Here is a 59549-nt window from a genome sequence, read left to right on the forward strand (position 1 = left end):
GGCCATTTCTGTCTCATTGGTTACTGCGGAAGGAGCCCAAGCCCCCCAGACTTCACGGGAGGGTGGCTTCATGTGCCCCTGGATGTGTCCCAGTCATAGCAAAGGAGGCCATCCGCTTGCTTTCATGTCACATTTACTTGAGCTCTCAGATGCCCGCAGCCTCGCTTTCTCTCTTGTTGCAGCTTAATTTCATACACGTCCCTTGGGCTTTGGTTCTTCTTGGAGTGCTTTGTTCTAACTCCCAGGTCGACTTGGAAGCGTCACCATTTATTTACAGGTAACTTTCCCTTTAAGCCAGTTGCTCGTCCACTTTTCCAGACGCCATCACTTTCCCGACAACACTTGCAGTTTCTAAGGGTACCACAGCTCCCATAAACCTTACGTGCTCTGAGGAACTAACTTCAAGTACCGAAATTCTCTAAGTGTTTACGTGCTACCGCGATGCTCCATGGGGATTGTAGTAACCTAGGACTTGCGCGGCAACAACAACAAACAACAAACAAACAAACTACGAATCCCAGGAATCCCCGCGCCAGAGGAGGGTCTCTCAGTCTGTCTGCATACAATTTACTCCACCTTCAGACTACAACTCCCGCCATGCTTTGCACTGAGTTCCCTGAGGTAGAGAACGGGCTGTTGCAAAAGTGTTTTCTGGGAATTGTAGTTCTTCCGTTTGTGAGGCGAGTAGTAGGCGGAGTGACTCGGCGGCCATTAGCTGTGTGTAGTTGCCTGGCGCTAGGAGCTTAAGTGAAGCGGGAATTCTTACTCGGTGGAAACCAACCGTGGCCATGGCTTTCTGTCGAGGATAGCCCTAGTACACGGAGCAGGGGACGCTTTTCGGTTCCCCGCCTTGCCCAGTAGTGGGGCCTACTAGGCCGCCGGGACATCCCGGGTCTCAAGTAGGCCTAGTCTGCGGGCAAGGGCGTCCCAAAGGCGGGAGGCGCCATGTCTCTGGTTGCTTATGCCAGCAGCGATGAGAGTGAGCCGGATGAACCCGAGCCGGAGCCGGAGGAAGAGGATGTAGCGGCTCCTATGCCCGGGCCGGCTTTAGGAGGCCTGTTCGCTTCGCTCCCCGCACCCAAGGGTCCGGCCTTGCTGCCCCCGCCCCCCCAGATGCTGGCCCCAGCCTTTCCCCCGCCGCTGTTGCTCCCCCCGCCCACCGGAGACCCCAGGCTGCAGCCTCCCCCGCCTTTGCCCTTCGGCCTGGGCGGCTTCCCGCCACCTGCGGGAGTGAGCCCAGCTGAAGCTGCGGGAGTTGGGGAGGGGCTGGGGCTGCCGTCGCCCCAAGGCCCAGGTCTCAGTCTGCCCCCAGCCGTCGGCAGCGTCGGACACCCCTTGGGGCTTCCCAAGCCAAAGAAGAGAACCGAGCCGGTGAGGATTGCGGCGCCGGAACTCCGTAAGGGCGATGTGAGTATCTAGGGGGTCGGGGCGGAGGGGGTCACCTCCAGACCCACTGGGCTTGCGTTTAGGGGTCGGAGGGACTTGTGGCCGTAACGGAGATCGACAAACTCATCCGTTGACTCAAGGCCGCTAGAATCCTCTTAGAAGGCGGTTAATTCACACGAACTTGTCAACTTTGGGGACATAGGGTATTGGCCGTGGGTATTTTGGAACCCTGGGCTGGCTTGCAGAAAGGGTTAAATGGTATCCCTGGTACTGACAGGCCAAGATACATGCATGGGGACACTTCTTTTCCTTTTAGCATCTTCATCTCAGGTTCTCCCCATATTGAGGTCAGGTTAAACGTGGGCAACTGAAGTGACAAGCTGCTGATAGGACTAAAAAGCCCATGCTTAATATCTAGGACCAGCCTTATCCTTTGCCCCATCCCCAAAATAATCAGGCTTGATGGTGGTAAAGAACATTATTCTTGGACTTTGCTCTGTAGAACAGGCTGGCCTGGAATTCACAGAGATCCGCCTGCCTCTGCCTCCCGAGTGCTGGTATTAAAGGTGTGCGCCACTACTACCCGGTCCTGGACTTGTTTTTTTTTTTTTTTTGGTTTTTACGAGACATGGTTTCTCTATTGTTTTGGAGGCTATCGGTCCAGCCCGGCCTCGAACTCACAGAGATCCGCCTGCCTCTGCCTCCCAAGTGCTGGGATTAAAGGTGTGCGCCACTACTGCCCGGTCTTGGACTTGTTTTTGAAGGGAATTTGAGAAGAAATAGAATATCTATTTATTTTGAGACAGCTTCACTGTGTAGCCCAAGCTTTCATTGGATCACTATGGAGTCTGTGAGTCTGTTCTGGGTCCCAATTTGTGATCTTTTTGCTTCAGCCTCCTAGTTTTGTATAAAAAGTACACTACACACCGGGCGGTGGTGGCGTAGGCCTTTAATTTCAGCACTTGGGAGTTAGAGGCAGGCAAATGTCTGTGAGTTCAAGACCAGCCTGGTCTACAGAGTGAGTTCCAGGACAGGCTCCAGAGTTACACAGAGAAACCGAAAAGAAAAGAAAAAGGTACACTACACTATCCTTGGCTTAAGAAATTGAAGGGGGCACCCCCCATACTCATACTGGTTGTTGAATCTGTGGCCTCACATATGCTAGGTAAACACTCTCCCATTGAGCTACAGGTCCAGCTCTATTTCCAATTTTTTTTTTTTTTTTTTTTTTTTTTTTTTGGTTTTTCGAGACAGGGTTTCTCTGTGGCTTTGGAGGCTGTCCTGGAACTCGCTTGGTAGTCCAGGCTGGTCTCGAACTCACAGAGATCGGCCTGCCTCTGCCTCCCGAGTGCTGGGATTAAAGGTGTGCGCCACCAACGCCCGGCTTCTATTTCCAATTTTTATTTTTTTGTTTTTTTATGAGACAGGGTTTTTCTGTATTGTTTTGGATGCTGTTGGTCCAGCCCGGCCTCGAACTCACAGTGATCCTCCTGCCTCTGACTCTGGAGTGCTAGGATTAAAGGTGTGCACCACCAACACCTGGCCCAATTTTAATTTTGAGAAATGGTCTTTGTAGATTGTCTATAATGACCTTGAATTTTAGATTATTCATCAGCCTCGCCTGTAGCTGGGATTACAGCCTACACACCAGGACTGGGTGACCCAGGCTGGCTTCAGACTGTTTAGCTAAGGTTAGCTTTAAACTCTTGGTCCTCCTTCATCCAGCTCCCAGTGCTGGGACTACAGGTGAGCACCATCGAGTCTGCTTTGTGCAGCTTCCCCCCACGCCTAGGGCTCTGCAGATGTTGGGCAAGCACTCTTATCAACTGAGCTACATCTCCAGCCCTAACATACTATTTATATGTATGAACCGGAGTCCACTGTGCAAGATCTTGTTGGACGTTGAAAGTTGGGTCTATATGAATCTCAGTTCCACCGTCTAGATGAGTTTGGACATTAAGGTATACTTTCTAGCAGAGACAGTCAAGCTTATGTTGTGTGTGTGTGTATGTATGTATGCATGTATTTAGATAGGGTCTCTATGTAGTCCTGGCTGCCCTGGGACTTACTATGTAGACCAGGGAGGCCTTGAACTCATGGAGATACTTTTGCCTCTGTCTCCCAAGTGCTGGGATTAAAAACGTGTGCTACCATGCCTGACTTTGTTTTCAGATGTTTGAGCAGAAAAAGACAAGGCCTCTTGGAGTAAGCCTAGGGAAGAAAGTGTGTGAGTTCTTTGCTTTTTACCTTTGATAAGTGAATTCGTCCATGCTGGGCTCCCTTTGCTAATTCTGCTTTTCTTTATCTTCCCTGTGTTCCCATGGGCCAGCCATCTCTGCACTTTGTGCTGCAGGTCTTTCAGTTTCTCCCAGCAGAGGTCCCAGAACTCTCACCGCTCTCTGCCTCTTGGCTTAAATTAAAAGGCCAGTGCGCATTTCTAGCCATTTCCTGCCACTTGTCCCTCCCTGGCTGTTGTTGGTTTTTTTTTTTTAATTTAATTTTAGTTTTTTGAGGCAGGGTACTACTATGTAGCCCTAGCTGCCCTAGAACTTGCTACATAGGCCAGACTTGGCCTCAAACTCAGAGATCCATCTGCCTCTGCCTTCTGATTACCGGGATCAAAGGTGTGCATTGCTGTTGCCTGGCCCTGCTTTGTTTTTCTCTGTAGCTTATATACTTAGCTTTTCTCCCTCCTCTAGTATACAAACTCCATGAAGGCAGAGCAGAGGTTACTTCTTTTAATCTGCTGTTATGCCCCTAGTGGTCAGTATAGTTCCTGGTGCCTACTTAGAACACTATACTTGTCTTATTTTTTAAAAAGTTTGTATACAGTGTTCTGCCTGCATATATTCCTGCAGGTCAGAAGAGGGCACCAGATCTCATTATGGATGGTTGTGAGCCACCATATGGTTGCTGGGAATCGAACTTAGGACCTCTGGAAGAACAGCAAGTGCTCTTAACCTCTGAGCCATCTTTCCAACCCTACTTGTCTTTTGTTTGTTTGTTTGTTTGTTTTTTCAAGACAGGATTTCTCTGACTTTGGAGGCTGTCCTGGAACTCACTCTGTAGACCAGGATGGTCTCGAACTCACAGAGATCCGCCTGCCTCTGCCTCCGGAGTGCTGGGATTAAAGGCGTGCGCCACCACCGCCCCGGCCTGTTGCTGGAAATTGAACTCAGGACCTCTGGAAGAGCAGCCAGTGCTCTTAACCTCTGAGCCATCTCTCCAGCCCATGTTTGTCATTTCTTGATCTAAGATTTTACAAAAGCCCTCTGTTTTGCCATTGAAACTAACCTGGGTCTTGATTTAACAAAGAAAGGACAATTCACAAGTGGAACAGAAACGCAGTCTGGCTGCTGCTTCTTTCTTACTCCCTGTTTCCCCCAGACTGCCTCAACTTGTTAGATTTGGGGACTGCATGACTCCTAAGCCAGTGTGCTTCCCTCCACAGTGACAGCTGTGGAGAGGCTCGTTTCTTCAGGAAGGTAGCATTAGTATATCTTGGTGGGACACCTGTATTCCAGCACTTGGGAGCCTGAGGCTCAGCGAATGCCCAAGTTTGGGACCCCTTATCTCCATAGCCAACAGGCTACATAGCAAGATCCTGGCTCAGGTACCTAAAAAAAAAAAGAAAAAGATTTGTGTAGAGGCTGTAGAAGCTGGTGAAAGTGGCAGGAAACAGGATTGTTGACTTGTATGACCCACCCAGGTTCTGAAGTTTGGAGTGATGGTGTTGAGTTCACTGAGTGCCAGCCCCTAGCTGGTTATTTCCCCGTGTTTTGTTCTTTGAACATAACTCTTGGAGAAAGGCAGCCTGAGAATATTGAAGGTGCTCAGGTGTATGTGACTGGGTTTCTCAGCTGGGTGATGCTGGTGAATACCTTTAGTCCCAGCAGTCAGGAGGCCGAGGCAGACTGCCTGCAAGAGAGAAGGTCTTGGGAACCTGATAAACTTTAGGGACTTCTTGAAACTTGTGAGCTCTTTATTTCCTGAGGGTTTTGTTTGTTTGTTTGTTTGTTTGTTTGTTTTTTGAGACAGGGTTTCTCTGTATTGCTTTGGAGGTTGTCTTGAAACTCGCTCTGTAGACCAGGCTGACCTCGAACTCACAGAGATCCACCTGCCTCTGCCTCCCAAGTGCTGGGATTAAAGGCATGAGCCACCAATGCCCGGAGTTTTTTCTATTGCTGTGAAGAGACCCACGACTGAGGCAACTCTTATGAAGGAAAACATTTAATTGGGGCTGGCTCACAGTTTCAGAGCTTTAGTCCATGTGAGCAAGCATGGCGGCACACAGGCAGACATGATGCTGGAAAGGTAGCCCAGAGTTCTACATCTGGATCAGCCACACCTGCTCTAGCAAGGCCACATCTCCTAATAGTGCCACTCCTTATGAACCTATGGGGGCCATTCTCTTTCAAACCGTCACACAGGGATAATAAGCTCTCTGCCTTAGAGAAACAGTTTTCTTAGAATTTGGTCATTCTTACCTTTGCTGCAGGGAAAGCCACCTACAGCATCTTGATTTTTGTTTCCTTCTTTTTATAGATCAGCTCAGCATAAACTGTAGCCTAGTCTTCATTCTAGTTTCCAGGTTACCCAAATTGTCCAGCGTCACGGGGAGCAGGGGAGAGGAGTAGCATGTAGAGGGTTAGTTCAAAGTCCCCTTGGTCTTCTTTCTTCTCTTTGACTGTCCTCCCTCCCCCTTTCTCCCTCCCTCTCTGTCTCTCTCTGTCTCTCTCTGTCTCACACACACACACACACACACACACACACACACACACACACACACACACTCACACACTCACACACTCACACACGGATGTACGGACGGACAGAGACAGATAGGGTTTTGCTGTGTGTGGTCAAATTCTCAGTTATTCTTGAATTCATGGTCCTTTTGCTTCAACTTCCCTAGTGCTGGTATTATAGGTATGTGCCCACAACCTCAACTTACTCTCAACTCTTGACTCAAGTAGGAAATGAACCATGGAATGGATGATTATCTATTTTCCTCCTTTCTTGCTCTTTCTTACTGAAACATCATTGGTTGATTTCCCAGGACCAGGGGATGAAAATACTAAAAAAGGCAGACAGTATACCAAGTCTTTTTTTTTTAAAAAGATTTATTTATTTATTTATTTATTTTTGGTTGTGAGCCTAGCCTTTAACGGCTGAGCCATCTCTCCAGCCCAAGATTTATTTATTTATTACATATACAGTGTTCTACCTATATGCCAGAAGAGGACACCAGATTGAATTGTAGATGATTGTGAGCCACCATGTGGTTGCTGGGAATTGAACTCAGGACCCCTGGAAGAGCAATCGGTGCTCTTAACCTTTGAGCCATCTCTCCAGCCTTTTTTGTTGTTGTTTTTCGAGACAGGGTTTCCTCTGTATTGTTTTGGAGGCTGTCCTGGAACTAGCTCTGTAGACTACGATGGCCTCGAACTCACAGAGATCCACCTGCCTCTGCCCCCCCAGTGCTGGGATTAAAGGTGTGTGCCACCAACGCCTGGCATATACCAAGTCTTATATGAGAGTTTTTTTCTCATATCATATATTCCAACACAAATAGAAATTTTAGGGTTAGTTCCTTGCAGGTCATGGTGGCACACACTTTTAATTCTCAGCACTCAGGATGTAGAGGTGGGTGGAGCGCAGTTCCTGGCCAGCCTGGTCTACATAGTGTGACCTTGTTTCAGATAGCAGCAACAATACATTTAGGGGTTGGGACCTATTAATGTTTGTAGGAACCTGCTGAAGATGTTGGCACAACACTGAGCTCTTTTCTCTCCCCTTCAAAACAAAGTCTAGCCCAGGCTATCAGCCACTCCCTTGTGTGGCAGAGGATGATCTGATCTTCAACTTCTCTGCTCCTGCCTTCACCTCCCAGGGCTAGGATTACTAGCCTGCACATGCTCCCCTTCAATCTCTCTGTGCTAGGCTCTTAACTCCAGTTTACCTAGAAGGAAACAGGGTTAGAGAACACAGACAAGTTGCCCCAACCACATAGTTTTGAAGTAGTGGCAGAGGTTATAGTTGAACTTAGGTGTGCGTTGCTCTATTTTGGTATTTACTGAAAAGGTAAGGAGAAGGCCCACGACTAGGCAGAAATCAGAAAGGAAGACAAACAAGAATAAAATAGAGAAAACAACATCCTAACCAAAGGACAAATAAGAGACCAAAGAGTTAAGAAGTTGATAAATCTAGCTGATGGGATAATAGTATAATTCATTTGGAGTCTGGAGAGGTGGGGTGTCTGTTCTTAACCTTGATTTCCTCCTTGGCTCCTGGCCCTGATAGCTAGTGATGGCTCTTTGGAGAGTCTCAGAACCAGAGCCTGAGCAGATAAGAGGAACGCTGCCATGGGGAACGAGGCACTGATAGATGAGTGCATCCCTCTGGACCTAGCCTAATGGAGCATGTCTGTTTCCGTTCTTGCTCAGCAGTCTCTGGGTGTGTATATTGTCACTCTTGGCAGCTAGAGAGGACAGTGTGGCCGCTGAGGTGTAGGTTCTTGTGAGGCTAAAAAGAAATACAGTAATACCACTCTCTGCTCTGGTCTTACTCAGTAGTCCAGGCTGGCCTAGAACTCACTGTGTAGTCCAGGTTGGCCTCCAGTTGTGCGAGTCATTCCTGGGGAATTTTAAACAAATGTCTCCTTATCCCAAGTAGGGAACCTTGGGGAATGGAGACAGTCTTGGGAACTTGATAAATTTCAGGGACTTCCTGAAACTTGTGAGCTGTTTTTATTTTTTGGTAATTCGAGGCAGGATTTCTCTGTGTAGGATGTCCTAGAAATGATCATGCTGACTTTGAACTAGAGATCTGCCGGTCTGTGCCTCCCAAGTACTGGTATTAAAGGCATTTACTATTACTGTAGGGCTAGTCTTTTTAAAAATACACTTTAAAAAATGTGAGCTGGACAGGTTGGCACATGCCTTTAATCCCAGTCCTGGGAGGCAGAGGCAGACTGATCTCTGTGGAGGCCAGCCAGGTCTACAGAGTGAGTTCCAGGACAGTCAGGGATATATATATATATATATATATATATATATATATATATATATATATATATATATATATATAGAGAGAGAGAGAGAGAGAGACAGAGAGAGACAGACAGAGAGAGAGAGAGAGAGACAGAGAGAGAGACAGAGAGAGAATGAGACAGAGAGGTGTGTGTATTGTGTATTTGTGCCCCTGTGTAGAGGTCAGAAGGGGGCATCAGGTTCTCCAAGAACTGGAGTTACAGGCAATTGTGAGCCACCACTGTGTCTGTTTCTTTCTTTTTTAAAATCTAGGTTGTAGATATTAAACTCAGGTCCTCATGCTTGTATGGTGAGCACTTTACCTACCAAGTCAACTCCTGGCTTGATTGTAGTTTTTTTTTTTTTTTAACTGTTTATGTGAAGTTTTCTGCTCCTATAGGAGCATATGGTTTGCTTATAGAAAACAAAGCTTTTTATATTTTTCTATTGTTCCTCAGCATGCAGGCATCAAATTAGTATGTCTTTTTTATTTTTTTTTCCCAAAGACAGGGTTTCTCTGTGTAACTTTGGAGGCTGTCCTGGAACTAGCTCTTGTAGACCAGGCTGACCTCGAAATGACAGAGATCTGTCCACCTCTGCCTCCTAAGTACTGGGATTAAAGGTGTGTGCCACCGGCTGGGCGTTGGTGGCACACGCCTTAATCCCAGCACTCTGGAGGCAGAGGCAGGCGGATCTCTGTGAGTTTGAGGCCAGCCTGGTCTACAAGAGCTAGTTCCAGGACAGCCTCCAAAGCCACAGAGAAACCCTGTCTCGAAAAACCAAAAAAAAAAAAAAAAAAAGTGTGTACCACCACCGCCCACCAGTGTCTTGGTATTTTGTGAGAGACTGGGGAGGGGAGCAAGGTCACATGTTATAAGCTGGCCCAAATTCTGTCCCTGGAATCTACATGGCGGAAGAAGAAACCTGATTCCCACCAGTTGTTCTCTGACTTCTACTCATACGGTGGTGTATTCACATCCCCAAGATAAAAATGTGAAAAAAGAAAAGAAGCCGGGTGGTGGTGGCACATGCAGAGGCAAGCCCATCCCTGTGAGTTCGAGGCCAGCCTGGTCTACAGAGCCAGTTCCAGGACAGCCTCCAAAACAATACAGAGAAACCCTGACTTGAAAGACCAAAAAAAAAAAAAAAGAAAAGAAAAGAAAAGAAAAAACTAGTTTGAGTTACTCACTTGGGTTTCATTAAAAATCATTAAATGAGATCAATAAGATGGCTCAGCACTTGCCATCAAGTCTGACAAGCTGAATTCAATCCCCGGGTCCACAGGGCAAAAGGAAAGACCCTCTGAAAAGTAGTCCTCTAGCTGCACTAATGGCATGGCATGCGCACACTATAAGAGACGCACACAAAAAATACAAATAAATAAATGTAATACGTTTTTAAAAAAAATGGATGTGTGAGGCCAGGTGGTGGTACACTTTAATCCCAGCACTCAGGAGGTAGAGACAGGTGGATCTCTGAGTTCTGCCAAGTTCTGGGATCAAATGCATGCACCATCGGTTGTTGGGATAATTCCTTTCTGTACTTTTGTTCCCTGTTAGTCTGTGGTCAGGTTCGCTCATGCCCAGGAGTGTTTGAGTGGCAGGTGGCAGCTAAGCTTCTTTCTGTACCACAGAGTTGCATGTTTGCAGCTGTGTTTGTGGTCATGTTGGTGAGGTTTGTGAAAGGGGCAGGAGGTGTGTATATTGTTTCCTCATCTATGGTACTCTGGTCTTGGTGGCTATGATGCCTCTGAGCCTTGTCTGTCAGTTGTTAGAGGCAAACCAACACTTATCTCTCTACCTGCCCCTCAGAAATACTGTGATTTTGCAGTGCATTAGGGGGATCAATGCCTGTATGTGTGTACCTGTATTCAGATGCTTCTACTTGTTAATGCTGTAATTTAAGAAAAGCAGTTTGAGAAAGATGCCATGACAAGGTTCAAGCAGAGTGTTCTTTTTAATTAGGGAAAAGGATCATAAAAGGGGAAAGGGGAGAGGGGAGATGGGCCTCCAGAGACAGGAGCATCACGAGAGAGGAAAGAGGGGGAGACAGAGAGAAAGAGAGAAGGATGGGAGGTGGGTAGGGCCTTTTAAAAGGGAACATAGTGAATGTGGCCACACCTGAGGGCGTATCCTGTCAGAACCCCAAGGACAGGCCAGTACAGATACCTGAATACTAATGGGAGTCTGTCAGAGTGATAACTGATAAAAGGGCTCTCAGTAGAAGCTCAGAGAAAGATGTATATGAGTAGTGAGCAAGCTCCAAGTGCAGAAGTAGTGGCATATTAGAAATGGTCAGTCATTTAGGGTGGTTTGTATGTGTTTAAAAGATACATTCAGAGCCGGGTGACAGTGACACACCTTTAAGTTTGAGGCCAGCCAGAGCTACATAGAGAAGACCCTGTTTAAATAAATAAAAACAAAAACCTCAGGTTGTCGTTATATTGGAAACAATCTGTGACTTTTAAAGAGAAATGTAAATTTTTTCTCACTGCTGATCTGGCCTTCACTTTAGCCTTAGGACATGCTTTACGAGTCATGATGTCATACCTGTAATCCCAGCACTTGGAAGGCTGAATCATGAAGATTGCTGAGGGGTCAGTGTCACTTTGGGCTGCAGAGTGAAATGTTGTCTCCAAAAAACAATGATAAAAATCCCCACAAACAAAGAGAGTGGTCTTGGGTTGCCGGTGCTGCCAGTAGACCTGGTACAGCAGTTGCTGTAGTGTAGGTGTGCCTCCATGCTCACCCAGGGGGCCAGGTGCTGGGGGTTTCTTAGGATCTCTAGGATCAGAAGTCGGGGTGGGGTGGTGTTGGAAGTAGGTGAGTAGGAGGGAATGGGGATGGAAGAGAGGAAGGGTTCAACATGCCCAGATGCTGGTGTTCACACCTTTTTCTTGGTTGAGTGTGTCATTGTGGTGAGTCAGAGAATGATAACCCCTGAGCTCTGCTAGGAACCTTGGTGTATGTGCATTTTCATGGACAGTAGCCCATACAGTTTCAGCACCACTGTGATAGGGGTTAGTAGCTTTCCAGCTAGCCTTGGGGAGGGTGAGTAGCCACAAGCCACAAGTCTTCTGGTTTGTGCTATTCCCTATGAGACCCAGTGTGACTTAGTGTGGTCCTCAGGCTTGCACACTGTCATTGTGGGTTACTTTCCAAACACTAAACTGGTTCAAGTTGTGTGGTGTCCTCAATTTCCTTTTTTTTTTTAAGGTCTATTTATTTATTACATATACAGTGTTCTGTCTACATGCCAGAAGAGGGCACCAGATTGAATTGTAGATGGTTGTGAGCCACCATGTGGTTGCTGGGAATCGAACTCAGGACCTCTGGAAGAGCAGTCAGTGCTCTTAACCTCTGAGCCATCATCTCTCCAGCCCCTCAATTTCCTTTCTTATAAGATTGAAATTACAAGGGCTACCTTGAAATGCTACTGGAAGGAGGCCTGGGGATAGGACTCAGTTGGTAGAGTGCTTATGTAGCATGCAAATAAAGGCCTGGGTTTGATTCCCAGCACCACATACCTGTAATCCCAGCACTCTGCATGTGGAAGCCGGAGGATCAGAAATTTAAGGTCATCCTTGGCTACTTAGGGAATTTTTTTTTTGTTTTGTTTTTTTGTTTTACGAGTCAGGGTTTCTCTGTGTTGTTTTGGAGGCTGTCGGTCCAGCCTGGCCTCGAACTCACAGAGATCCGCCTGCCTCTGCCTCCCGAGTGCTGGGATTAAAGGCGTGCGCCACCACCGCCCGGCTATCTGTTTATTCTTGCTTAGCCATCATGCTGTCCCCCAGCCCTTTATGTTAAAGGCTGCTATTCATTGCTTATAGATGCTTTCTTTATTCACTCACCTGCTGATGGGCACTTAGGTCGGCTGTGTAATGGGTATTGTGAATGGTGCTGCTGTGAACATGGGGTGTTTAATACACAGCTTCCCAGCTTTGGGGTAGGTATACAGACTAGACTGGTAGCTCTCTTGTTACGGTGTGTTGCTTACACCTGGGACCGTGCACGTGCTGACCATGTGCTCTACTGCTGTGCTCTCCCTCACCCCCTGGTGTGCACCACAGTGCCAGCACGCAGAAGCATCACTACAAGTTCACGGCCACCAAGGCTGTGCAGCAAGAGCTACCTCAAAAAGCACACATAAACTCCATACACACAAGGTGCCATGGTTTTCCATAATGGCTGTCCTCACTGAGGGAGGGTTTTTTTTTAACTACCTAACTTTCCAGTTGCTTGGGTACTTGTCATGCTTGCTGGCATCCAAGTTGTTTGTGAACAGATCATGGCACGCAGAAAAATTTTAGGCACATTAGATTAAATGGCCTACTGAAGATTAGTGACTAATACTCTTTTTAATATTTTAAACTAAAATTAATTTTTTTATGTTCATTGGTATCAGAATTGGGCTTACAGACAGGCGTGAGCTGCCATGTGGGTGTTGGGAATTGAACCCAGATCCTCTGGAAGAGCAGCCAGTGCTTCAGGGTTGAGTCATCTCTCCAGCCCCCAGTGTCTAGAACTCATGATGCCTAGGCCTTGCCATGGCAGTTGTTGGGAACTTCCTTTTTTTTAAATACAGAAATATGGTCAGGCTGCCCTCACTCACAGAGCTCTTCTTTTTTCTGCTTCCTAAGAGCTAGAGTTAAAGGTGTGTTACATCATGCCCAACCTCATCTTTACAGATGCCTGGACCAAGACCATGGAAAGATAAATTTGGAAGTCACTTTTACTGTTGTAGTTGTTATCAGTGGTGGTGGTAGTGTTCTTATTTATTTGGGATGTAGTTTTTAATTTTATTTTTATTTTTTGATTTTTTTTCAGACATGGTTTCTCTGTGTCTTTGGAGGCTGTCCTGAAACTCACTCTGTAGACCAGGCTGGCCTCAAACTCACAGAGATCTGCCTGCCTCTGCCTCCTGAGTGCTGGGATTAAAGGTGTGCATTACTACCGCCTGGCTTGTTTTATTTTTGAGACAGGGTTTCTCTGTGGAGAGAAACTGTCCTGGAACTCAATCTGTAGACAGATGTCTCTGCCTCTTGAGTGCTAGGATTAAAGGTGTGTGCCACCACTACCTGGTAAGATTTAAAAAATCTTAACAAAACAAATGAAAACCTTTGCTATTCATGTGCCTTTCCTCTTTCCTCAACTTGGAGGTGCTACGAAACTGATAGTGAGCTAATTAAAGCTCCAGGGTAGCTGGTGTAATGGCACTCACCTTTAGTCCCAGCACCCAGGAGGCAGAGGCAGGCAGATTTCTGAGTTGGAAGCCAGCCTGGTTTGTAGAGTGAGTTCCAGTACAGCCAGTGCTACATAGTGAGTCCCAATCTCAAAACAAAACAAATTTAAAAAACTCAAGATTTTATTTTTGAGACAGGGTTTTTCTATGTAATAGCTCTGGCTGTCTTGGAACTCGCTCTGCAGACCAGGCTGGTCTTGAATTCACAGAGATCCTCCTGCCTCTGCCTTTGGAGTGCTGGGATTAAAGGTGTTCGCCACCATCACCAGATAAAGGTTTTGTTTTTGTTGTTGTTGTGGTGTTTTGAGACCAGGTCTCACTATTATAGTTCTGGCTGACCTGCAACTTGCTATGTTTATCAGGCTGACTAAGAATTCACCTTTGCCTCTTGAATGCTGAGATTGAATGGGTGCACCACACTTGGCAAAAAGCTCAGGCAGGTCTTTTCAGTGTGGCTCAGTCCTGTTGAGGCCAAAGGTTAACATTAGTGGCCTCCTTTCTCAGCCAGAACCTGTCTTCCCAGCCAGGAATGATGGTGTCTGGCAGACAATAGATCATACTTGGAGAGGGAATGGATTTCTCCAACGATTTTGACCTTTAATGCCTCATAGAGAAGTAGTTAACACACCACTTAATCCCACTGGAGCTCCCCAGCTGTGTGGTCATGTAGTCTATGTAAGTGGTTTTAAAAGTGAGGCTGAGATTGGGTAGATTGTGGGCCAAATCCTATTCATCCTCTAGTGGATGCATTTATAAGAATAGGTATAGCGTTTCTTTGCACCGAGGACCAAATGGAGGAAATAGTCTTAGTGTAACAGAGTAGAAACCAAGGCAATGAAGGCATACTCAGTCTCTGTAGCTGTTGCAGCGCCCAGGGAGAGCACTGTTGTTTGGCTACGGCTGTTGTGGCTATAGCTCTCCAGAGGTGGGCACACACATGTGATGGCCTCTGTTGTCCAGTCTTTTATAGATGTTTGTTGAGTGCGTTTCTTCTGCTGTTCTCAAACAGTTATGCTTTATTCTGGTTCTTTTTCTCTTAGTCAGATTCTGATGAAGATGAACCTGCAAAAAAGAAAATTGTCCCGCAGGTAAGCTTGATGTACCATAGCTCTTCTTTCTCTTTCTGTATTGTTTCTAGAAAGATGGGACTTAAAGTGCCCAAAGTTTTCCATTTGAGAGCTAGCATGTTTGCAGGTATTCTATTTTGGTCTGACTTTGGTTTCCAATGTAGCTTTGATTCAAATGCACCCCTCTTTCTCATTTTTTCCTGGCATTAGCACAATGGAGTTGACTTCTGGAAGGACATAGTCAATGCTAGGAACAGGAACTGTAACTTAATTCAGTCATTTCAGGTAGAAGGATTGTTTAGGGAGGATGTAAGTGGGTTTTGGTCAAATGATGATAAGGAGCTCCTGTGTTGTAAAATTGCCTGTTCTTCCTGTTCTGTTTCTAACCTGAAAATAGATACTCAAACAGCACTGACTTTGTGCCAGTTACCATTCTATGCTTTACCTGTGTCTAGTGGATTCCCTTTGCACTATAGAGCCTAAATCCTGGGTTATGATCATCCTAGTTTACAAGAGAAAACTGAGGAATTTGCCCAAAGTTAGACAGCTAAAGTTACACCTGTGTCTGCTGTGCTGACTCCAGAGTTCAAGTCCAGCCCCAGAGAGTCCAAGTAACTGTTGAACTTGGCTTTCAGATGATGAAAAGGCATGAGTACAAGCAGATGAGCAATGAAAGCAGAGTGGGAACCTGGCCCTGTGAAGGGCATAGCCATGGTCCCAGAAGGCGCTGAGAAGTCCACTACTTCTAAGGTGGCCTAAGCAGTGCTCCCAACCTGCCACCCCAGCACCTCCCTCTGACACTGTAAACGTAGAGAGCAGTGAGAAGGGCCCTTCTCTCTCCTCTGCCTGGCCTGCTTGCCTCAAAAGTCCTGTTTAACTCGTTCTGTGCATGTCTTCCCTGAGAAGATACCTGGTGCTCCAGGATAGTGACACAGTGGCCTTACTCCACTCCCCTTCCCATCGATACCTCCCTACACTTAGGACAGACTGGCCCTTCAGCTTACAGAAAGCAGAATCCAAGCAATTGATGAGTCAGAGGAACTCTCAATGGGTGGGGCCAATTAATGCTTGACTCTGGAGTTAGCCAGGTGATATACCACAGGCAGAGAGCTTTCTTTCCTTGGGAGGGTTGGCAGAGGGAGCTGAATAATCACCAGTTCAAAGAGGGAGAAGTTGAGTATCAGGTTTTTTTTTTTTTAAGATTTATGTTCATTTTGTGTGTATGAGTGTTTGCCTGCATGTATGCATATTTGCACCACACATGTGCCTGGGGCTTGCCGAGGTCAGAAGAGGGCTTTGGATCCCCTCAGCTGGAGTTAGCGGAGGTGGTGAGCTGCGGCATAGGTGCTGCTTGCTTGGGAGATGAACTAACTAGAGCTCTCGATCCCTGAATCGTTTCTCTGGCCTTGAGACTTAGTTTCTTTCTCTCTTTCTTTTTTTAAATTTTTTTAAACTTTATTTTTATTTTATGTGCATTTGTGTTTTGCCTGCATGTATGCCTGTGTGAAGGTGTTTGGTCCCTTTAAGTAAGTTATAGACATTTGTAAGCAGCCATGTAGATACTGGGAATTGAACCCCAGTCCCTTGTAAGAGCAGTCAGTATTCCTAACCTCTGAGCCATCTCTCCATCCCCAAGACTTAGTTTCTTTTTTTTTTTTTTCCTTTTTTCTTTTTTTCTTTTTTGGTTTTTCAAGACAGGGTTTCTCTGTGGCTTTGGAGGCTGTCCTGGAACTGGCTTGGTAGTCCAGGCTGGTCTCGAACTCACAGAGATCCGCCTGCCTCTGCCTCCCGAGTGCTGGGATTAAAGGCGTGCGCCACCACCGCCCGGCCAAGACTTAGTTTCTTAAGTAGAAGGGATAATGTGAGATTGAGGGCACTGTGTTTGCTGAAGACATGAAGTTGGGGTAGGGTCTGTGGCAGGTAATTGTGGAACTAGGCAGGACAGAGCTGAGACAGGACATGGCCTCTCTTGTGGGAGGAACAGCTATGGTGAGTCCCGGAGGAGGGGGCCTGAGTGCATGGAGGTAACAGTCTTGAGGCTGTGCAGGTCTCAGGGGAAGCCCAGAACTATGATCTTGTTTGTCATTGTTGCTTGTGCATAATAAAGTCTCACTTGTCTTTCTTCCTTCTCATTCCAAACCTGGGCTCACTAGGGATCCGGCGAGGGGACTGGTTTGTCTGCCTTGCTCCCCCAACCTAAAAACCTGACTGTGAAAGAGACTAACAGGTTGCTCCTGCCCCATGCCTTCTCCCGGAAACCCTCGGATGTCTCCTCAGATGCTAAGCCCTCTAGACTGGCTTCTAAGACCAAGCCTGCCTCACTTGCTCCTGTTGTGGGCACCACAACCACCACTCCATCACCCTCTGCCATCAAGGCTGCTGCCAAGAGTGCTGCCCTGCAGGTGACGAAGCAGATCACACAGGAGGACGACGACAGTGATGAGGAAGTTGCCCCTGAGAACTTTTTCTCCCTCCCTGACAAGGCTGAGCCACCTGGAGTTGAGCCATACCCTTACCCAGTCCCCACGGTTCCTGAAGAGCTGCCTCCAGGCACAGAACCAGAGCCAGCTTTCCAGGATGATGCGGCCAATGCTCCCCTTGAATTTAAGATGGCAGCAGGTTCAAGTGGGGCTCCCTGGATGCCGAAGCCTGGGGATGACTACAGCTATAATCAGTTTCCCACGTATGGCGATGCCAATGCCGCTGGTGCTTATTATCAGGTGGGTAAAGACAGAGGGCAGGCCCGAGACTCCTGGGACATGGTGCTGAAGGAGAATTTGAACCAGTGATATGACCTTGTATCACTTTGGTTTCCTTACACCTACTAGGTCCTAAAACATGTCAGAGACCTTTCATTCTACATGCTAGCTTTCTGTCACTGATAGAAACCCTGAGGTATCTGTTAGAGAAGAGTGCTTTATTCTGGCTGGTGTCTCAGGCTTTAGCTCATGGTTGCTTTGCTTCATTGCTTTGGGCCTGTGGGCATACATCTGCTCCATTGCCTTTGGGCAGTGCGTCATGAGACTAGCAGAGGAAGCCACTCAACTTATTATTATTATTATTATTTTTTTTTTTTTTTGGTTTTTCGAGACAGGGTTTCTCTGTGGCTTTGGAGGCTGTCCTGGAACTCACTTGGTAGTCCAGGCTGGTCTCAAACTCACAGAGATCCGCCTGCCTCTGCCTCCCGAGTGCTGGGATTAAAGGTGTGCCCCACCAACGCCCGGCACTACTCAACTTATGCAGGAAGCTAAGAGAAAAGGGACAGGATCCCAATATTTCCTACAGTTTCATATCACTGGTCATCTCTCCCCCACCCCCCAAGCTCCAGCTCTTAAAGGTCCCACCATTCCCCATTAGTACCACAGGCTGGTGACTGAACACATGGGTCAGCAGGAGATACTTATCCAGATCATAGCATTTTGAAAGCAGGAGCTTTTGGTAGTAGGAGGTGGTGGGAGATTTAAGAAGGTAGGAGAGGAATAGTCTCTAATCTTAGAACTAAGAGATGCCTCTTTGATTGTGGATATTGAGGAACAGGGAAGTTTGGTGTAAGATTCTGGGTAGCAGTTGTTGTCACATAAAGGAGCAAAGGCAGTTTCTTTTTGCAAAATGGATACCCTTTAGTCCACCTAGCTACCCAGCACACAATGCCAAGATGGCCTGTTGTCTTTTATCCGTAACTCGGGTGGTGACTTGTGTCTTATCCCATTGGTAGACACTCAACTTCACAATCTGATATGGTTGACTAATTGAGAAGAGAAAGGGGGAGGTTCAGGGACTATGGGTGCTTGTGGGACTAACTACCACTGATAGGAAAAAATAGTTTCTCATAGTGGATATTTTCTTTTTCCTCCTTTTTTTCCTCATTCTTTTTCTCCCCTCCTTTCTAGTCCTTTGAAATTTGAGTTCAAATTCTCTTGCCTCAACTCCTCCAGTGCTGTAATTGCAGTTGTACACCACCATACCCAGATTTGCTTTGGGTTTTTTTTCTTTTTTGGTTTTTCGAGACAGGGTTTCTCTGTGGCTTTGGAGGCTTTCCTGGAACTAGCTCTGTAGACTAGGCTGACCTCGAACTCACAGAGATTGCTTTGGGTTTTTATGTTCTGCTTTTTTGTGTGATGAATATGAAACATGTTTTCCACTTAGATCATTAGGGATTCATGTTCTTAGGGACCTTTCAGGCAAAGGACAGTGTAGGCAACTTCAGTGTATTGGTGCACTGAAGCAGAGGCAGAAGGAGTTGGGGCTATATAATATCAAGATCCCATCTCAAAAACAAGCAGTGGTAGCAAGGAGGAAACAGTTGCTAGGCCTTCTCATCCCTGCTCATGGCAGAACTTGTCGGGTCTTAGGAACAGGTCAGGCTGGCTAAAGGCACTGGAGAGGTGAGGTGTGAGTTGTCTTGGGAAGTAGCTAAGTATCAGGGCACAGCAGGAGAGAACGTGCATTCTTTGTTACCCTCCCCTTAAAACATGTTCCCATGCCTGCATGGTGCCCATGGGGGAGCTGCAAGGGCTGTTGGTGAAGCAGAGGTAGGTCCTTAGGTCTGTGCGGGTCCACCTGAGGGGTTTGTTTGGGTGTCTTTCCTGCTTTTTCCATACAGTTTGCTTTGCTTTGTCTTCATTGTGCCTTCAGTTGTATGTTTTCTGTTTTGGCTATAGGATTATTACAGTGGTGGCTACTATCCTGCACCGGACCCGGCTCTGGTCCCTCCCCAGGAAATTGCCCCAGACGCCTCCTTCATTGATGATGAAGCAGTGAGTTAACAAAATGTATTAGTTACTTTTCTGTTGCTATGAGAAAATACCATGACCAGAAGGGTTATTTGGACTTACAGTTCCAAAGGGATGGGAGACCGTTATGGTGGAGGGGCATGGAATCAAGCAGCAGACAGTAGGGACAGTCAGCAAGTTGAGAGCTCACATCTCTGTTCACACACACAGGAAGCAGAGAACTGAGAGAGCTAATTGGAAGTGGGACAGGCTTAAACTCTCCCAACCCACCACCAATGTTCCAGTAAGACTGGACATCTCCCCAATGAGTACTACAAACTAGGGACTAGATACCTGAGCCTAAGGGAGACAGCCAAAATGACTTTGTGTTTTCTGTGCTGGGATCAAACACAAGGCCTTGTATATGCTAGATAGCAGTGGACTACTGAGCCCACAAGTGACTTTCTTTAAACTTACGTTTGTATATCTGTTAGGGTATATGCACATAAGTGCAGGTAGCTGGAGAGACCAGAGGAGTCAGCCTCCTCTGGAGGGGAGTATAGGCATTTGTGAGCTAATATGAGTAAGTGCTGAGAGCTAAATTCAGGTCCTCTGCACGAGCAGTACTCACTCTCCAATCTGGCAAATGACCATTTTTGACACCAGGTTTCAAGTCTGAAGCCAAAGGAAAGCTTACTGTTTAGGCTTCAGTTTGATTGATTGATTGATTGATTGGTTGATTGAGACAGCAGGTGTTACTATGTAGCCAGACTGGTTTTGAACTTGCAGACTTCTTCTCAGTCTTCTGACTGCTGGGATTATAAGGAGTGTATTAGTATTATTTTATTTCTTTATATATGTTTATGTGTTTGTTTGAGACAGGGTTTCTCTGTATAGCCTTGACTGTCCTAGAACTAGCTCTGGACTGGACAGATGGCATAGCAGTTAAGAGCTTTAGTTACTCTCCCAGAAGTCCTGAGTTCAATTCCCAGCAACCACATGGTGGCTCACAACCATCTGCAGTGGTATCTGATGCCCTCTTCTGGCATAAAGTTGTACAGGCAGATAGACCACTCATATACATAAAATAAGTAAGTATTAAAAAAAGAATGAAAGAACTAGCTCTGTAGACCCGGCTGACCTTGAACTCACAGAGATCTGCCTGTCTCTGCCTCCCGAGTGTTGGAATCAAAGGCATTCGTATTTTTAATTAAAAAGAATATTACATCTATATTTTTGTTGTTGTACATATATGTACAGGCACATTGTTTTTTTTTAAGATTTATTTATTTATTATGAATACAACATCCTGCCTCCATGTATGTCTGCAGGCCATAAGAGGACACCAGATCTCATTATGGATGGTTGTGAGCCACCAGGTGGTTGCTGGGAATTGAACTCAGGACCTCTGTAAGAGCAGCCAGTTCTCTTAATCTCTGAGCCATCTCTCTAGCCCCAGGCACATTGTTTTAGTGTTTTTATTGTTGTGATAGAACACCACGACCAAAAAAATAACTTGGCCAGGAAAGGGTTTGTTCATCTTTATAGCTTGTAGTCTGTCATTTAGGGAAGACAGGGCTGGAACTCCAGGCAGGAGCCTGAAGACTGGAGCTGACGTAGAGGCCGTAGAAAAGCACTGTTTACTGGCTTCATCATGGCTTGCGCAGCCTGTCCACTTATAGTACCCAGGACCATCAGCCCAGTGGTGGCACCACCCACGCCCATAGTGAGCTGGGCCCTTCACATCAGTCATTAATCAAGAAAGTGCACCACAGGCTAGTCTGGTGGAGATATTTTCTCAGCTGAGGTTCCTTCCTTCCTTCCTTCCTTCCTTCCTTCCTTCCTTCCTTCCTTCCTTCCTTCCTTCCATCAGTTGAGGTTTCTTTTTCCAAAACGGCTCTACCTTGTGTTAGGTTGACAGGAAGTAACCAGCACACACACGAGTGTCACAGCAGTCAGAGGACAACCTGTAGGAGCTAATTTTCTCCTAATACCATGTGGGTTTAGGGATTGAACACAGGTGGAGACAGTTTGCTGCCCCAGAAAATTAATTTTTAACTTTATCAAGTATGATTATGTCTAGCAACATGTGAGGGAGAAATTAAGCAACAATAGTTTGATCCCAGCACTCAAGAGGCAGAGGCAGGCAGATCTCTGTTAGTTTGAGGCTAGCCTGGTCTATAGAGCTAATTCCAAGACAGCCAGGAGTACACGTGAAACCCTGTCTGAAAAAAACAATAGTTTGTGTACTGGCGGTTAAGTTTCCCTTATGAGGGTAGGCAGCCCAGGGCTGGTGTCACAGCTCCCTCCACAAAGCCATCAGAGATGTAGCTTTTCTGAGCCGTGCTGCTGTCTCTAGACTGTGGACTTGACTCTCATGCTAGCAGCTGGAGTGCCTACCATCACATCCGCATGGGAGCCAGCAGGATGCAGACAGAAAGGAGGGATGGTCCCCTTTCTTCTAAAACGCCATAGGCTTCTTGTCTTTATGACTTATGACTAGGTCTCTTCTCATGGTCAGATCTAGTTTCAGTGAAATAAAGTTTTAGTTGAGTGATAATCTGGCCAAATTATTGGTTCATTTACACCAAAGAAGGGGAGAATGGATTTTGAGAGACACCTGACAGCTATGATAGGTAACCCTGGATTTAACTTGATTGACAGGCAAAATGAAGTATGTGTTGTGGCCTTCAGCTCAACACCAAGATATGACTGATTGTCATTGTAAGGAAGTTGCAGCTTATTACAAGAGATGGAGGACCAGGCAGTGGTGATGCATGCCTCTAATCCCAGCACTCAGGAGGCAGAGGCAGGCGGATCTCTGAGTTTGAGGCCAGCCTGGTCTATAGAGTGGGTTCTAGGGTAGCTGGGGATACACAGAGAAACCTGTTTCTAAAAACCAACCAACCAAACAAACAAACAGCCCCCCTTTTCCCCCCAAAAAAGAGAGAGAGATGGAGGTTCTTAAGTAAAATAACTCTGTTCACTTTCCCCAGAAAGGTGTATGTCTGTCCTTTGTTAACCTTTGTTCTGATTGGTAGCCTGTGTATTCACTCCCTTGGGTATTGCCTTCTAGGCAAGTTCAGTGGTTGGGTCCTTCAGTTTCTTGTAGTTAAGTGAGCATAGACGTTCTCCAGTGGTGTGATCTGGTCTGGGGCTCACCCAAGTTCACTGCTGTTGTAGGTGTCTGGACTTTTCCTCCTTCCCTCTCTTTCTTCCACTATCTCCCCCACCCCCATTGGGGTTCTGGTCTTAAAGTCATGGCAATCCTCCTTCCTTGCTCTTAGTATTGGTATTACAGTTATGTACTACCATGCCCAGGTGGTAACAACCCCCCTTTCCCTTAATCTTTGTTAACCTTTCCCTCTCCCTCCTTCCAGAGGATAAAAGAACAGGAGTATTAAGGAGAAGTCTTTGGCCTTTTGAGGCTCCGTCACTGTCCATTGCACATTCTCTTTCTCGGTGGATTCTGTGGGATGCAATCTGATGATAGATGATACCAATTCAGTGAGAAGGAATGGGTGGGAAGAGATCTCCTGGCTTGTCGTGCAACCCAGGCTGACCTTGAACTCCCTGTGTAGCCAGAATCACCTTGATTCTCCCATCTCCAGAATGCTGGGATGCCTGTGTGTCATCAGAGTCAGTTTATACGGTGCTGGGAGGTAGATGGAGCCAGGGCTTAGTGCACACTGTGTCAGTGAACCACGCCTCCAGTCCTGAAAGAGAGGTGATTTTCATAGGAGAAATCACATAGATTTTTATTTTTTGACTCAGGGTCTTGCTATGATTCTTTAAACTCCTGGACTCAGGACCGATGAGAAGGATGGCTTAATGGGTACAAGGTACTGTTGCCAAGCCTCATGATCTGAGTTTTACTCACATGGGAATCCATCCCACAAGTTGTCCTCAGACCGCCACATGAATGCCCTGTTTTGAATGTTGAGCAACAACAACAACAACAAAAATGACCCCTGCCTCTGCCTCCCAAGTAGTTGGGTCTACTGGTGTCTGCCATCAGTAGTCAGTTTACCTTCAATTCCTTGAAGATTCTATGTGTTTGAGTATTTTGCTTGCATGTGTGTCTGTGTGCCATATACATACAGTACACATAGAGACCAGAAGAGGGTTTCAGTCATCTGGGACTGGAGCTAGAGACAGTTGTGAACCACCGTGTGGGTGCTGGGAATTGACCCTAAATCCTCTACAAGAGCAGTCAGTGCTCTTAACCGCTGAGCCGTGTCTTTAACCCCTTATCCTCAACTCTTTTTTTTCCATACAAGGTTTCTCTGTTTAGCCTTGGCTATCCTGGAACCAACTCTATAGACCAGGCTGGCCCTCGAATTCTCACAGAGATCTACCCGTTTCTGCTTCCCAAGTGCTGGGATAAAAGGGGTGTGCCACCACAGCCTGGCCTACCCTTGGTTCTTAATTTAAAAATTGTAATCCTAGTCCTTGGTAGGCCAAGGCAGGAGGATTTTGCATCATGGTTGTCCAAAGACAGACAGGAAGAAAGCTGCAACAGACTTTTCAGGTGGGGCTAGTTACCTGGTTTGTATTTCTGGATCTCCATAAATACTCTTGGCTATCCTGGCTCTGACTCGAAGAGACCTCCTGAGAAGCAGCCATGTCACCTGGCACCGTGGAAGTTTGGTAGGTGGCAGGGTGGAAAAGGAAGTATTTCACAGAGAGAAACCAAGGGCACAGTGTGTCTGGCAGTCCCAGTGTTGCTCTAGAGCAGTGGTTCTCCACCTTCCTGATGCTTTAATATAGTATAGTTCCTCATATTGTGGTGACCCTCGACCATAAAATTGTTTAGTTGCTGTTTCATAAGTGTATTTTGCTACAGTTATGAATTGTAGTATAAATATCTGCTGTGCAGTAGATACCATATGTGACCCCAAGGGAATCTGGACCCATAAGTTGAGAACGCTGCTCTAGAGACTGGATCCTTAGTGGTGTCTCATGCTCCCCTCACCGACATTTCAGACTCCTGCAATGCTTTTATTTGTTTATTTATTTACAGTTTAAGCGGCTGCAGGGCAAGAGGAACCGAGGGAGGGAGGAAATCAACTTTGTAGAGATCAAAGGTGATGACCAACTCAGTGGGGCTCAGCAGTGGATGACCAAGTCATTGACAGAGGAAAAGACCATGAAGTCCTTCAGCAAAGTAAGTGAGAAAGACCGTTTGGGTAGCCTAGGAAGGCCATAAGGCCGTCTTGTCCTGCTCGTTGGGAAGGTCTGTGCTGTGTGTGGTTCTTCCCGCTGGCCAGAATCTGAAGCTGCTCTCCCTGCAGTCACATGTCTCCATCTGTTCATCTGGGAGCTGGCTCAACCTGCCTTTGGGGAGTGGGCACAGCAGATCTTCAGAGGTCCCAGGCCCTGGGTCCCAGGCATACTGCTCTTCTCTCCACCCTGTCCATAGTTCACTGTAGCCAATTGCTGTCTCTGAATGTTCTTTCCTGTTTCCCACACCACTGGCCTTCCCTGTGCTCATTTTTTTCAGTCAGTGTGAGCACAGCAAGTGTGGACACTTATGAGTTGGTCATAGCTGGGGGTCGCTGAGTATGAGCTCCCCTGCCAGCATCACCAAGGTCAAGGATTTTACCCCCCCCTCAGTTTGATTTTTCTTTGTTCTATGGTCACAGATGGCCGTCTAGGCCCCCATCGTTTGTTTTAACTGAATGTTGGCGGTCATACAGGATAGAGCAAAGGATTGTGGTTAGATCTATTACTGTTTACGGGAAAAACCACTTAGGAGAAAGGGCTCTGCTAACTTGGGCTTGAGAGGCATCGTCACACAAGTAGTTGCTGGTATGAGTGCTCACTGTGCAATGGACTGAATGTTTTATGTATATCATCTTTAATTGTAACATTTAATGACATTCAGTAGCAACAAGCAGTTAAAATCTGATCTTTTCCCAGCTCCAGGTTTTGACCCATTTCATTTTGTTGAGCTTGCTTTTTAAAAGAGAAGAAAAGATAAAGTTCCCTATCCCCAAGAAGTTGACAGCATAGTTGGGAAGAGATTTAAAGACACTTGAGTATAAATGATTACAGTGCAAATTGATTACATAAGTGCTGAGGAGACTCTGGGGAGGAGTTTTTGAGAGTTGGGTGGGGCTGGCGAGGAAGCTTCTAGCTCGAGACAGCTCTGGCAGAGGACAGAAAACCACACAGTGAAAGCTCAGACTAGTATAGATTTTGACAGTAAATCGTTTGCATCAAAGTGTGGTTTGGAGTTAGATGTAGTTACTGGTGGAGGCTGGAAGATGGATCGAGGAATAGTGAGATTTTGAATTCTGTAACCCCAGGGAAGTGGTTGACATGTCCTAGGACAGGACCGTAGAGTTTGGACCAAAGATGATGGTTGGGAGGGCTTGGTAAGTGGTAGGTAGGAGTCGGACTAGACATCTGGCCAGACTGGGGAGAGGGGAACAGAAATGAAAAGGGTTTAAGGGGGAGATGGATGGAGGATAGTAAGGGGGTCTGGAGGAGGTCATCAGATCAATGCCCATGACACGAAAGCTGTCCTAGACTTACTGCAGGCCAGTGTCCACAGGCAGAACCTAGAGCTTGGGCTAGATGTAGAACAGTGTTATCAGAAACAAAGTAACCCCAGTCCTGACCTCAAAGTGTAGCTAGTCAGTTGGGGAATTAACAGGCTATTTCTAGCAAGTATTGTCAGTTTAGTTTGTTTTTCATAGTGGTGCTAATACAATGTCTGCTTTGTAAAGCATATATATAGTCACAGAAACAGCTCTAAGTTGATTTTTCTCCCCAAAGAGTTGGATTGTATGTTTAGCATCTCAGTTCACCAGCCTTACATTGTTGGGGCACATAAGAAATTTGTCTTTCCATCTGTGGATTAAGGACTATGTTTATTGTTTGTTTTCGTTTTTCCTTGTAGAAGAAAGGTGAACAGCCAACTGGCCAGCAGAGGAGGAAACACCAGATCACGTATCTGATTCATCAGGTAAGGATGCTCAGGGTTCCACTCACAGGATCCAAATAAACCTGGGGATGTGAAATAGAGCCAATAAAAGCCCCAGCGCCTAGCTCCTCTTTGGTAGGTGGCCTAGCTTGTTCTCCATGTGGCCACTAGGAGGAGGCAGTGTCTTTAGTATCATTTCACTCCGCCTCTGGGTACAGGTGATTAGAGAAACCTTCTTATGTAAGGGGGAAGTGACATTGTTTGTTATAGTATTGTTTTGATGTTTTTGAAACGGAGTTTCAAGCATCCCAGGCTATAACCCAGGATGACTTTGAACTTCTGATTCTCCTGAGTGCTAAAATTTATTGGTGTGTACTTCTCTGCCTGGCTTGTAAGGTGAAGGGGATAGAAGCCAATGCTTCCTTCAAGAACTCTACCAACTGAGCTTTATCTCTACTGTTAAATTGTCTAATACATTTAGTGTGTGTGTGTGTGTGTGTGTGTGTGTGTGTGTGTGTGTGTGTGTGTGTGTGTGTGTGTATACACTTACATGAGTACCACAATAAGTCATAGGAAGTCAAGACAAAGTTCACTGCACCATGCAGGTCCCAGGGATTGAATTCAGGCATCAGGCTTGGTGGCAGGGACCTCTACCCACTGCCAGTTGTCTCCCTCCACCTCCGCAGGCTCTTTTAATAGCAACTTTATCTGCTTTGCTTAAGTGAACAGACATATAAAAGGCTGGGTCTGTGTAGTGTTGAGTGGTACAGAGTGAACCAAGCATGGATAAAGGGTCTGATTCCCAGTCATTCTGTCAGTGATGAGGCTGCTCACCGTGACACCCTCCTCCCTTCCGTATTCCAGGCTAAGGAGCGGGAGCTGGAGCTGAAGAACACCTGGTCAGAAAACAAGCTCAGTCGTCGGCAGACCCAAGCCAAATATGGATTCTAGGGCTCAGGAGCTGATGACCCAGGATTTCCTGTCGGCCTAGTTGGCCCAGCCCCCAGCTTCACCTCCAGGACCCCAGCTGCTCTAAGTCCAGGACCTCTACCTTGAGGACCCAGCCCTCACCTCTGGGAGAAGGAACATATTTGATAGATTTTTCTTAACAAGTTAGAAAATCCAGCTCCTTTCTGCGTTGGGGCTGGAGAGACTCGAGTGCTGCCTGAAGGCTCTGAGTTCTTGGTTGGGAGTTTTGCTCTGACTGTGTGAAGAGACAAACTCTCCCACATTTTTTTTTTAATTTTTTTTTTAAACCAGGGATGTCTGTTGAAATAAAACATTGAGTGTGACAGATGCGCCCGTGCTGTCTGGATCTCAGCATTGAGCTTGTGCAGAGTACCCTCTGCCAAGTACTCTGAGCTGCCTAATCTGAGCAGTTTATACACTGACTTCGTGGCCGTGACCACCCCACTCGTGGTCGTTTTCCCTGGGGAGGATGATCGTCAGAGGCCTGAGATCCCAAATGTGGACAGTAGAGCTGGGCTCGGGTGTCTGGAGATGAGCTGTTAGGAGGTTGTGTGGCATGAAAGCCTAGTCAGGCTGCTGTGCTGTGGCCCGCCCCGCAGTTTGAGCATTCAGGAGGCTGAGGTAGAAGGGTTACGAGTTCAGGGCCAGCCTGGGCTATAGTATCAAGAGCCTACTTTCCAAGTGACACCTAGCTGGGCGGTGGTGGCACACGCCTTTAATCCCAGTACTCGGGAGGCAGAGGCAGGAGGGTCTCTGTGAGTTTGAGGCCAGCCTGGTCTTCAAGGAGAGTTCCAGGACAGTCTCCAAACTTACAGAGAAACCCTGTCTCAGGAAAAAAGAAAAAAGAAAGTGACACCTGGTAGTGTGCAGATAGAAACACCTGTTCCCATAGTGAATCAAGTCTACACTGGGGTCTGGGGCATGGATGGTTTGGAGAGAGTTGTGTTCCCCACTATACCACCAATACAGGTTTGAGCTGATTTAGAAACTAGGCACAGAAGTTGAGAGTCAGAAAGATCTTCATGGAGATTTCAAAAGCTCTAGCTGTTTTGGGGAAGGGAGATAGAAGGGAATACAGACTTTGGAGCTGTAGGACACTATGTGCACACCAGGAATTATGTATTATCTTCCTTTCAGATCAAGGCTCACTGGGGATGATAACAAAGATAGCACATCATACCATGAGTCAGCTGTCAGGGATCAAGCATTACCTTGTCTGCAGGAATGGAGTGCTAAAGAAACCCCACAGCCTGTGGGTGCCAGGCGGAGGAGCTGTGCAACACAGCTTCAGTCCACTGCTGATGGCAAATTCTGGGGGGGCAGAAGGGAGGTGGTTCAGCTCTCTGGATAGCCAAGGCTATGGCCAGAGGAACAATATGAATAGGGCGTGGTGGGGACTAGGGCCCAGCAGATGAGACGCCTCACTTTCTGGTTCTGTGTGCTGAGGTAAGTTGAGGAGTCTGTTTCTCATTAAGTACATTGTAGGGTTTCATCACTTACAGGAAAACTACCCGCTTATCTGAAATCTGACCTACTTCGGGTTGGAGCCAGACAGGGCTCCTGAGTCCCACAGGGACTGTAGTTGTTCAGATCTGCACATCCAGCCAGTCTCAGTAGGGAGCATCAGCTCCAATGATAGCCCACTGTCCACCGGGGCTTAGGCCACAGTGACCCAGCAGGGCGCAGAGGTCTGAGGTCTTTGTGCCGCTGCTCTCTGTGTTCAGCATACCCCAGGAGCAGCCCTTTCCACCGTGCCTTCAGTAGCATGTCTTCCGGAGTCTGCACTGTGAGGAGAAGGAAGTGCCCTACCCTGCTGGCAGGAGGAGGCAAGCCTTTTACCTGGAGTTCTCAAGGAGTCTGCAGGCACCTTTAAAAATAAAACTGTGTTTTGAGATGGTCACTACAATAATTGGGTTGGTCTTGCTCACCATATAGCTGAAGCTAACCAAATCTTAGTCCTATCTCCCCACGTGCTGGGGCTAAAGGCATGCTCTGCTACGCCCCCACTCTGGAAAGAAAAAAAATGTTTTGAGCAGAGTTTTTTGTTTTCCTCTGGCTGTCTTGGAACTCAATGTAGACCAGGCTGTCCTCAAACTCAGAGATTCACCTGCCTCTGCCTCCCGAGTGCTGGGATTAGGGGGGGAAAAGTGTCAGACTGGAGAGGTGGCTTAAAGGTTAAGAGCACTGGCTGCCCTTCCAGAAGGCTTGGGTGCTGGGAATAGACATATATACCAGAAAAATGCCCATATAATAAGATTAAAATATGAAAAGATTTATTTTTCGTGTTTGTGCTCCACATGGGAGCCTGGTGCCCATAGAGGTCAGGATACTGCATCAGGACCCCCTGGAACTGGAGTTAAAAATTGTTGTGAACTGCCGTGTGTGGGTGCTGGGAACCAAATCCCAGGTCCTCTGCCAGAGCACCTCCTCAGCTCTCAGCCACGTTTTTGAAAAAGCTACTCTTAACCAAAGATGGCATTTGGTGATTGGGAATTTCCTAGTCACCAAGAGAAATGCTGACATGTATCTTAGTCCACACCTATTATTTCTGCGCTTGCAAGATGGAGGCAGGAGGCCTGCAGTGAGTGTTAGGCCTGGAGTGTGAGGCTGTCTCAAGATCTAAAAGGTGGATTAGAGATGGAGCAGTAGAGTTGATACTGGGCTAACATTGGCCTACCAGCAATAAAGGGCAGAAGGTGAGAAGGCCCTGACCGCAAACGGGTCCTGGGTTGTGACATTGCACACCTGTATCCTAGGCAGGAGGGTTTGGGGTTCAAGGCCAGCCTGGGTTTCAGAGTGAGACCCTACCTCAAAACAACACATCCCTGTGTATAGTCACATTGACCAGGACAGGGACCCAGGAAACTGAGCTGTTTGAGTCTTGGACTCAAACTGCAGAAAGATGGGGATCTTGCCATGGCGGTTTTAGCTTCAGTGCAGCTCCCTGAAGTTGGCTAACATAGCATGGGGTCCAGGAAAGTGTGGTTGGATTTTGGTTTTAGCTTGCTTTCAGGGGAGGACTATATACAGGTAGTTAGGATGACCACCCCACAGCCATTTTTAAGTGCATCTGCGCAGAGATCCATTGCTTTCCAATCTCACTGTCCTGAGACATCAACAAGTGACGTTACTGAAACTATTTGTTGAAGGAGCAAGGAAATGCCAGTCTTGAGGATCAGTCACTATGGCCAAAGGCGGGGTCTGGAGGACAGCTGGATCTGCAGTGGGAAGTGTGCCTGCGCTCATAGCGAGGCTTTCCATTTGAGAACTGACATCGGCCGATGTGGGAGCAGCCTAGGCTGCAGTGCCCAGAATGTGCAGAAGGAAACTAAGTGGTATCTTAGTTTCCTTTCCTGAGGATGTGATAAAATATTCTGACATGAGCATCAAAAGAGGAGGAGGGGTCTATCCTGGCTCATTGTAAGGATGTCATGACGGGGAGCTTGAATGCAGCTGCTCGCTTCCATCTTTCCAGGAAACAGCAATGAATGGATGCTGCTTAGCTTCCTTTCTCCTCTTACATAGTCCAGGAGCCCCTGCCAAAAAGTAGGTTCCATCCATAATTAGGTGCATCTTCCCACACTAATGAGCAGTAGTCCCTCATTCTCAGAAGCTAGCCTTAATCTAGACATTGTCCCCACAGGGCCGTGTGCCCGGAGGCTTGCCCTTGGATGACTTTAGATCCCATCCAGTTGACAACACTAGACGTTGCAGGTGGATGTCTGGAGAAGTCGGTCCCCACCTCCCGTGTAAGGAGTTTGGCTGAGAATGGGGAGTCTGCTCCATACAGCTCCCTGCCCCTCTTCAGGGGATTCAACCTTTCATCTTCAGGCCTCACCGCAGCCGGAGGCTGTGGGGACACCAGACCTTGAGCAGAAACCCACTTCCCCTTCGGCCTGGGAGCAGGCATCTATGTAATGTTTACTGAAAACAATTCAGTGCTTTAGGGCTCAGATAGGGCTTGCTCACTGAAATACCATGCCTTTTACACCCCTTACGGCTAGATGCCTCTTCCTGTTTCCCTGTGGTGTCTCCCCAATTCTGGGGCCGGAGATTAGACCACCAGCCAGGAGGAAAGAATGGTAGGTAGATGAATGGCAGAAGTCCTTAAAAAGGGAAGCTCCTTTTTCTTAGGGAGACTTCTCCTGAGACTTCTCCTGAGAGCTCTCCTAAGCGGACTGGGGTCTCCTCCTAAGCTGACTTGGGAAGCATAAAGTTTTCTTAAAGCAACCGACCGGTCTCTGTGTCATCTATCCCGACCACCTCGCTACATTCTCGGATGCAGGCCGCACAGCAGGTGTGACAGGAGGCAGTGCAGGGAGAGTCGGCACCTTGGATTTTATTTCTATATGCTCTGGGGACTGAGCCAGGGCCCTATGGGTGCAAGACAAGTACTCTGTTGAGTTATACCCACCTTGAAACCTTCATCATCAGGGCTGGGCTACCTCTGAGAGTCTTGTCAGGGTAGGGACCTTATCTTTCTGTTTGTGGGGGCCCCTTGGTATCAAGACTCCTTGTCACCTCCCTGCTTGACCCCACACTCCTTTTTAGATAGCACAAAGGGTCTCCATTAGTCATACTAGTCAAAGCTGTTGATGTGAGACATGTATATATGCAGGTGAGGCCTCAGTCCCACTTTGCCTTTGGGGGCTACCTTTGGTCTAAGCCAGACTGCACTGTCCAGCAGTAGAATGCCCTAAGGAGACAGACACCCACCCGCCACTGCGTTCTATGGATGTTTAGGGAAGTTCTTTGCTTTCTGCCTGCCCGCCCCAGTCTCCTGCTGCATTGGTCACCCTTCTGCTTGCTCGAACCTACCCTGAAGTGACTACCCAAGTGTCCTGTGAGACTTTCTTTGTGCTCCCAGCCTCCTCTCTGATTCCAGGGGTGGGGCATGTGCTCCCCATTCTCATCTTCCAGTGCTTAGCAGGGCTCTAGAGCATTTGCAGACACGGAGGGAGTCCCAACTGTTGACTCAGCGCCTATGGCTCTTCAGCTGAGTAGCACTGGAGTGGAAAAGAGCAAACTGGCTAGTCACTGGTGCTGGTGTTGGTGCCAGGCGGGGAGCTGCAGTGGTGTCTGGAACAGAACGGATGGAGGAGAACTGTGAGACTGCTGTGCCTTGGCCAGGGGGAGGACCCAAAGGGCATGTGTTGCCTTAAGTGAGCCTTAGAGTCAGGGTGGGGCAGGGCGGGGAGAAGACACCCCGGGATGGGGCAGGGTGGGGAGAAGACACCCCGGGATGGGGCAGGGCAGAGCAGGGAGAAGATACCCCGGGATGGGGCAGGCAGAAGACATCCCGGGATGGGGCAGGGCAGAGCAAGGAGAAGATACCCCGGGATGGGGCAGGCAGAAGACATCCCGGGATGGGGCAGGGCAGAGCAGGGAGAGGACACCCCGGGATGGGGCAGGGCAGAGCAGGGAGAAGATACCCCGGGATGGGGCAGGCAGAAGACATCCCGGGATGGGGCAGGGCAGAGCAGGGAGAAGACACCCCGGGATGGGGCAGGGAATGGGCTCCTGAGCGAGGCAAGGGCCTAAGCCCAGGAGGTTAGGCAGTCCCAAGAGAATCGTGGAGCTGTTCTGGAGTCTGCATCCTTCCTTCCAGGGCTCACTAACTCCTAAGGTGCCCTTCTGAGTCCTTATCAGCCTTATATCTACAGCATCCTCCATGTCCCTGGCTGCCCACTTAGCCTACACCAGCTGGGGGAAGCACTCAGCAAAGGCATCGCCTGCCCTTGCCCTAGTGTTTCCCAACTTCCAGCCAAAAGATCTATTGCTTCGCCTAAGTGTCTTTGAGCCCCTATGAGCCACAATGGGGGGGAGGAGAGGTGGAGGAGCCGGAAGGACTTAGATTCCTGCAGAGGAAGATTGTTGGTGATGATTTATTAGCCAAACAAGAACCAATAAACAGATTCTAACATCTGTTCTCACCAAACCATTCCTCAGACAACAGCAACATTGGACCAGGGCCCAGATCCAAAGGCTTAGAGGGCCAAGGCTCCATAAAGTCCAGTTTCTCTAGGAGGAAAGACCAGTGTGTAGGAGGCAGGATGACTTCTCTTCCTTGTGTTGGGTTCCTGGCGACTCTCAGGAGAGCCAGGGTGTGTGTTGCTATGATGAAGTCGATTCCACAAGTGTTCCTCTGACCTCCAGGCTGCTTTGGAGTAGGAGGGCAGACTTGTGAAGGGGACAGGAAACCTGGAGTGTAGAGAGGGAAAGCGAGAAGGCTTCTTAGCTGAGGAAATCTCTTCTGTCTCTTGTGGAGAAAAGGGGATTCAGGGTGAGGACAGAGAACCCCGAGCAGGGGCTTTAATCCTTGACCTTGACCCAGATACTTTCCCTCTGTGGCTTCATTTCATTAATGTATAATGAGGGAGTTGAACTTAATTGATAAGGGCAAAAGAAATGCCGCTGCCTCCCCTCCTGCACCCACAGCAGACGTCACTCATCAGTCACGGTGCTCCTTTCTGCTGAGCTTTGGTGTGACCTTAATATCCTTTCCAATGCCGAGCTCTAGGCAGCCGAGACCAATGGATTGGACTTGGCACGAGGGATGACACCTCCTTGCCATCCATGCAGCAGATGAAGGAGCTCAGCTCACCTGTGGTCTATCCACCTGCCTTTCCTAAGAAAGGAGCCAGGTGTGTGTGAAGGTCTCAGCACACAAAATACCCCAAGCTAGCCTCTCTCAGGTCGGATCTACCACCTAACGAGGAGGCCTGTTCTCTGTCCTGGAGCTCGTGTATACTTCCAGGGGAGGGGGCTGAGGAGGAAGAAGAGGGACTTGCTCTGCCACAGAGTTCTCAGAGCACAGCTCTGCAGGCAGAAGGTCTGACCCGGGGCTGTCCTGTCTCTGGCGGATATGCTGTCTCCAGGAGAAGGTATCTGGTCTTAACCCTTTGGCCTCCAGAGAGGGGATTTAGACTCCCACCCATATCCACTCATTCGCTCTGTCTCTCCTCTCTCCATTCCCTCTCTTGTTCTATGCCCCTGCTTCATGCCAAGCACTGGACTGGTATTTGGAGATAGCTGAGTATCCCCTAGGGATGCCTCTAGTGAGTCCTGCTCAGTGACGAAGGGGAAAGATAGAATCGAAAAAAGGAAGAATGGGTGTCCCAGCTGGCTAGTGGCCTAGTCAGTATGTTGGGAGGTCAGGCCGGGGAGGGCTTTCCTGAGAGAAGGGCAAGTGGTCTTGAGGTGGGGTTAAGGGTTGCTAGGCTGTAGCGAGCCGGTGGGTTCGCGGCTATGGGGCTACAACACTTAACAACGATCCAGTCGAAGGGCTAAGGATGTAAATGAAGACAAAGACAGCGGCTCATTCTTACGAGGAGAATGGTGTTTATTTTAACAAGGGTGGAGCCTTATATACCAAAGGCAGGCATGGTGGAAAAACACCAAGGTCAGAATCCTTGAGTTCCCCGGACCCCAGCAAAGGGTGAGCCAAAAACAGGAATTAGCATTTAGACAATAAGGATGGACAGAAAACATGAACTTGCACACAGGCCTTACTGGGAAGAGGGGATGAGAAGTGTTTTGCTAGGAGCTCCTAGTCACAGGCGGTCAGCAGACCCCCACGGGGGAGGGGCAACACTAGGCAACTGGCAGGTAAGCGTGTAGGAGCTGCTGTGGGCAGGGCGGATGCGTGTAAACTAGAAGAGGCTTGGTGTCCTTGCTGAGTTTGGAGAAATGTGATGGGAGTGTTTGAAATGGGGCTGATGCAGTATGGAAGACCTGGGGGCCAGGCGGCTGCTTCAGAAAGCCCATCCTGGCTTCCTTGGGGAAGAGTGGGTCAGAAGTGGCGAGCCTGGTATGCAGGAGACCAGCTGAGCAGCTCTTAGAGAGACTGGGCTATAGTTCAGATGGCAAAGTGCTTGCGCAGCATGCACAAGCCCTGAGCTCGATTCCTAGCACTGTATGGCTGTTTGGGAGCACACACTTGTAATCCAGTGTGCAGGAAGTAGGGCCAAGTTCAAGGGTCATCAACTTCATAGTAAGATGGAAGCTTGATGCATACCCAACATCCCAGCATTCTTTGGAAGGCTGAAACAAGTATCTATAAGTGCTAAGACAGCCTGGTCTACATAGGGATTTCTACGTCAGCCAGGGCTACACAGCGAGACCCTGTCTCAAAAATAACACCAACAAAAACATAGTTCTAGCTGGGCGGTGGTGGCACATGCCTTTAATCCCAACATTTGGGAGGCAGAGGCAGGTGGTCTACAGAGCGAGTTCCAGGACAGACTCCAAAGCTACATAGAGAAACCCTGTCTTGAAAAACAAAGCAAAACAAACAAACAAACAAACTAACAAACAAAAAAGCCCCCCCAAAACATAGCTCTTAGAAAAGTCTTGATGAGAAAATGGCAGGGATTAGAATGGGGTGGGGGGGAGATGGCAGATTTATCATCCTACAGAGACTGAAGCAAAAAGGGTAGAGATGTTTAGGGACCCAACATTTCTGGTTAGATAGCTGGGTGCTGGGAGGTAATCAGTCAATCAGTCAGGATGTGGAACACAGGAGGATGTGTGTGTGTGTGTGTGTGTGTGTGTGTGTGTGTGTGTGTGTGTGTGAGAGAGAGAGAGAGAGAGAGAGAGAGAGAGAGAGAGAGAGAGAGTGGTGTTGGTCTGAATGACATTTGAGTGGCTTTGGAACCATAGGGATATTTTTTAACTATGCAAAGATGTGTTGCTGTGTTACCTTGCCTGCCTAAGGCACCTGATGGGTCTAATAAAAAGCTGCATGGCCAATAGCGAGGGAGGAGGTACAGGAGGGACCTCCGGGCAGGGAGAGTAAATAGGAGGAGGGATTTAGGCTGTGGGGTCGGGGAGAAAAAGAGATACCCGGGAGATGCTAGGGCCCAGCCAGGCAGACACAGAGGAAGCAGGAAAGTAGGACACACAGAATGAGCCCCAGGCAAACGTAGATGAAGAGAAATGGGTTAAGTTAAAAGAGCTTGTGGGGAGAGCACACGTGAAGGCCGGGCGTTCATGATTAGTGATGTGTCTCCATGTCTTCATTTGGGATCTGGCTGGTGGCCCAAAGAAAATGCCAGCTACACAGGGAAGTCTGGGTGGAGCCAGGGTGGCAAGAGCAGCAGCTGGCAAGGGCTCAGGTGAGCTCAGCCGGCGGAGGCCTAGTGGAGAGGGAGCCTGAGGAAGGACCTGAGGTGTGGAGAAGCGCGTCGGACCCACGGCATAGCAATACCCACTCCGATGTGACTGACACTCCCAGCGGGGAGACTGTGAGGGGTGAGCACGCAGAGCGCAGTGCCTCTCTGGGAGGGCTGGGTCAGTACCACATGTGTCTGAGGAAGACAGGCTGGGAGGAGGAAGGTTGAGGGACACTGTCTTCCTTAATTTCCTCTAAAGTCGGGGAGGTAGGGCTTGACAAAGGTGAGCCCATGAGAGGGTCCAGGAGAGTAGACAGAGTGGTCTCAGGCCTGGAGCTGGGCATAGGTTTCCGGCAGTGTGGACTACTCCATCCCTCTTCCGCTCACTGACCTTCACCCTGCCCCACTGTCCAGGAGGGGCTCCCTCTTCCTGCTGGCCTTCTTGAGTTTTTCTTCCCCTGTGCCCCCTTTACCTGGCCTTCTGAGATAGGCCTGGACCAGCACTTCTGGAGGGTGGGGTGCCCAGTGGGTGCCATTCCCGGTGGCCCCTCTACCTCAGCATAGATATTACTAGGGGCTTCCCCGGGGCTGCCCCGTCCCATGGCGTAGAAGGCTATGGGTTCATCAGGTTCCTGGTAGATGGCGTTAGTGGGCAGAGCTCGATGGCGTCGTGAGGCAGGGCGTGAATAGACATCAAGAGGAACCTGAGGCTTGGCAGGGATGGGTGGCCTGGGTCTGGGTGAAGTCTAGGAGAGAAGGCAAGGCCGGGGAAGAGAACCGATGAGAACCATGGAGACAGCATCTAAGCTCACTCTTACCTCAGCCTGAGCCTCTACCCATGAAGTCCCTACCTCCCTGGCCTGTCCTTCTGTCCTGGGTCCCCTCGCCAGACCTGGATCCCCTCCCTGTCAAGCTGACTCATCTCATACAGTACCCCCTTGGGTTGGGAGGTCCGCACTTTCTCTTCGTGTGCTGGGGCCTGGGCCTGCTCCTGTTGGACGAGCAGGCTGTGCTGGCTGTCTGGGTCCTCTTGTCTTTTGCTTCCAGAGACTGATTCAGTCCTCATGAAAAGTCCAGCCGGCTCAGCAGTCTGTAGGATTGGGGATGACAGGTAATTCAGGACAAGTAATTAGGTCTGAGAGGAAGGAAGGGATGGAGAAGTGTGGCGTGGGCCCAGTTCTCCGTGTGAGGAAGAGGTGGCGAAGGTGTGGAGGAGGCCTGCAGACTGGGTGGAGTGAGCTCTGGTCACAGACGCATCTAGCACTGAACTTCATCTAGAATACAGGGCCAAGACAGTCGTTTGTGCTTGTGGCTTTAGGAGTCTTTACCTTCAAAACAGTCAGCATGGGGACAAACCTCCATGACAGCTGGGCCTTCTTTCTTCAGGCTCAAGAAGCTTAGTATATAAAGACAGAAGTGAACAAACTTTCCCTTGTAACTAGCCCACGGTAGTTTTGTTTTTAGCTCAGCGTTAATGCTAGCCTCACGAAGGGCTCCATGGGCCCTCTGCTTCTTGAGGCCAAGGCCACAGGGCTTTCTAGATCCAAATGGGAATTCTTTCTCTTAGTGCCCACCCTGTACTTCCCTGCCTTTCCTTCCCTGCTGCCCAAATGGTAGGAAAATCAGCCTCGAGACCTTGCCACTCTCCTACCTCAGGTCCAACACAAGATTTTCCCTGCCCCCGCCAGTCTCCCTGTCTCCAAGCTCGCACACGGCTGGCACCATCGTCAGCCACACACCCCCGCCGTTCTGCAGCCTTCTTGCCCTGTGTCTCCAGCTGCGCTGCAGGGCTTCCTGCTCTAGAAGGATCCAGACCTCCAAGCGTGGTCAGGGCAGGGCTCAATTCCCATTCTGACCTTTGTCCCAGACTGGATCTGGCTCTGTGGGTTGCAGCTGCCTTTCTCCTGTGGATCTGGGGATTGGACTCACGGCCTGGAGCTAGACAAGGCCTTCCAGCTACATGGCAACGCCAGCTTCCTACTTGACCTCTCAAACTACAAATGTTTGTCCCTGGCTGAGACATGCTTGCCCTGCAGCCTTCATCTAAACATCTTCCTGCTTCCTCATCTAGTTCTGCAAGGACCCTGTCAGCTCCCCCTTGTAAACAGCCAGCAGGCCCTCCTACTCCACCGGCTCCCCTGGGCTAGCCTGCCCCCTCACCTTCTGAAAGTCGATACCCATCTCCATCTCTGGCGACCTTGTCTGGCCCCCATGAACTGTATGGTCAGGCCTTTGCTCCTAACTCTCCAGTGTACTCTACCTGGAAGGGAACCTCAGACCCTTGTATGAGCCACAGGGCCCGTCACCTCGCCTTCTGACCTTTCGGATCTGTCCATTCATCAGTAATCCTGGTCCCCGGCAGCTTGGTGGCTGCTCACTGCTCTTCAAACACATCAAACAACCTCCCGCTGCAGGGCCCTTGCCCTGGATGCCACTTTTGCCCCAATGCTTTTCCTCCTGCTGTCTTCAGGCCTCCTCTTTCACGTCATTCTGATGTCCCCCATCTTCCCTGCTGTCCCTGTGTGAGAGTGCCAACCCCGCTACTCTCCATCACCGCTTGGCTTTCCTCCTAGCTTTTAACGTTTTTGCCGTCAGTGTGTTCTCTGTATTGTTTATGGTGTCTGTCCTGTCCTAGAACAGAGGCCCCATGAAGGCCACGGTATTTTCTGGTCATTGCTTATTTCCTCAGTGTCTAGAACCACTCTCAACACACAGCGGTCAAAAGGTGGAGGCTCCCTGACAGTTCCTGCCAAGCTAAGCGGTGGACCTTGCATTCCCTGGCATCCACCACAGCCTCCGCTCCCGATCTCATCATCAGACTGTCTGGTGTCGCTGTTGTAGTAAGGTTTGAGTGAGACACACACCGGTCATGGCCATAGGTCTGTTTACAGGACCTCTCCTCTTCACCCCTGCTCCAGAGACTCAGTAAACTTAGCTTAGTTTAATTTGTCTCCCTTGCCTCCCTTTGCCCTGTTGGTTTGGTCGAGTGCGTTTCTGGGAGAGGTGTGAGCAGGTACGTATGGCCAGTCGTGGGCTGGGGTAAGAAGAGCAGACGCCAGTAGCCTGGATCCGGATGGATGCTGGAGGTGGTGGCGACAGCGACACTGGCCAGAGTTGTGGGTTTTGGGTAAGGGCTCACCTGGCGGGCAAGGGGCTGGGTGAGCATCTCCCCATAGGGGCTGAGGGGACACTCTGTGTAGTGTTGGAGCAGGTCCTGCAGCTGCGCATGGGCACTGTCTTCGCCCAGTACCACGTGACGCCCATCCCCTAGCTGGGCAAGGAGGAAGTGTCGGCAGCAGGTCCGGCTCCTGGAGGGGCCACTTTGAGTCAGACTCGCCGTTTCTTGCCCCACCACGCTGAAGGATAAGCCCTGAGCCCTCCCTCCTTGGAGAGATAGCGGGTCAGCACAGGGGGCTACCCCTTGGTTAGCACGAAGCTCCGCATCCGCCTCTTACCTGTAGGATAGCACGAAGGTCACAGCGCTCTCGCTGAAGCGCACCAGATAGCATCCTTGAGGCTGGGACTGCAGCAGCCGCTCAGCCTCCCTGGACAGTTGGAGAGAAGGGTGGGGTCGGTCCTGACTTTTGAGACCTCGTTTCTGTCTCTCAGGCTCTCGTAAGGGACCCCTCACTTCCATCCCAAGCAAGAATGTCACGACTATGGGGAGATGAGGGGTCAGGAGTCCAACTCAGAGGACCCTGGGCTTCATCCTGCAGGAGGGGGAGCTGCAGGGAAGAGACATGGCAGTTACAAGTGCTAAAGTTTAGAAGGCGAAAGCTGGACCACGGAGATGATGGAAGAGGAGCAGGGTTGAGTAATGGAGGATGGAGCATCTGCAAGGGCAGGAAGGAAGAGGAGAGGGCTGGACAGCTGATGGAGACGGAGGGGAGAGGGGCTGAAGACATGCGGACTCGAGGCCTAGAGCAGGTAGAATAAGTGAGCCTAGGGAGAGAAACTGAGGCACAGAGCGGGTTGAGCCAGGCGTCCCCTCAGTAAAAGGCCTGGGAAACTAGAGTCCTAGCTGTCACCATTTCCGGGGTGACTCAGGAGGGACAGCCGCTGTGCCTTCTGGGGATTTTCTCCTCTGTGACTCACCGCCTGGTGATGAAGCCGTGGAACCAAACAGGGGCAGTCCTGAGCAGAAGCCAGTGGGCCTGGGTCTTCTGGACCCACGCTCTGGTCTCAGCTTGCAATGACGGGCCACCTTTCCCAGACGCCTCTTCCTCCTTGTCAGCGTTCCCTAGGACCCAGGCTGAGGCAGAAGCCTGGGCATGAGAGAAGTCAGTGTGAAGCAGCCATGATTACAGGACTTCTGACCACAGTTGTCTCCTTTCTACCCTCAGACCAGCACCTCCGCCTATTTTAGGGTCAGGTTGCCCAGGAAGTCCTTCCCAAGGCCACTGACTTAAGTTTCTTCTGATGGCCTTCCATGCTGGCCTCAGAGGGCAGGGCCTGGTATAGGAAGTTGCCCCAGGCAGGAGAGGGTGGCCTCTTCTCTAGTAAAGGGCACTGAGCTGCCTGGGAGGACAAGGGGCTGAGATAGGATCTTTAATGCTTTGGGCAAATGGAGATGCTGACACGGAACGCAGGGGGGCATCCCGGGGTGCTGACAGGGACCGCAGACGGGGGCATCTGAGATCAGTGCCTGACAGTGTCCTGGTCCCCTGCTGACTGGTCCTGAGCTTTCCAGGGCCAGAGGGACTGAGGGCAAGCGGGTCGCTATGCACGGGAAAGAGGCACACCCCACCTCTTCCTTCCTTGGTACCCAGCCCTGTCCTCAGCCAGCCGTTCACCCCTGCTGGCCTTGCGCCCTCATCCTTGAGAGGGTGGGAGCCCACGAGGTAACTGGACCCCTCCATACTTTTACTCACCATGGTGTGGGTGGCCCTGGGGCTGAGCCGAACCTCCTTTTCCTGCAGAGCCCGCATGCTGGGCTTGCTCCCCCAACCCAATTCCTGGCATCGCCCCTCGGTCAAGTTCTTGGGCTGGAAGGTGCTGAAGGTTGGGGAGGGGGCTTCATGATTCCCTGTTGGGACAAAGGGGGTTTCTGGGGTTTCTCAGGGAGGGGCTGCTTCTCCCTCTCTCTCCCTCCTATTCCCCAGGCTTAGAGTGTCTCTGAAACATCCCTGAAGAGGTTTTTCCTGACAAGTCAAGTGGATAGCCGGGGAGTGGGTGGGTATCTCAGGGATGGGAATAAGGAGCCCAGGTGTTCCAGAGGGGCTGATGGTGACGGAGGGATGTCAGAGAAAAAGAAACCCTGGGAACTAGGCTGGCCCTCTGTTGGCCTGGAAGCCGTGTACAGGGGTAAATCCCCTCAGGCCAGGCTTCTCTCTTGGTCTAGGCTCTTCCAGCTGCCATCTTCTTTTACCCTCTTGTTCCAGTTTCCTAAAAATCTGAGGACCCCTCTCCCCTGCCCTCGGGGATGCACAGATATGGAGCCCCAGAGATAGAGCAGGAGTTGACACTATGGCAGCTCTGGCTTGGGACAGCGGCTGTGATGGAGGGCAGTGGGGTAGGGGACTCTGGATCTGCACACGTACCTTGGGAGCATGTCTGAGCCAAGCAGAACTCCATAGAGGCAGGTGCCTGTGCTCTCAAAAGAGGAGCACATTCGGCAGCGGCTCATCTCTCCCCTCACTCCTTCCCCCGGGGACAGGAAGTGTCGCTTTACCCACCTCCTTCATCGTGAAGAGGGCCCACGTCATGGAAAGCCTGGTAGGACAACAGACCTGGCCCTGGAAGGCAGGCCACTGGGGTGCTGGTGGCTTCCTCTGTTAGGTGCTGAGGAGTGCTTGCTAGCTGACCTTTGTCCCCTCCCTGAAAGGTCTGTAAGACTTCTCAGAGATTCATAGCCAGAATTTTACTTTGAGGAGAGACATGGGGATGGAGGGGCAGGGCAGCAACAGGAAGGATGTGGGTTAGACTTCTGGAAGAACTTTGCGTATGTATGTGTGTATGTGTTTGTGTTTGTGTGATACGTGTTATACCACAGGCGCACTTGCCCATGCGTGTACATGGAAACTAAAGGTTGAAGCAAGCATCTTCCTCGACCAACCCTCCACCTTATATTCTGAGACAGGGTCTTCTGTTGAGCCTTGAGCTCACAATTTCAGCTGGACTGGCTGGCAGCTACGAACCGGGATACACTATTTCCCCTTAAACCAGCACTGGGCTTACAGACGTGTGCCAGTTTTTATGTGCTCGCTGAGGCTCCCAACTCCGGCCTACGGGCTTGGATGGCAGGAACTTGCCCATGGAGCCATTGCACCAGCGCTGAAGGGGCTGATTTTGAGCCACACGAGATCCATGAGACTCCGAGTTTGAGAAAGGAGCCTGGCAGATAATGGGGTTGGATTAAGGCAATACTAAGCGACCTTGGGGGATTCTCTAACCATACAGGTTAGCAGGTGCTGTTGAATCTGAACTGTCCCCACAGTTCATGCTTTGAACATGTGCTTCCAAGCAGTGCTCTCTTGGGAAACTGGGGCTTTAAGAGGTAGAGCCCTCTGGGGGTGGGGAAGGGGGAGAAGCAAGTCACATGGGGCAGGTGGTGTCCTCTGCATCTTTTGGTGTCAACCCAGGAGAACAGATTCTATGACCCATTTAACATTGCTTAGAAATGGAAAAGACTTGCCGGGTGGTGGTGGTGGTGTATGCCTTTAGTCCCAGGACTCAGGAGGCGGGGCAGTCGAGTTTCTAAGTTTAAGGCCAGCCTGGTCTACAGAGTGAGTTTTAGGATAACCTAGGCTTACATAGAGAAACCCTGTCTCAAAAACAAAACAAAACAAACAAAAAAACAAAAAACAAAAAACAAAAAACCCCAAACAAACAAAACAATACAAAAAGGAAAAAAATTTACTAGAAAGCTGTTTGATCTGATAACACAGTTGCAGGATACAAAATCAATACCAAAACACTAGCCTTTATGTATATCAACAACCTATTCTCAGAGAAAGAAAAGGAATATCCTGTTTGTGATAGCTACAAAAAGTTAAGTATGTAGGAACATACCTAACCAAAGAAGAGCAAGGACTCTTCAAGGAGAACGTCAAGACATCAGAAAGGGAATCAAAAAAGGCTCTAGACGCCAGAAAGACATTCCATATTCCTAGAGTGAAAATGGTTGTACTACCAAAATTAATCTGCAGATTTAATGCAGTACATATAGAATTCCAATGCCGTATTTTACAAACATAGAAAAAAAAAAACAATCCAAGAATTTATCTGGAGCCACAGATAACTACAAATAGCAAAGCATCCCAAAGAGTAAGAACACAGCTGGAGGCCAGCCTGTCTACAGAGCGAGTTCCAGGACAGCCTGTCTACAGGGCGAGTTCCAGGACAGCCTGTCTACAGAGCGAGTTCCAGGACAGCCTGTCTACAGGGCGAGCTCCAGGACAGCCTGTCTACAGGGCGAGTTCCAGGACAGCCTGTCTACAGAGCGAGTTCCAGGACAGCCTGTCTACAGGGCGAGCTCCAGGACAGCCTGTCTACAGGGCGAGTTCCAGGACAGCCTGTCTACAGGGCGAGTTCCAGGACAGCCTGGTCTACAGGGCGAGCTCCAGGACAGCCTGGTCTACAGGGCGAGCTCCAGGACAGCCTGGTCTACAGGGCGAGCTCCAGGACAGCCTGGTCTACAGGGCGAGCTCCAGGACAGCCTGTCTACAGGGCGAGTTCCAGGACAGCCTGTCTACAGGGCGAGTTCCAGGACAGCCTGGTCTACAGGGCGAGCTCCAGGACAGCCTGTCTACAGGGCGAGCTCCAGGACAGCCTCCAAAGCCACAGAGAAACCCTGACTCGGAAAATCAAACCAAACCAAACAAACAGAAAAACCAAACAAAACCAAAACAAGACCACAGCTGGACTAACACAATAGCGAACTCCAGATGCAGACATGGTGACTAAAGCACTCTGGAACTGGTATAAAAGCAGAGTGTTAGGCCAATGCAACAGGGCAGAGATCATGGGAGAAGCCCACAGAGCTGTGTCCCTTAAGTTTTGACAAAGGGGACAAAAACATGCAGTGGGAAAAAAAAAAGCCTATTCAACAAATGGTGCTGGTAAATTGGATATCCACGTGCAAAATAATGAAATTGGATTCACATCTTTCATCTTGAACAAAAATCAATTTAAAATGGATCCAAGACTTTAATTTAAAAATGGAAACTTCTAGAAGAAAACATAAGGACCACTCTGTGGGACACTGGGCTAGGCAAGAGCTTTCTGAACAGAGCACCAAGATTGCAGGAACTGTCCTGAGTATTGATGATGGCACAACACAAAAACAGAAGTTTCTGCACAGCAAAAAAGTCTATTAGAAGCTGGGCATGGTTGCACCCAACACTCTGAGAGACATGTGGACCTCTATGAGTTCAAGGTCAGTCTGCTTTACATATAGAGACCTTGTCTCAAAAACCAAAAACCAAAATAAACCCCCCAAATAAGGGGCTAATATCTAGCATTTACCATGAACTACAGAAATTAAATATCAAGGAAACAAAACTTCCAATCAACAAATGACAAATGAATTGACTAGACAGCTTTCAAAAGAAGAAATACAAATGGTCATTTGTGTTTTACAAGGTGTTCAATATTCCTAGTCATCAGGGAAATGCAATTTAAAACTACTCTGTGATACCTCCTGGTCCTAGTCAGAACAACTGTCATTAATAAACTCTCTGCATCAACAAATGTTGGAGAGGATTTGAAGGGATCTCTTATTCACCACTGGTGGGAGTACAAACTAATACAGCCATTGTGGAAGTCAGTTTGGAGATTCCTCAAAAAATTATAAACAGAGCTACCATATTAAAAAATTATAAACAGAGCTATTTCACTCCTGGGCATATACCTAGAGAGCTCCATACCCCACTACAAAGATATTAGCACCCCATGTTTATGTTGCTTTATTCACTGTAGCCTAGATGTCATCAGCAAATGAATGGATAATGAAAATCTAGTATGTGTATAAAATGTGATATTATTCAGTGACAAAGGAAAAAAATTACAAAATTTTAAAGAAATTAGATGGGCTTAGAATATACAATATTAAACGAGGAAAAGAAACTAGCATATTCTCCCTCTTATGACTATAAAGCACACACACACACACACACACACACACACACACACACAAACGTTAACAGCCGCAACTGTGGGTATAGTATAAAATTTAGAAAGGTGATAAATGTTGGCCAAAGGGGCCCTATGGAAACCTCCAAAAATCACAGATTGTTGTCAAAGCTATTGGTTGTTCTCTACAACTTGATTGTAAGGCTCTATTCCTGGAGACAATACTTACTTATGAAACATGGAGAAATTGACCTGATGCCCAAGAAGAAGTTTCACCCCTATTGACGATCATGCAACATGTTAGAATGCACTTTCCATGCTGCAGAAGGAGAAAGGTTGTCATCAGTATCACCCAGCTATAAACCCTGTGACCTTCAACAGTGGCCTGGCTGCAAGGTGTACCGGTGTAATAGCGGCATGAATATTATGGGAGTCACCAACCACTTCCTGGTTGGATTTGAGGCCGTCTCTTTGAGTTGGAACTCATACCTGACATGGTGAAAGTGTTCAAGAACTTGAAACTAGATAGGTCATGGTCTAGAGGAAAATTTACTACTATTATTCTACTAAAGGGACATAGTAATAAAATGACCTCCTAAACTGAGCATGGTGGTGCACATCTTTAATCCCAGCACTCAGGAGACAGAGGCAGGTGGAACTCTTGAGTTTGAGGCCAGAGTGAGTTCAAGATGACACAAAGAAACCCTATCTCAAAAAACAAAAAACAAAACAATTTAAAAAGACCCCTAATGACACACAGATCAACCCACATCAGAGAAGCTTCTTCTTTTAGTAGACGGAAATTAACACGGAGACTTACAACTGGAAAATGTGCAGAGTGAGAGGCTTTGGAGCTCTCAGCACTAAATGGGATGTCTTCATCCAACCCCACCCCAAGGCTCTGGGTTTATTTAGAGGGAGCAGGAGCAAGACTGAGAGCCAGAAGCGATGGATGTCTCCAAGGAAACAGAGGCTTCCTGACACAGCAGGACTGACGCACACGTGAACTCACGGACACTGTGGCAGACCCCAAGGCCTGCTCAGGTTCCAGCGAGACCGCCCCCGGGAAGATGGGACACAGGCTTCCACCCTAACCAAGAAGCTACCTGCAATTGATACCTCTGAGAAAGGGGAAAAACCAGTTTCCTCTGATGGAATGCCACTGAGTATGTCAAGCACAGTGCACGGTACTTCTTCCCACGCCTAAGAGTGGGAAGGTGGCTAACACAAAGTGAACTCAGTGGTGTTTCTGTGGACTTTTTGCTTCGTTTCGCCTTGTTTTGGCTTCTTTTTTTCTTTCTTTCTTTTTTTTTTTTTTTTTTTTTTTTTTTGGTTTTTACGAGACAGGGTTTCTCTGATTGTTTTGGAGGCTGTCGGTCCAGCCTGGCCTCGAACTCACAGAGATCCGCCTGCCTCTGCCTCCCGAGTGCTGGGATTAAAGGCGTGCACCACCTCCGCCCCGCTGGCTTCTTTTTTTCTTATTGGCCTTTTGCTTATTTGTTTTGATTTTAGTTTTTATGGGTTTTATTTTTTGGTTTGTCTTTGGAAGAGAAAGGAAAAAGAGCACAAAGTAGGTAAGAAGGTGGGAGGATCTGTCTGGGAGGGTGGGAGGAGGGGAAAACACGATCAAGATATACTGTAGAGAATTTTTTCCAATAACAGAAAGAAAGGAGCCAGGCGTTGGTGGCGCACGCCTGTAATCCCAGCACTCGGGAGGCAGAGGCAGGCGGATCTCTGTGAGTTCGAGGCTAGTCTGGTCTACAGGGTGAGTTCCAGGTTGGCCAGGACTGTTACACAGAGAAGCCCTGTCTTGAAAAAACAAACAAAACAAAAAGAAAGGAGACAGAGAAAGGGGGAAGAAGGACAGACAGCAGGCAAAGGACACATGCATCGTGAAAGAGGACGTAAAGCTAATTGTTTCTCCAGCTGCAGCTCTGCCAAGGTTCTTTTTTATAAAGTGTTAAGTGCAAAAAAACCGTGATTGACAGACAGAGTATAAAATTGTGAGCAAAGCCCCATAGTTTCAGAATATCCATTCTAATGGCATAGGAGATCATTGGGTGCATAGAGTTTGGGATTGAACAAGTGTTTGTTTGAATGGCTACTATAATTTATCTGTGTGATATTTTTGTTTGTGAGTTCATTACAAAGCAGTGATTTTAATTAAAATAAAAAAAAGGAAAACTGAGTCAGGCATAGTGGTGTAAGCCTTTAATCCCAGCACTCAGGAGGCAGAGGTAGACAGATCTCTGAGTTTATGGCCAGCCTGGTCTACAGAGCGAGTTCTGGGACAGCCAGGGCCACACAGAGAAACCCTGTCTCAAAAAAAACCAAAACCAAAACAAACAAATTAGAAAAGTAGGTGACACGTGACACGGGAGAGGTCAGCTTCACACATGGGGTGTGAAGACTTTGTTCTGAGGCCTTCAACTTGAACAACAACAACAACAGAAGGTGTGGGGAGAGGTGTGGGGAGGGAGGCTTTGACATGTGGTGTAGACATTCCAGGCTAGGCACACGCTTTGGAAATAATGAGTCAAGAAACACTGGAGGCGTCTGTGGACGTGGCTCAGCCGGCAGCATGCTTACCTAGCATCCCCAGCAGCACACAAGCCAGGCACCGAAAGCTGAGCAGCACATCCCCGCACTCAGAGGCAGAAGCAGGGGACCAGAAATCCAAGGTCGTCTTTGGGCTATATGACAAGTGGCAGACCATCCTGGGATATCTCAGACCCTGCCCCATCCTGGGATATCTCAGACCCTGCCTTTAAAGAAGCATTCTTGTAACCTGTAAGCTGCAATAAACACCCCCCCCACACACACAGCCAAAGAAGAAAGGACTGTAAAGCTGAGTATAAGCTTCATGTTCAATGCAATCAATCCTTTGACCTTTTCTATGATTTTCCATTTAAATTTGAACTGTTAAAAAAATAGACATTCTTGCCTGGCACGGTGGTGCACATTTTTAGTCTCAGAGGCAGGAGGATCTCTGTGAATTTGAGGCTAGCCTGGTCAACACACTGCCAGGCCAGAAGTCTAAGCAGAAGTGGGCTTGGGTATTTTATAGGCCCCTGGGTCCTCTCCTTTCCCCTGTTTGTCCTGTTTAGACACCTGCCCTCAAGTCTTCGCCATTTCTCCTCAAAATGCTTCCTGGGAGCAGGAAGCAGTCACCTCCGTATGCCCGTTCTCTCTTTCCTAATCTTTTTTTTTTTTTTTTTTTTTTTTTTGGTTTTTCGAGACAGGGTTTCTCTGTGGCTTTGGAGGCTGTCCTGGAACTAGCGCTTGTAGACCAGGCTGGACTCAAACTCACAGAGATCCACCTGCCTCTGCCTCCCAAGTGCTGGGATTAAAGGTGTGCGCCACCAATGCCCGGCTTTTCCTAATCTATCTACATCCCTCTGGAGTAAAGCAACCACAGGAAATGAGGCGTTATTTTAGCTCCCAGTTTCAGGCCTCAGTCCATTTTGCTGGGAAGGGCAGGGCACAGCAGAGCAGACAGGTAGGGAGCTAGCTTGTGCTGGCTACCTTTCTTCCTTTCTCTGGGGCCGTGGCCTGTTGTATGGTACCATCCACATTCAGGGAAAGCCTTCATCCCTTGTTTAATCCTCTGGAAGCATCCTCACAGACCAATCCCGCAGAGTTCTTTCATCACCTATGCATCTATCAGTCCGATCAAGTTAACAATTAAGATTAAAATCATGTCTACCCATTGGCATGACACCGTTCTCATCTGTTCCTGCCTAGCAAGATGCATCCTATTTCCAACAGTACCCGCTCTGTTAACATTGTTCAGGAGTCCGATTTCAAAGTCTCCTCTGAGATGTGAGGCACACTCTCAGGTGAAGGTCCCTATAGAATCAAAACAGAGTCACACACTTCCAAATTATAACAGCACAGAGAAAACATTCCCATTTCAAATGAAAACAGGAAATGACATGACTAAAGCAAGACCAAAAGCCAACACAAAACATTTTAAATCCCGTAACTCCGTATCTGACATTTGGACGTATGGTACCCTTCTGTGGCTGCAGTCCATGAGGCCCCTCTGTCTGCTCACTGACTGTAGTTTTTTTGTTCCTGGCGTTTCTAACTTCTGGGTATGGCAGGGACTCTCTGGCTTCACCCTTACATCTTTACATACCGCCTTCTCCTGGGCTGCTCCCAGGGAATTGGTCTTTTTGTGTGTTGCCTGGCACCCCAGGTTTTCCTTTGAAATCTGAGTGGAAGCTTCCATGATCTCTTAATTCTTACACTCGGCATGCCATCAACACTTGGCACAACCCCACGGTCTACCACTAGGAGGAACTGTATCCAGACTCCCTTGGGTACTAGCTGTGTGGCTGAGCCTGCTGGAATGAACATTGGAGAGCACCGTGGTCTAGCCCCAATCTCTTCTGAAGGGAACATCTTGGTTCATGCTTTCATTCCCTTTACTCTACATGGGGTCTGATGACTTCTGAGATGTCCTCAAGGAATCTTCCCTGTTGTCCTGCCTCAGAGTTCTTGGCTTCTTTTTATTTATTTTATTTTTTGTTTGCATTTTGAAACAGAGTCTCACTATATAGCGCTGCCTGGTCTGGAACTTTCTATGTAGATCAAGCTGGCCTCAAACTTATGGGGATCTGGCCGCCTTTGCCTCCCAGTAAGTGCTTAGATTTAAGCACTGTAAATGCTTGACACTTTGTTTCCTTTTAAACATTGGTGATTTCTTCATGCCTTCCTAAGCCTTAGCCTTAGGTGGGCTTTTCTGCCAAAACTGCACTGTTTTCAAATCATTCTTCTTTGCTTCTTGCTTCTATTCTGATTGTAATGTAGTTAACAGTGTCCTGTGACACCCATGCCACTCCCTGAATTCTGGGATGCCTTGAAATTGTCTCTGTTGCATTAATTGTGTCTGTCACTTTTAAATAGCCTAGCACAAAGTTTCAGAGCTCAGGAAAAATATAACCAGGTTTTCTGATATAATGTAACATGAATGGGCTCTAATTCAATTCCCAGTACAATCCTTGTTCCTGTGAGAAGCCACAGGCACCCTGTAGACATTTTGTTTTTTTGAGCTACCACCAGAATTGCCTATTAATCCCGGCTTATTGTTCTCCAGGCTTTCTTGTGTATGTCTGTTTGCATGGAGAAGCCAGAGGACTTAGTATTAGTGAGGTCCTGATCATGAATCTACCACTTCCAGCTGATAATGGATTCCTGCTGTATACATCCTACTTTATGACTCAGTGGGTCAAATAATATCCAGTTCATGATGGGCAGCTCAGGTGCATGGTAACTTGGGGGCCCATTGCCAAATTTCAGTTTCCTCTAAGGCCCAGTATCGGGCCAAGAGCTGTTTCACAAAGGGAGAATAGTTGTCTGCAGGTGATGGTAGAGCCTTGTACCAAAATCCCAAAGGTTTCCTCTGTGATCCACCTCAAAACAGCATCCCTGTCTGCCAGTGACACCTCAAGTACGATTGGATCTGCTGGATCACATGGTCCAAGGAATATAGCAGCCTGCACAGCAGCCTGGACCTGTTGAAGAACCTTTTACTGTTCCAGAACCCACACAAAGTAGCAGCTTTCTTAGTCATTTGGTGGTCGGGGCCCGAGTAACACACCCAAGTGAGGAAAGTGCTGTCTCCAGAATGCACACAGCCCCCCAAGCCTTGTGATTCTTCCTTGGTGATGGGCATCACAAGGGCGGGGCTGGCACAGTATTTCATCCTTTACCTTACAAGGAGTATCTCTGCATACTCTACACCACTGTGACATGAGAAGTCCTTCTGCACGTTGTGAATTTGTGCTTCTCTCTCTCTCTCTCTTTTTTTTTTTTTTTTTTTTTTTTGGTTTTTCGAGACAGGGTTTCTCTGTGGCTTTGGAGGCTGTCCTGGAACTTGCTTGGTAGTCCAGGCTGGTCTCAAACTCACAGAGATCCGCCTGCCTCTGCCTCCCGAGTGCTGGGATTAAAGGCGTGCGCCACCAACGCCTGGCTGTGAATTTGTGTTTCTCTTATTGGTTGATGAATAAAGCTGTTTCAGACAATGGACAGGCAGGATTTAGCCAGGAGGGAAATCCAAACAGGGATAGAAAAAGGTAGTAGGTGGAGTCAAGGAGACACCATGTAGCTACGGGGAAGGTAGGATGCCCCTGACATTCTCCAGGAAGATAAGGCCACGTGGAGATACACAGTTATGGGTATATAGTTATGAATTAATAATTAAGAGAGACCTAACCAGTAATAAGCCTAAGGCAATGGCCAAAAAATTATATATATAGGTATTAAATCTCAGAGTGGTTATTTCATAGCGGCTGTAGGAACCCCATTGGGTTATAGGTCTAGGGGCCCTGGGGGATACCAATATTATCTTGCCTGGCATCTTCAGGGAAGGTTACCTCTGCTTCAGCAAGCAATGAAGGGTTCATTTCCTTAGGCAATGGCAGAGAAGGCAATATTCCAGGAGGTGGGGGTTGGGGCTGTATCTTCTGCTAACAGTGGAGAGACTTCTTCAGAATTTGAGTGTTCGGCCTAATTAGGATACTCATACACATATCCATCCCAAGTTACAGGGTCCCGTTACTTACTAATCAGTGCCCTTACTTTAACTGTAACACCTTCCACCACTAGGACTTGGATTTTCATTATAATTCAGCTAATCTTAAAATCAGGGCTTCTGCAACTTGAGCTCTGTGGCTGCCAGAGAGACGAGTCCCTTCCAGGGCATTCTTAGAAACCTTTATACCTTGTGTGTGAATCTGCGACTGTTGGATTTTATCATGGAGCTCATTATTTTCTTTGGTCAATTTATCCAGTGACGCTAAAAGCAACCAGCCAGCTTCATTATTTCACTAAATTCCTTGCTCCTCACACTAGGTGAATCAGGATAATCGAATGCATTTATCTGAAGAATTGATTTAATAGTTCACACCGTGGCGTTTTAGTACTCCCCGAGCTTCTAGGAGAGGCGTCATTAACTGTAGGTGTCAGCAAATTGGAAAGTCTGTTCCAGAGACTTTAAAATATTAATTCTTATAATTCTGTCTCTCTAGAACCACTCCTGGTATCACAGTCTGTATTAGTCAGGGTTCTCTGGAGGAATAGAACTGATAGGATGAATCTATATTAAAAGGGGATTTGTTAGAGTGGCTTACAGGCTGTGGTCCAGCTCATTCAACAGTGGCTGTCTACCAGTGGAAAGGCCGATTTGGTAGTTGTTCAGTCCAGGATGATGGCTGTCTCAGCTGGTCTTTGTTAGAGATAAGTGCAGGGTTGCAGAGAAAGAGACCACCATTCCCACTGAAGTATCAGGACAAGGCAGACTTTACTCTTGATCAAGAGGACATGCTCAGAAAAGCAAATACACCCAAACAGGAAGTTCACATGTTTTTTATTCTACCTCAGGTGGTGGCTGTGTCTTTTTTTCCATTGCGTGTGGTCAGACCTCACAACCTTACTCAGCTGGCTAATCTGAACAGAATTGCCACACAGTAAATGAAGAGAAAAGGGAGGACGTGGCCATTGTTCCAGGCCATCAAATTCCTAGAGCAGAGAGCACTGGGCCTTTGTGTAAACAAAGGTTTTACTGGCTGGGGGAGGATTAAAACATTTTCCTAAAAGTCTTGCAAGGTGGGGGAAATAAAAGATTTTAATTCCTTGTCCTATACACAAGTTCTACATTATTTGATAGAAAAGAGTCATATTTGATATTTTTTATAGATTTGTGATGGAACCCTGAAGAAGCAGGTCATGACACCAGTGTAGGAATGCTTCAGCAGCAGGATAGATGATAAACTTGTCAGCGAGAGTGAAGGCAAGTAGGCAAAAAGCAAAAGCTTGCATCCTCTAAGCCTTTTAATATAGCCTGGCACCGGAAGATGTGGCCCACTTTTACAGTGGCTCTTTGCATCTCAGATGATCCAGGTTTAGGGTGGGGCTTCCCATCTCAAATAATCCAGTCAAGTAAAAACCCTTACAGTTGTGTCTAACTGCTTGGGTTTTAGTTAATTCCAGATGTGGTCAAGTTGACAAGACTAGACATTACAGATTCCATCAAGTGTGAAACCATCTTCCCGGTGCAGCATGAGTTCTAACAGATCCTAATAATAAAAATCTGGAGTTAGATATAGGGGTAAATGCTGAAAGATCAGAGAGACAAAGGAGAAAGCCACAGCCACACCTTAACTCACCAACTTCCCAGCCAAAAAAGAGCAAGTTCCTGTCTCCGCCATCCTTATGTCCCTCTCTCTGCCAGCTATATCACTTCCTGTCTGTCTCTACAGACTTCTAGACCTCTATGGTTAGCTAGTGGCTAGCTCTGCCCTCTGATATTCAGGCAAGCTTTATTTGTTAGAGTACAAACAAGAAAGATAGCACTATCCCTTAGCCTCTGCATTCTAGGTTTTCTTAAGTGTCCTTCTCCACACTTTTGCAAATTCCTCTTACAAATTCCAAATGTTGTGGGAATCCTTCTGGAATTAGCACTCTGACACCAGTGAGATGGAAGAGAGGAGATGTCTCTTGGACCAAAGCCAAGAGAGCGCCTGAAGGACCTTGGAGTGCTTATACCAGAAAGAAAGTGCTCATTCCTGAAACATTTCTGGAGGCCCCAGCGAGATCTTTACTACAACCCCTCTTGGTCCAGGGAGGCTGCTGCTCCTGGGTCTGTCAGCCTACCACCATTCTTTGGAGCTGGGAAACACATACCCCTGATGGGATTCTGGTGTTCCCACAAATAAAAAATTCCAATGCCTTAAGTATAAGGTCAAGTTTAGCCGGGCGGTGGTGGCGCACACCTTTAATCCCAGCACTAGGGAGGCAGAGGCAGGCGGATCTCTGTGAGTTCGAGGCCAGGCCGGACCGACAGCCTCGAGAAACCCTGTCTCGTAAAAACCAAAAAAAAAAAAAAAAAAAAAAGTATAAGGTCAAGTTTAGTCACAGTGATGACTCCAATTCTTTATTTTCAATTTCCTCTCTCCTTCCCTCCCTCCCTCCCTCCCTTTTTTTGGTTTGTTTTTAAAACAAGGTCTCTGGCCCAGCATGGCCTGCCCCAAGGGAAGATGAGTCTCTCTCCACTTCCATCCATGCCAGAAGCATCAACTGAGGAGAGCCATGAGGTGGCTCTGCCTCAATATGCTGTGGGCGGGTGAGGGACAGGGTCAGCTCTCTGGTGCCCTGGGACATTAGTATGGCTTCAGGAGGCAGCCCAGATCACGGAAATCCTCATGTGCTTTGGTGGTAACACAGGCTGCACACGTCAGCATGGCGCTTGACTGTATCAGGATGCTGCATGGGCCATGGGTCTTAACATGGCCTCAGGTGGCTACCTATGCTACTCCCATCAGGGTGCCCTCCCCTCCCAGGTGGAACAGCCTGAGGACATCACCAAGGTGATGGCACAGACTGTGTATGTCCACATGGATCTCAGTCTTCATCATGGCCTGAGGCAGCAGCATGGACCACAGACACCAATACGGTCTCGGGTAGCATCTTGGACCATGGTGGTTCTTTGATGGAGGCCCTGATCTTGGGCCTCCATCGCTGTCCAGAGCCAGGGATAATCCGGTGGCCAGGCAACAGGTTTGGAGGCTGAGTCTGCCTCTGCATAAGCTCCAGGCTGTTGTACACCATCCCACACTCCCTACTGGGCAATGACGACATGCCGACCTCAGCCCTCTGTCTCCCCTTTCACCTCCAGTTCTGCCTCTTTCTATAGTGCAGTCACTGCTCCATTTCTGTCTTCCCCATCTCTCCACCATGCATTTGTTTATTGGAGTGGCACCTTCCTGCCCTGGGTGTTGAAGGCGAGGGTGTAATGATTTCACTAGACCCAAGATAAATGATAAATGGGTGTTTGCTGGGGAACACTTACACAGATAATGATGAAGAACCACGGGAGCGCTTCTCTGCTCTACCTATCGGATCAACTGACCCAAGAGAAAGAGCCTGCACAAGTTGAGACCATGCCTCACCCTTCCCTCTTTCCACTTCCGTCTGCCTGAAGCCACTCCCAAAGGAGGTGGCTACCGTTACAGGTTCACCAGCAAGACACCACTACAGGGTGTTAGGTATCTTCCAGCTGGGTGGTGCTCCAATTTTTTTTCTTTTTTGAGACAGGGCCTCACTGTGTATACCAGAGTGTCTTGGAACTCCTCATGCAGACTGGACTGACTCCGAATTCATAGAGATATGCCTGCCTCTGCCTCCTGAGTGCTGGGATATATGGTGCACAATCATGTTACAATAATGCTTCCTGGTGTCTGGAATCTAGCATAATGGTTGGGGTCTTTTTGGTGGGCTGCCTTCTTTTGGGGTTAGTATTCCTGTTGCATCCCAGAGGACAGACAGCAGACTGCAGGAACAACAACCCCAAAACAAAGCAGAGGCATCTGGAGTTGCAAAATAAGTGTAAGAAGCTAAAGTCCAGAAGCCGCCTGTGAATGAGTATGGATGTTTTTTTAGACCCAGAAGCTGCCTGTGAATGCATCTGGATATTTTTTAGACCTTCCGCTTTAGTATCTACTAAGATGAGTCAACATCTACCTTCTGAAACAAATCAAGACGATAGAAATTTAGGAAAAGTGAGCATTCTGAAGAAATTTTTACTTTTTGGACATTTAGATGGTTAGACTGCATTGCCAACTTGATGGGATGAGGAGATTTAGGGTCACTGTGGAAACACACTTCTGGTTTTCTAGAAAGGATTAACTGAGCAGAAAATCCCACCCTAAATGTGAGTGGCACCATCTCCTTCATTACCCAGGTTGGAGTCCCAGACTGAATGAAAGAAGTTGACTTCAACTCTAGCTGCTCTCTACCTCTTGACTGTGGAAACAATGTGACCAGCTACCCTGGCTCCTGATGCTACACTTTCTTGGGGCTGGAGACACTGCTCAGCAGTTAAGAGCACCTTGTGCTCTTCTAGGGGACCCAGGTTTGGTTCCCAGCCCTGATGTCCATTAGCTCACAACTGCCTGGACCTGCAGGCTCACAGAACACACGCAAGTACACATTTAAAGTCTTTTTCCTTAAATAGTTTTTGCAATATACTTTTTACAACAACCACAGAAGTAACCAGTACAAAGTTAATATGACACATTGTTTCCTATTATGATTTGAAAATTTTATTGCAGAAAACATTTATAAAAAATTTTATTTACACACATAGGTCAGAGTACAACTTTCAGGAGTTGGAGAAGGTCTTGAAGCAGGATTTCTCTTTTTGACTCTACTATTATAGAAACAATATTGTGTCTTCCAGGCCAGCTGTCAGGTAAACCTGTCCTCACCCCATCTCACTGCAGGTGTCCTATAGATTCTTGCTGTCACATTCAGCACTCTGCATGGGTTCCAGTAAAGTAGGCTGTCAGACTTTCAGAGCTAGTCCATTTAATCCAACGAGGCATCTCTCTGGCCTCTGAAGATAATCTGTATCATGTTAAATACTTTGTATCAGTGATAAAGATTCACATAATGTTTTTTGGCATCCAAACTAATTTTTAACAGTTTTTTATTTTTGACAGTTTTGTACAGGAATACAAAGTATCATGACTATATTAACCTCTATTACCCTCTCTTATCTGCCTTCCTGCTGACCACTTTTTTCCCAACTAGTCCCTCGCCCACTCGGTCTTTTTACAATTTTATTTTATGTTTGTGTGTTTTGGGTATATGCATGCACACATATGTGTTCAGGTGGGTGTGTGGAGGTCAGTGGACAACTTGAAGGAGTTGGTCCTCTCCTACCACCACGTGGGTCCCAGGGCTTGAACTCAGGTCCTCATGCTTGGCAGCAGGTGCCTTTACTCATGAAACCATCTCACTGTCTCTCTCTTTTCTGACTCACTAAGTTTAATTAGGGTTGCCTGTATGTGATTGAGTAGGAACTAGTCACCAGACTGTGAGCAACTTACCAGTGCACCCCTGAGGAAATGACTCTCCCTAGACATCTAAACTAATTTTAAGTAGTTTTGGAAAATGAAAACATGTGCTAAGAGTTTTTATGCCTGAGAATGTTCCAAATTCCAGGTGCTTAACTAACCCCTAAACAACCAACTTGCCATTAGTAGTCTGGTGGAGTCAAGTATTGCTTTAATGAGGGTTGACTTATATTTTCCCAGTTTTATTGCTCTATATGGGCCTAAGTATGCTTCATAAAAATTTTAAAAGTTAGATTTATTTTATTTTATGTATATTTTTCCTATGTATGTATTCACATGCTTGGTGCTTGGGGAAGCCAGAGGAGGGCATTAGATCTCCTGGCACTGAAGTTAAAGATACTTATGAGTCATCTTGTGGGTGTTGGGAATCTGCAAAAAATAAATGCTCTTAACTGCTGAGCCATCTCTCCGATCCCTACCTAATTATTTTGAGATGTGGTTGCCCAAGCTGGCCATAACTTACAGTCCCTTTCCTTGCACATGCAGAAGCACACGATGTGCATAAAGACTTAGGTAGATATATTTTGGCACACTACTTCTGTAGCAATTGATAATGTTTCATTATATTTCAATTGTCATCGTGCTGCCAAACATATTTTATTTCCTTAGAATTGTAATTTTAAGCAATAGTTTATATTTTTTTCCATGAAGAAATATTTTCCCAAGGCTTTTCGCTCTTTATGATGTTTTTGTTTTGAGACAGTGTATCACTATGTAGCCCTGGCGGACTGGAACTCACTATGTAGACCAGGCTAGTCTTGAACTTGTAGAGATCCACCTGCCTCTACCTCCTGAGTGCTGAGATTAAAGATGTGCACCACCACTCCCAGTCCACCTTTTCTGGCTTTAATTTTTACTTATTTATTTGTATTATTATTTTTTTTTTTTGGTTTTACGAGACAGGGTTTCTCTGTTTTGGAGGCTGTTGGTCCAGCCCGGCCTCGAACTCACAGAGATCCGCCTCCCGAGTGCTGGGATTAAAGGCGTGCGCCACCAACGCCCGGCTATTTATTTGTATTTATTTGCTCATGTGGGGGCCAGAAATCACTATAGGTGTCTCATCTATTTATTTATTTATTTGTGTTTTTTTTTTTTTTTTTGAGACAGGGTTTCTCTGTGTAGCCCTGGCTGTCTTGGAACTTGCTTTGTAGATCAGACTGGCCTCAAACTCACAGAAGTCCGCCTGCCTCTGCCTCCTGAGTGCTGGGACTAAACACATGTGCTACCATGCCTGACTCTCCTCTTTATGCTTTAAGATAGTGTCTACCTGGACCTCACCTGACACTGATGACTAGATTGGCCAGCAAGTTCTTGTAATCCTCCTGTCTCCACTTCCCAGTGCTGGCCTGGCTTTTTATTTGGGTTCTGAGAATTGAACTTGAATTCTCATGTTCAGGAAAATTTGCCCACTGATCCATCTTCTTATTTATTTATTTATCTATTTATCTATTTATTTATTTTTTCTTTCTGTGTTTTGAAGGCGTGGTAAAGGAAGTCCACAAACACCTGAATAAACAATAGCAGGTATTTATTTGGGGAACACTCACATAATAAAGGTAAATAGCCTCCATGGTCTTCTGCCCTTGGAGGTGCAGGATTCCGCCATGCAGGATGCTTAGGTCACCACCCAAGAGAGAACGAGGCCTCTCCTCTTCCTTGTAAGGGATCACATCTACACACTGAAACCACACCATAAGGCCAGTACCTCAAATCATTGGCAGAACAAGATGGCACTACAGTGTTTCTTAAAAATTCATCTTTGGATGGGCAGGTGGTGATTGGTGCCTTTAATCCCAGCACTCAGGGAGGCAGAGGCAGGCAGATCTCTTGAGTTCGAGGCCAGCCTGGTCCAGGAAAACCAAGGCAGGCTACACTGAGAAACCCTGCCTCAAAAAAACCAAAAACAAAAAACAAAAAAAAATATCTTTGATTAACTTAAAAAATATCTGTCTTACTTATATTAGACAAGTTCTAAGAACTAACACAAAAAACTTTCCCCTCTAAACCATTTGTGGTTGGTAATGTGTGCTGTCATCTCTTGATTAAGTTGGAACATTCCACTACATGACAATGAAAATTTATAAGAATTGGAATATTCCTCAATCA

The 59549-nt window shown here is 47.8% G+C and overlaps 2 protein-coding genes across 4 annotated transcripts; one reads left to right on the top strand and one right to left on the bottom strand.

Annotated features, from left to right (window-relative positions):
* Positions 1–589: 589 nt before the first annotated feature.
* Positions 590–27660, top strand: Prcc (proline rich mitotic checkpoint control factor). The gene is made up of 7 exons (XM_005080101.4): positions 590–1407; positions 14699–14746; positions 16879–17445; positions 19387–19482; positions 24461–24604; positions 26345–26410; positions 27233–27660. Exons 1-7 carry the CDS (start codon positions 946–948, stop codon positions 27317–27319), a joined length of 1470 nt encoding a protein of 489 aa, XP_005080158.1. The 5' UTR covers positions 590–945; the 3' UTR covers positions 27320–27660.
* Positions 27661–35547: 7887 nt separating this feature from the next.
* Sh2d2a (SH2 domain containing 2A) lies at positions 35548–42309 on the bottom strand. 3 transcript variants are annotated; one of them, XM_021233079.2, is made up of 7 exons: positions 42126–42309; positions 41322–41476; positions 40546–40715; positions 39906–39995; positions 39590–39758; positions 37385–37540; positions 35548–37196 (listed from the first exon to the last, which is right to left on the bottom strand). In XM_021233079.2, the coding sequence occupies exons 2-7, from the start codon at positions 41376–41378 to the stop codon at positions 36834–36836; spliced, it is 1005 nt and encodes a 334-aa protein (XP_021088738.1). In that variant the 5' UTR covers positions 41379–41476; positions 42126–42309; the 3' UTR covers positions 35548–36833. The 3 variants fall into 3 exon arrangements, with proteins under 3 accessions (XP_021088738.1, XP_021088737.1, XP_021088736.1); XM_021233078.2 differs by lacking the exon at positions 42126–42309 and adding an exon at positions 41991–42095 and having other exon boundaries at positions 37409–37540; XM_021233077.2 differs by lacking the exon at positions 42126–42309 and adding an exon at positions 41991–42095.
* Positions 42310–59549: the final 17240 nt, after the last annotated feature.

This window comes from Mesocricetus auratus, unplaced genomic scaffold (assembly GCF_017639785.1).
Source record: "Mesocricetus auratus isolate SY011 unplaced genomic scaffold, BCM_Maur_2.0 Super-Scaffold_100009, whole genome shotgun sequence".
NCBI lineage: Eukaryota > Metazoa > Chordata > Mammalia > Rodentia > Cricetidae > Mesocricetus > Mesocricetus auratus.

What these genes read in the sequence shown, in the direction of transcription:
- Prcc (XM_005080101.4), top strand. Translation starts at nt 946, where the DNA reads ATGTCTCTGGTTGCTTATGCCAGCAGCGATGAGAGTGAGCCGGATGAA. An exon ending in AAAAGAAAATTGTCCCGCAG is followed by an intron (nt 14,747 to 16,878) that starts GTAAGCTTGATG and finishes TGGGCTCACTAG; the next exon opens with GGATCCGGCGAGGGGACTGG. An exon ending in CCGCTGGTGCTTATTATCAG is followed by an intron (nt 17,446 to 19,386) that starts GTGGGTAAAGAC and finishes TTTTGGCTATAG; the next exon opens with GATTATTACAGTGGTGGCTA.
- Sh2d2a (XM_021233077.2), bottom strand. Translation starts at nt 42,024, where the DNA reads ATGGAGTTCTGCTTGGCTCAGACATGCTCCCAAG. An exon ending in CACGGCTTCATCACCAGGCG is followed by an intron (nt 39,996 to 40,545) that starts GTGAGTCACAGA and finishes CCAACTGTCCAG; the next exon opens with GGAGGCTGAGCGGCTGCTGC. An exon ending in ACCTTCGTGCTATCCTACAG is followed by an intron (nt 39,759 to 39,905) that starts GTAAGAGGCGGA and finishes TGGCCCCTCCAG; the next exon opens with GAGCCGGACCTGCTGCCGAC.